Source organism: Andrographis paniculata, unplaced genomic scaffold (genome assembly GCF_009805555.1).
Source record: "Andrographis paniculata isolate CXL003 unplaced genomic scaffold, ASM980555v1 Contig54END, whole genome shotgun sequence".
NCBI lineage: Eukaryota > Viridiplantae > Streptophyta > Magnoliopsida > Lamiales > Acanthaceae > Andrographis > Andrographis paniculata.
In genome coordinates this window covers 3,796,171-3,868,030 of record NW_026137589.1, presented here as the reverse complement: position 1 = coordinate 3,868,030, position 71,860 = coordinate 3,796,171, and the positions used below count along the sequence as shown (strand labels likewise).

Genomic DNA, 71,860 nt, shown 5'->3' with positions numbered 1-71,860 from the left:
ACATTTTTTTCTTGAAAAATTGGTAGTACTGATCATAACTCTCTTGTGGTTTCGAAATTTAGCGTAAAATCTCATTATACTTTAAAAATTGCATAGCACTCCCTTATATTTTCAAAAATGCTGCATGAAACCCACCTTTAAGTTGAGTTTCGAAACCACAAGGGAGTTATAAGCAATTTTACCTAAAATTTTGACATCAAACTTCCGCATTTTTTTCAATGGATTTGGTTTGCTTGTCAAACTTGAACTTGTGCATTTTGAAATGGAATTTGATGAAGTGAAAAGATTACTTTCTAAATGTCCAATAATATAGTACTTTCATCTACAGGGTGTCGGATTTGACAGTTACAAGAAAGAGAGGGAACAAAGAGCCGAGTCATCGCCTCACTTTTCTAAATCTCGATGAGATTGATTTTTCAATAACAGACAACATCATTTGTGTTTTAAACTTGTTCGGAAGCTCTCCTAATTTGGAGTCTATTGAAACTTTTTGCAAAATCATATGATAGATAGTGATAAGAACCGCACCTTGAATTGCCTGAAGTTTGCATCGAATATTTCTCTTAAACACCTGAAAAATGTGGAGATCTTCATTATATATGGTCACATTGTGGAAAGGAAAATCCTGATGAAGCTTTGACAGTGTACAACTAAATTTAAAAATTTTAAAATTAGATCTTCTTTCGGGGGTATCGGAAGTGAGCGAGACAAATGATAGCTCTCTCAATTGACTACAACAAAAATTGTAATTGATGACTAATTTGAAGATCGTTGTGTTTGTTAATATCTCTCTAGTAATGTTTTAATTGTTTTGACAAAACAAAAAAATACCCGCTACAATAAAATTTGCAAATAATTTTAAATGAAAAATAAACATCACTTCGATTGATGATGTGGGCGTTTTAAATTTCATTATATTATACATAATTTTAAATTATCTAATGTACTTATGTGTCTCTCACTCATTTCATATTTTAAAAGTAAAATGTTTGTTATAATACAATTCTTATGAAAAAAATATATTAGATATAATATTATCTACAAAAAAATTGAGAAATGAAATAATAAAGAAAAAATAAAAATCAAAGTACAAAAACACCTAAGCTAAGTTATTCTTTTACAATTTTTAGTAGTCTTCGTTTTTTTCAACTCTATATCTTTAGATGATAATTAGTTTATTTTAGATGATTTCATCTTTATCCGACTTCTATTCTTATTTGGTTCTCTTCAAACCTATTTCATTTCATAAGATATTTAATTGGATTTGTAAATTTTATTCATTTTTAAGATTTTGTTGTTTATTTTCAAATGTTATATGCTTATCTATTTTATTTGCAATTTATATATCAAGTTGTTCAAATTTTACATCAATTTGAGTTGCTAAATAATGGATTTGTTGTTTGAAATTTATATTTCAATTCGAATATTGTGACAAGTTTATTATTACTATTATTATTATTTATTTTTTTATAAAGTGGAAATCCACATCTGCTACTCTTCGAGTGGTAAACTTTCAACCATATCTAGTAGCCCGTAGTAGTCTAACAAGACAAGTCACACTAGGCAAACCATGTATGACACGCAAGACTCGGAGGCGTCAGGGGATTAAACTCATTACCTCACAGTCATGAGATTATTTTTTATTTTTTTATGACGTGAGAACCCGAAGCCGCTACCCGAAAGTGCAGGTAAACCCCCGGCGTCACGAGACTATTATTTGTTACACGTAAGTGTATTTACTTTAAGTAATTAGAATAAATAATATTATTTTATTTCATTTAAATCATATATTTATAATAATTAATTAAAATTTAATATTGATTAAAGTCATCTACACCAATGCGTTAATTATATAAGGATAATTAATCCTATCTAGATGGGTAAAATTATTTTAGCCAAGTCATATTTATATTAAAGTTTATATTGTTTTATATTTAATCAAATAAAGTAAAATATCATATTAATTAATTTTATAATTATATAATTTATTAAAATAATTATACTTGTTGTAATATAATTCTTCCAAATAAATCATAGAGCACACTATATACACGTAGCCGTTTACATAATATAAATGTAATTATTTGTTACATGCATGTATCCCTTCATAGTTATTTAACTATAAATATAGGTATTTATATACAACATAAATGATATCAATTAAATCAAATTCATTTCATATTCCATCTTTTATTATTCTATGTTCATACAAATCTATACTATATATCATTACATTTATATATATATATCATATATAGCGTGTTATATATTTATTATATGTATCTATGATATATGTACTATTATATATACACCTCCGGTTAATACATATCATATCATAATATCTATATATGCCAAGATGAAAAAATTGTTACGTAAAATGATCATTTCGCCCTTCATAGAAAAATTTGTTTTCTTCATTTTCATTTTTGTGATGTTCATCTCATAGTTGTCTAAACATGTCATTTAGATGAGCAAATGTACTTTTTGCTATATGAAAGTTTTTGTCCGATTTGAGTGGCTCTTCCATAATTTTTCTTTTTCTTTCTAGGAAAATGACTTTGACCGATTGTCCTTATTTTTCTCCAAATTTATATTTATATTATACATTATTACAATTTAAATTTTAAAATTAAATTAAAATTTTAAAAGTATATAAATATATATCATTTTATAGAAAATAAATTTTTTATAATACAAATAAGTGAAAAACTAAAAAATATAATACAAAAAGATATTTTTAAAAAATAGAAGATTTTTAAAAAAAAAAATTAGGAGCAACCCATCAATTATAATATCCATCTTCTTCTTCAGGATTGTATGATCTGCACACGATTGTGTGATCTCTCCGGTGTCTCCAATACTTATTGACCGATTTCTACAGTATATTCAATTCCCTACTGTTAGTTTTCTCCCCTTTTTGGTTTTGTTTCAACTGTTCATTCTCCCTCGTTTTTTAATCGTTTTCAATTGACGAATTCTTTCAATTTTGGAATTGCTGCTTTATACAATTATATGAATATTAGTGTTTTTTTTTTATTATTATTGAAGAAGGATTTGGGGAAAATACAAACCCTTAATTTATATTTCATTCATATATCTCAAATTGGAATGTGTTAATGAATCTGTATTGGCTACTATAATCAGGTTCATTCAAATTTGAAATGTTAAGATTTTTTTAGAGATGATATATATCATTTTTTGTTTTTTCTGATTTCTCATATTTGTTTTCATCTTAATTCTATTCAATTTCACTGTCTCTACATTTGTGGGTTTGCTTCTGAGCAAAAATTTATATTTTCCCACATATGATCTGTTGTTGATATTTATATGAACAAGATTATGTCCCAATAGTGTTCGATAATTTTAGTAAAAATTTTGTAGTGGATGAAAGTAATTTTAATCTATAATTATGTGATAGTGCAGGTAAACTGTTAAGAATTTACTTGTGTACATTGTCTTTAAACAAATTATGGGATTAGGCGGTGAACTTACTTTATTTTTCAGGTCAAGAGGATTACAATCGATTGATACCATTGAGCTACCGTGGGACTGATGTTTTTATACTTGCATTCTCTCTTATAAGCAATGCCAGTTATGAGAACATATCTAAGAAGGTAGTTTTACGTTTCCATAGTAGATTTCCATCTCTATCTCTTGATAAACATTATTTTCTTATCTTTGATAAAAAAATATATATATTTGATTTAATATATTCTACTAATATTGAATGTATTATTTGTATTATGTAAGTTATTCATAAGTGATTACTATATTCTTATATTATTTACTGAAAACCAGCTAATGTATGAATCGTTATAATTGCTAATTGTTAATTTTTTTTCTACTTTCTAATGTTGTACTTAATCCACAATCCTCTTATTCATTTCTTTAATGGAAATACATCAAAAGCTTTGTCATTGTTGAGCCTGATAGATTTTTTTTAATATTCTTTTTGAATCCTGGATTGAGGCATTATGTTCTTGGAGTTCCGATCATTCCTGTGGGAACAAAATTTGGTAAGATTTTTGATCATCTATTTTTCTTTTCTGATGCAACATATTACTATTATTAATAGTTTTTTTTTTTTTTTTTCATTTGTTTGTTTAAATTCCTAATATGTTAAATGAATGCAAGGATAACTTAGGCATTAAAGTATTATATTCTTTAGATCAATTGATTGCTTCTTGTCATTACATTGTTTGGACAACATGCTAATTTGAGAAAATCCAAATCAACGTTCTTAAATCTTTGCCATTTTTAGTATTCATTTTTGTTATTAGCACAACAATTTTGTATGTCTTAAATTAAAATCTAGCTCACATGACCAAACAACAAAAGGAATAAGAGATATGTATATGTATTTGTATTTGATATAATGTTTTTGATATGTTGTTACAAAGCTGGTGCATTTATTTATATTTTAGAACTCTTATGATGTTTTTTATTGTTCTCTAAGTTGTAAATTTTGAATAAATAGATGTTGGATGTAACGAGCTTTAAGAGATGTTCGCCTTTTCTTTTCTCTTTTTTGTGTGTCAAAATAAAGTTAAAAACATAAAGAAATAAAATCATTTTTCTTCTGGCACTCTCCTTCTTTATCATGGTAAGTTGGTAACATATAATAATATGTTGTTGGTGATCTTAAAAAATACACATAAATAAAAGTGACCCACTTTTTGTATAGTAAAATTGCTAACAATATGATTATTAGGAAATGTACGATATGTTGCATCATTTCCAAACTTTCTCTTAAGAGAACAAAATGAAATTTGATTTTGCAATTTAAAGATATAAGACTTTAGAAAATCTATCAGAGTAATAGCTTATAATGAATGCAGCGTTAAGACACAACATGTGACAAATTTTTTTCATAAAAAACACACGATTTGTAAAGATCAAGTGCAATCAAGGTAGTTTTAGAGCCACCAAAGCAAAAGAAGAAAAGGAAGAAAAAATTAAAATATATAAGCAAACACACTTTAATATATATAAACTCATATGCAAAAAACTTTGTTTATAGAACATGTTTTTCCGATGATGTCTTGTTATGCATAACCAGTGCTTTGCTATGATTATTTATTAACTTAGGATAATTAAGATTCATTTTCAAAGTTGTCTAATGATGAATCTTGTACATACACACATTTTATATTTTGGTCATTGTATTTAAAGTCATATCTTTTTAACAGAGCATTTATTCTACACATATAGATCTACTTCAATTTGTATCTTGATTTTAATAGATTGAGTATTCTTGTATTCCATTTTGGCCCTCTTCTCGATCGTCATCTTATTTCCGTTTTTTTTACAGTACACTAAAGGGTTAATTATTCTTGGTTAAACTTGCTTTAATTATCGTCTCTAGTATGGTGTTTAGTTTGTGATTAAATTTTTGTTTCATTTTTATTTTTTATTTGAACAGTAAGTTGATGGTGATATTTTGGGAGACAAAATATTATGTTTTTATAAAATTAATATATGTTTTATTTTTTATTTAATTTTTAGTAACATTTTTAATTTGAATATTCAAATATTGTCTAAATTATTGAATTTGAATTTTCAAATTCAATTCGAAGTTGATTGTCTGGTTGGTACCTTAGTCGACACTTGACTCTTCGTTGTTTTTCTTAACTAAATCGTAATTGATTGAAACCAACATCAACAAACGAAGTTCTGTGAAATATATCATCTAATTTTATTTTTTTATCTGATCTATCACTCTTTTATAATCGAGGTTTTTTTTTTTCACTCACATACATAGTTTTTATTTTATTTTATATGAATCAATTTTCATGTTCTTTTTTATACTTATATTTTTATATTATTATTCCTAACAACCTTATTTTTTTTACATATAAAATACATAATTTTTTAAATTTGCTTTCCAAACAAGTATGTCTAAAAAAATATTATAAAAAATATTTGTTTGGTTGTAATTTAAAATTGAATGTTCATTTAGATTTTTGTTTAAGTAATATTTTGATGTGAATTTTTTTATAATTTTTTTATTAAAAACTGTATCAAGTGAATAGTGTGAATCTTCTAATATTTTTTTATTAATTTTTTTGAATCGAGAATTCAGTTTAATTTTATTTTTATGTGAAAAAAAAATATGTAAATATTTTATGGTTTATTTTCACCAATTTAATGTTGCGATTTTTTATTTTTCTTTGAAGTAATAATAGTGTGATGAAAAAGAAATAATAAAGTAAAGGGCACAATAAGGTATTGAACTTGAATTAGAGGGACAAATCTACAAAACTATATATATATATATATATATATATAATTTTCATATTATTTAAAACAATAATTTAAAACTATGTAGTTAAGTCTTTGTACAAAATAATGGTTGATGATATAAACAATTAATTAATATTTCTATCTATATAATTATTTTATAATTTATTATTATTAGTTGAAATTTTTTTTCTTCTTCCAGCTCTGTGTTTGTAATCAATGTTATTTAGATGTGTTTTCTTTATTGGACTTTGAACAAAAGAGATTATTAATTTCTAAGAAATTATTTTTAATAAAAAAAATTCAATAATTATATTTAAAAAATAATTGAAATCAAATTTGAAAAGAATAAAGTCTTATTCACTTTTACTATAGAAGTGTTTTGTATATTAGTATTTTTTTTTTAGACACTGTTTATTATTATTTACATTTATTATAAATAATAATTAAATATAATAGTTTCAATAATATTTTAACATTATTAAGAAGTTCGTTTATTAAGAAGTTCGTGGACTGGTCATTTTTATTTAGGCCCGCATAGGTGGATTGGATTGTACATATTTATTTCAATTAATTTCTCATCTAAATTCATTTTAATAATCTTATCAAATTATAATAGTTGTAAAAATATCAATATCAATATATATCTCATTTTTTTCAAAAATAAATTTATATGTTTCAAGTGCATAGAAATATATATATATATATTTATATAAAATTACAATGACTGTATAACTTTTAAAAAAAATTAAAGTATAATCTTAATATATTGTTTTATAGTTTATATAAATATTACTATATTTTTTGTATTTATATAAGAGTTTTAATATAATTTAAAAATATATATTTAATGTGATATGTAATATAGAAAAAATAATTTCAAGTTAATAAAAATAAATCTTTTTTATTTTATTTAAAAAAATTATTAATATGTAATAAATTGAATATATATATATATATATTTTCCGTTGACTTACCCATATGAAGTCAATTATTCGCCGCAATTGTGGCCACCATTTGTGATGGCGCCATCAATGCTGTCTCAACCTTATATTCAACTTGATTAGACGCATCTATACAAGAGTCTTCTTTAGTTGTATATATATTATATAATATTATATCTAAGCTATTTTTTTTTAAAAAAACTTAAAAACAAAAAAAATACACCATTTTTGTATTTAAGTTCGGCTGAATATTCAGATTCTCACGTTATAAAAAAAAAATAATATATATATATATATAAATAGATAGGTCAACAATATGAATTTGAGATTTTTTTTTAATATTTATTTAATTTGAAGAGACGTAAACAAAACAAAATAAATTGGTTTTAATTTGAATTTAGTTTTTTAAATACTTATTTAAATAATATTAACATGGTATTTTGTAAAAAATAATAATAATATTTCCTCCGTCCGGCTAAATAAAATTTTATTTATTTTTTGCGTGTTGATATTTGAATATTAATTATTATATTAAAACGTAATATAAATTAAAAAAAAAATTATTAATGTCTTATAATACAAATTTATAATGATATTTGTAAAAAAAAATAAATTTAAATATAAAAATATTTGTATAAAAGCCAAATATAACTTTTTTAGCCGCACAAAAACATCAAATCAAACACCTATTTTTTATTTTTATATTATACTAAAAATCAATTTGACATTCAAAAACATCACATCAACATCTATTTATATCACATATACAATTATTCAAATTTAAAATTTTTACCATTCAAATCTCAACTCAAAATCCAAACCCAAAACAAACACACCTAAAAGTGGATCGAACTGAGAACCCTTAAATATACCGACCAAACAATTAAAAGAACAGTAAATTATACTATCTATCCCATAATGATTGAGTCATAATTTTGGAACACTATATTTAAATAATATTGATATTTTATTGATATTGGTCATAAAATATTGGGTGAAAGTCATTTTTACCAACTTAAATTTAAAATAGTAACATAAATTTGTATAATAATAATAATAAATAAATAAATGATACTCTTATGGTAATATTGGTTACTTATTAAAATTGATAAAAATAATAAAATATAGAACAATAGATATGAACGGAATAAATACATTTGTATGCCAATTAGATTTATGTGTAAGCGTGTGTATAAGTCCGCTGCTAACCCGACAATGTTTGTCTATATGTCAAAATTTATATATGTATGCTTAAACATTTAGGGTTATATTTTAACATGAGTGAATAATAATTTTATTACATTTTTATCTTTATAGTGAAAAAAAAAAAAAAAACTATTTAAAAATATGACATTTTTGTAAAATAATAATAATATTAATAATAAACAATAATATTTTTTATAATATTTAAAAAAGTATAAATTTATATCATAGAGGCAGTATTAGCTTTTTCCGAAGTTTTTTCTATTTTTCAATTTCCAATATATACAATTTAGTATTTTTTTTTATATAAATATATATATATTTGTTCAAAATTCATTCACATTTTTCATTTTTTTATTATTTATTTTTCATTATTTTTTCTTGAAATATTACATTTAACATTTTTTTTATTATTTATAACATTGCGTCAAGTTTGTATTTTGTGTTTTGGTTTCAATGGATAATTTTTTATTTTTTATTTTTTTGTAAAATATAAAAAATTGTACTAAATAATATAAAAATAATGAGTATGTATAATATATTAATATTTTTTTAAAAAAATATGTTTGTATTTTTTTCACTAAACAAACAAAACGTTATTTCACCTAAAAAAAATTTATATGGTCAATTTATATCACATTTGCTTGTATTTCTAGTATTTCTTCAATATAATATGTAATTTTTAAATAAAATATTTTATATTTAAAAATCAATACATCAATTCATTTGTTTTAATTTAAAATAGTATTCTTAATTGAACACAACATTGAAAGTGGAAAAACAAGGCACACCTTAATGAATCAATCATTATTGTAATCATAAGCCGTTATTTGACTTTTTAACTTCGGGTGTGTTTGTTTGGGGGATTTTGTGGGATTTCTACTATTTCCACAAAATTTTCCCTCCAAAAATATCAAATCAAATATTTATTTTTCATTTTTTATATTATACTAAAAATCAATTTTACATTCAAAACATCACATCAATTCTTATTTATATCACATCATACAACTATTTCAAATTCAAAATTTTTACTATTCAAATCCCAACCCAAAATTCAAACCCTCAAACAAACACACCTAAAATAAAAATAAATTACTTCAATAAAAAATTACTGTTGAAACGTGACTTGGATTTAGCGGTCTACCCAACCCTAAACCAAAGCGAAAGAGCTGTTTCAATTGGCAGGGTTCCTTTTGGGCTTATCCTAATTAATAACAAATAGGCTTAAGGTTTAGGGTGTTTTGGGGTGCTTATAAATAGACAACTATGGTTCTTAGTCGGATGACACATTGTAAATCTCTGAATCAGTATAATAAAATCTCTCCGGTTCCTGCCCGTGGACGTAGGTTGACACACCGTCACCGAACCACGTAAAACCTCTGTGTTCTTTATTTGCTTTCTTTCTCGTTTTCTCATAACAAGTGGTATCAGAGCCATATCCCATTGATTGAAAATGTCCTCGTATAAATTTGATCTGGAGAAGTTTAATGGGTCGAATGACTTCACGCTCTGGAAGGTCAAGATGAGGGCACTTCTGGTTCAACAAGGATGTGCGGCTGCGTTGGAGGGAGAAGACAAGTTTCCTAAAGACACGAAGGAGGAGGTAAATAAGGAGATTTTGGCAAGGGCTCATTCCGCGATCTTGCTGTCAGTTACTGATGAGGTGTTACGGGAGGTTGTAGATCAGACAACGGCTTTTGGGTTATGGAATAAACTGTGTGAGAAGTACCAAAACAACTCCCTCACGAACAGGCTATATCAGAAGCAACGTCTTTACACCCTCCGGATGTCCGAAAGTACTCAGGTAAAGGATCATCTTGATACCTTTAACCGTATCATTCTTGATCTTCAAGGAGTTGAGGTTAAAGTAGATGATGAAGACCAAGCCCTAATTTTATTGTGTTCACTACCTGGTTCATATGAGAATTTTGTAGATACTATGCTATATGGTAGAACTACAATTTCTGTTAATGATGTGAAAGATGCCCTTATGTCCAAAGAATTGAAAAGAAAGGTTTCTCTGGAAGAGGGTTCTGGTTCAGGTCTGTTTGCAGGTAGGGGAAGACCACATGAGAGGGGTAACGGGAATGGGAGGTCGCGTTCAAAATCAAAATCCTCTAGCAAAGTTAAGTGTTATCTTTGCAAGGAGAAAGGGCACGTTAAAAGGGATTGTCCACAAAAGAAGGGAAATACAAAAGTTGATTCTAGTAACAGTGGCAGCAGTGCTGCTGTGGTACAAGACAGTTCTGATGATGGGGACTTTGGTGAAGTTCTGACAGCGTGTAGTGCTAGTACTGCTGATTCCTGGATTATGGATACCGGTGCTTCTCACCATATGACGTTCTCTCGTGATCTACTCACTTCTTTTAAGGAGTGGAATGGAACGGTGAAGTTAGGTGATGATGGGGTTCTAGCCATAAAAGGGAGCGGGGTAGTGCAGATAAAATTGCATGACGGTACTGTCAGGAAATTTGACTGTTGGTATGTTCCTGAACTCAGAAAGAATTTGATTTCTCTTGGGACCTTAGCCAAGAATGGTTTAAAATATCATGGTGAAGGTGAGTGGGTGAAAGTCCTGAAAGGTGCGCTGGTAATGATGAAGGGAAAACTGCAGCATGGAATTTATTTTCTACAGGGCAGTTCAGTGATGGGAACGGCGGCGGTATCTCAGTCCTTGGATAAACATGATGATAGGACAAATTTGTGGCACCGGCGATTAGGTCACATGAGTGAGTTAGGGTTGTCTGTGTTGAGCAAGCAGGGTTTATTTGGTGGAGATGTGATAGGTAAAATTCAATTCTGTGAGGCTTGTGTCAAAGGGAAGCAACGCAGGGTGAGGTTTAGTACCGGTCATCACACTTCAAAACAAATTCTGGAGTATGTTCATTCAGATCTATGGGGTCCCTCTCCGGTGAAATCGCAGGGCGGGTGTTCTTACTTTGTCACTTTCATAGATGATTATTCGAGAAAAGTCTGGTTGTACTTTCTGAAAACTAAAGATGAGGTGTTTGGGAAGTTCAAGGAGTGGAAGACCATGGTTGAAAAACGGACGGGTAAACAGGTCAAGACTCTAAGAACTGATAATGGGTTGGAGTTCTGCAACGCTCCATTTGATGATTTCTGCAAGAAAGAAGGTATAGTGAGGCACCGCACTGTACGACACACACCACAGCAAAATGGAGTTGCAGAGCGAATGAATCAAACCCTCATGGCGCGTGCTAGGTGTATGCGCATATTTGCTGGCTTGTCTAAGCAATTCTGGGCTGAAGCAGTAAACACTGCTAGCTATCTGGTTAATAGATCTCCATCAACTGCAATTGACTTAAAGACTCCTCAAGAGGTATGGTCCGGTAAACCCTCTGATTACTCTAATCTAAGAATATTTGGATGCCCTGCATACGCTCATGTGAATGATGGTAAGCTGGAGCCGAGGGCGGTAAAATGCATATTTCTAGGGTATGCAACAGGAGTAAAAGGTTATCGACTGTGGTGTACAGAAGGTAAAAATCCTGGTAAATTTCTTATTAGCAGAGATGTAACCTTTGATGAATCTGCTATGCTTGATCAGAGTAGAGGTTGTGAAAGTATTGCAGGTACAAAAGATTGTGGTGCTAACCAGAGGGTGGAGTTTGAGACTCCTGACAGAGTTGTGTTAGAGGAAAAGCAGCAGGATAATACTATTGATCAATCCGATCAACCAGATCAGTCAAAACCTCAAGGGAAACTGGTTGAGGGGGAAGCTGATGACGCTGGTACTGGGGTTGAAGATTCCATAGCAGCAAGAAAGGGAAAGAGAAATATTCAGAAACCAGCTAGGTTTGCAGGATGTGTCAATACGTGTGACATGGATTCTGTTGCTTATGCACTAGCGGTTGGTGATGATCTTGGCTCTGATGAGCCAAAGACATATAAAGAAGCTGTGGCGAGTAAAGATGCAGAAACCTGGATTATGGCAATGAATGAAGAGATGCAGTCTCTTGAAAAGAACAAGACTTGGGATCTTGTTGCACTACCAAAAGGGGTGAAGCCAGTGGGATGCAAGTGGGTCTTTAAAAGAAAGGAGGGAATTCCTGGTGTTGAACCTGCTAGGTTCAAGGCGAGACTGGTGGCAAAAGGGTTTTCACAGAAGGAAGGAATCGATTACCATGAAGTCTTTTCTCCTGTGGTGAAACACAAAACCATTCGGGTTCTTTTGGCAATGGTGGGTGCTTTTGATCTGGAGCTGGAGCAGCTTGATGTAAAAACAGCATTCCTTCATGGTAATCTAGAAGAACAGATTTACATGTCTCAACCGGAGGGGTTCTACAGTTCTAAAGGGGACCAGGTATGCTTGTTAAAGAAATCTCTGTATGGCTTGAAGCAGTCTCCGAGGCAATGGTACAAGAGATTTGACTCATTCATGGTGTCTAATGGTTATACTCGTAATCAGTTTGATAACTGTGTTTACTCGAAGAAAGTTTCTACTGATTCCTTTGTGTATCTGCTGTTGTATGTGGATGATATGTTAATTGCAGCTAAAAACATGGCTGTAATTAATGACTTGAAGGCTCTACTAAAGGGTGAGTTTGAGATGAAGGATTTGGGTGCGGCAAAGAAAATACTTGGTATGGAGATCTGGCGTGATAGAGAAGCAAGACGGTTATGGGTTTCTCAAGAAAAGTATATTGAGAAAGTTTTGCAGGCATTCTCTGTTGATCAGTCCAAACCGGTAAGTACCCCTTTGGCGGCACACTTTAAACTTGATCGAAGCACTATACCGGCTACAGATGAAGAGGTTAGTTACATGAAGACGGTTCCATATTCAAGTGCAGTTGGAAGTCTTATGTATGCGATGGTATGTACGAGACCGGATCTCGCTTATGCGGTTAGTGTGGTGAGCAGGTTTATGGCTAATCCGGGTAAAGCTCACTGGGGAGCTGTAAAGTGGATCTTGCGATATTTGAAAGGAGCGTCTGATATTTGTCTGGTATATGATGATAAAGGCCATGGTGATGGTCTTGTTGGCTATGCAGACTCTGATTACGGGGGTGACTTGGTGAAACGAAGATCACTAACTTGTTTTATCTTCACTTTGTTTGGATGTGCAGTCAGTTGGAAGTCTACTTTACAACCTACGGTTGCATTGTCGACGACTGAGGCGGAATACATGTCAATGACTGAAGGTATTAAGGAGGGTATCTGGTTACATGGTCTGGTGCAGAGTTTGGGTCTGAAGGTGGAGAAACCGGTGTTATTCTGTGATAGTCAAAGTGCTTTGAGTTTGGCTAAAAATCCAGTGTATCATGAGAGAACCAAACATATTGATGTAAGGTTGAATTTTATCCGTGATGTTCTGGAGGAAGACAAGTTTTCTATTCAGAAAATAGCTACAGAGCACAATCCAGCTGATATGTTGACAAAGGCGCTACCGACGGAGAAGTTTGAGCACTGCTTGAACTTGGTGAATATTCGTAGGAGGTAAAGCCCTCTCGGGGCATCTGGCAGGAAGGAGACGACTGAGAGATACTGACAAACCTTTGGCGGTTGGAGAAACTCCAAGTCAAGGTGGAGATTGTTGAAACGTGACTTGGATTTAGCGGTCTACCCAACCCTAAACCAAAGCGAAAGAGCTGTTTCAATTGGCAGGGTTCCTTTTGGGCTTATCCTAATTAATAACAAATAGGCTTAAGGTTTAGGGTGTTTTGGGGTGCTTATAAATAGACAACTATGGTTCTTAGTCGGATGACACATTGTAAATCTCTGAATCAGTATAATAAAATCTCTCCGGTTCCTGCCCGTGGACGTAGGTTGACACACCGTCACCGAACCACGTAAAACCTCTGTGTTCTTTATTTGCTTTCTTTCTCGTTTTCTCATAACAATTACTTTATACATTTCACACAAAAATACATTAAGGGTGTGTTTGTTTGGGGTTTGGATTTTGAATTGAGATTTGAATAGTATAAATTTTGAATTTGAATAGTTGTATGATGTGATATAAATAGGTGTTGATGTGATGTTTTGAATGTAAAATTGATTTTTAGTATAATATAAAAAAATAAAAAATAATTGTTTGATGTGATGTTTTAAGGGGAAAAAAAATTGGATGAATAGTGTAAATCCAATCCAATCCCCAACAAACACACTCTAAGGGTGTGTTCGTTTGAGGGATTTTGTGGAATTTGTATTATTTTCACAAAATTTTCTCTCAAAAAATATCAAATTAAATATTTATTTTTTAATTTTTTATATTATATTAAAAATCAATTTTACATTTAAAACATCACATCAATTCTTATTTATATCACATCATACAACTATTTAAATTCAATTTTTTTACTATTCAAATTTCAATCCAAAATTCAAACACTGAAACAAACACACTTTAATATAATATTAAACAAATATACTCTTATAGTTTGTTGTTTCAATTTCTCTCTATACTCTTCAAAAATTTTAAATACTCACTGATTAGGAAATATAATTAATTTACAATTTCAATTAAAAGTTTAAATTTTTATTACTTTTTCCGTCTCAACTAATTTGTTATACTTAGTTTAGACACAAAATTTTAAATATTATGTAATTAATAAGTAATTAAGACTATATTAATAAAAATAATATTACCTCCATCCGGCTCTAAGGTCTCATTTACTTTTTACATATTGATATTTGAATATTAATTCTTATATCAAAACGTAATTTAAATTAAGAAAAAAATACAAAAATATTTCAATTAGTGTATTATAATACTAATAGAATGACATTTGTACAAAAAATTATACAAATTTTAGGATATATTTAATGTTAAGTACAATGACGCAAAAGGTAAATGTGATTCTTAAAGACGGAGGGAGATAGTATGATTTAATAAAAATAATTATAAATTAAGATTAAGATGACTAAAAAATTTAATTAAAATAAAAAAATTATAAATTATGAATTTTAAAATGTGATTAAAACGTATAATTATACTTTAAAAAAAAATGACAAATTACCTGAAACATACAAAAATATAAATAATTGAAAAATTAAGCAGGACGAATATAATATTTATTTATAATAGAAATCAACCAACATGTTTTCCACGAAGACTCAAACTCGAGACTTAAGCTTTAACACTATGTTAAAATATTTATTAAATTATATACTGTGTATCAAACAAGATTTGAAGACATCATATTCATTACCCCATAATCACGAGTTCATATTATTTGATCATTTCTTACACAATTGTATTTCAAATATATTTTGAAAATATTTTGTATTGATTCAGAAATTGTAAAAATATAATTTTGATATAAATAAACTACATAAATTTTAACATAATATTTCTGTATATATATATATATATATTTGGCGAATAATATGCAATAAACTAATTTTGCAAACATACCTAAAGAGAATCTATACACTTGATGGAGAAAAAGTTATATTATACAGTTGACCTCTAAATATTTTTTATTTTTTATTTTTTATTTCTAAGAGTATGCTTTTAACATATAAATATGCATACGCTTTCTTAAAAAATATTAATATAACACATATTTATTATTTTTATATTCATTATATAATTTTTATACTTTATGTAAAAATAAAAAAAAATCATTCCAATTATCTCACAAACAAACCCACCATAAAAAGTTTTCCAATTTTATTTTATTTATTAAAAACGCATTAAACATAAGTAAAAGATTTAAATAAAAACTCTCCCAAATTAAAACAACACACTCTTAAATCTTAATTTAGAGTTTTTTCCGGTTTAGTTTGAAATTTTTTTATTTGAATTTTTGTTTAAATATTATTTTGATGTAGTATTTTGTTAAAAGAAAAAATATATTTTAATGAGAAATTTTCAAAAAATATTTCACATGTATACCTCGACTTTTGTCATATATTTATCCCGCTGGTAAAATATATTCACATGTTTGAAAAAATCGGTATTTATATCATTTAGTCGCGCATAGCCGCTCGTGATCCCGCGTCACCGCGGATGGTGTGAACGTCACACGCAGTCAAATGACAAAAATAGTTATTTTTGTAAATTTATAAATATATTTTGTGAGCGAGATAAATACAAAACAAAAGTTATAATGAGTATATTATGAGATATTTTTTTTTGCAATTTTCTCTATTTTTATTAAAACGGTAGAGAACAAATAATAATATTAATTTCTGTTTGAAATAACAAAATATTGTTTGTTTATAAAATATTAGTAGTAATTAAATATATTTTTTTTAAAAAAAATAGTATATTTATATATATTCTCCTTTCCACACTGTAACATGCGTGTATATATATATATATATATATATATAGTGATCAAAGTTGAGAGAATAATTCAAATAAATATTAGCCTTAGGATGTTGAAGCCGAAAATTCGATTCCTATGGCTCCTCCTCTTCTTCTTCTTCATCGGACGGCAAATTCGATTTTCCGGCGCCGACATTGGAACCGCCAGCCAATACGTTCCTCCGTACACTCGTAAGTTTCCGATAGACGACGACTCAAATCAATCAATTGTAAAAATCAAAATCTCTCCTTCAGATCGAACGGCAAATCAATTTCAGTTTTGCGTTTTCATTTCTGATCTGCAGCGACGGCGTGCTACGGCAGCGATTTCAGCCAGTTTCCGACGAGCAACCTGTTCGCGGCGGCGGGGGAGGGGATTTGGGAGAATGGCGCCGCCTGCGGGCGGCGGTACTCCCTCCGGTGCATCAGCGGAGGCGCGCCGACGGCCTGCGTCGCCGGAGAGTTGACGGTCGAGGTTAAGATTGTGGACCGGGCGGCCACCTCCGTATCCCAGCCGAGCCGGCCCGGTTCAAGCCTCGTCTTATCCAACACGGCTTTCCAGAAAATCGCCGATCCTGCGGTTCCTTACTTGAACATTGAATTTGAACAGTGAGTATTCATTCCCCCTTCACACGCTTTATTAATTTGGAAACACGTTTTTAAATTTTATTCTCAAAACACGTTTTTTAATTTTATTCCCCAAAAAATAAAGAAATCGCACGTAAATGTAAAATAAATTAAAATTAATCGCATCTACCCAATTTTGTAAAGTTAAAATTGATTTTATCAATATTTAATAATAGTATTAATAATTATGAATTTTAGTTGTAATACCTTTTTTTTATTTAAAAAAATATTGCATGAAAGTTAATTAAATATTAATTACTGTTACAATTTCAAAAAAAGACAGTGCTGAATGAAACGTGTGATACTTGCCCAACTACCTAATTTTTATAAAAAAAAAATAATTATGATAATTTTTATTTTTTTATTTTTACTTTCAGGATTTAATCTGTTTGGTGGTGAGTGATTAAGGTAAATTATTTTTGTTAATTATTTTGCACTGATTGTGTTTTTGTACCAAGAAATGTGTAATGCTTACTTGTTGCTTAAATTTCTTCTTCTGCTTTTATTATTGTTATTATATTTTATAAAAATTTGTAGCATTAGAGTTTTGATTAGTAAGAATTTAAATAATTATTTATTGCAATATTATTAGATGTTGAGTTATTTATTTATTTTAATAATAATAGAACCCCCCAAAAAAAATATATATATATATATAATTATTATTATTTAGGAATAGTCAAAATATTGACCTAGTGATATAGGTTAGAACTTATATGGTGGGTGGCCGTCACTACATTTACATTTTCATTTTTATTTTTATTTTCTAATTTAATTTTATTTTCACAAGTCACGAGTGTTTTTCTAGAACAGCTGACCTAAATTTGAGAAAGTATTTTTATTGCAATAAAAATATTTAATGGATTCTTTTAAAAGTCAATTAAAATTAAAACGAACTAATATACATGATATTATATAGACAAGCATATGTCATCCTTTGATCTATGTAATATTTCTATACATATATGATTTTTATTTTTATTTTTTTTAAAAAATACATATCTATGAAGATATAGATGGAAATTTGAGATGCAATAAAAAAAAAATTAACTTGAAATATAACATTAATTAATAATAAGATTTTTACTACTACTACTATTATTATTATTATTATTATTTATTTTATTTTGCCTCAATCATATGTATGAACACTCATCTTATTATCACCCAACCAATACAAATAGTGTGTGTGTGTTTTTTTTTAAAAATAGTTTACTTTATTTATTTTATTTGAATATTAATTTGAATATGATATTTTATTTGAGTAAATAGTAGGGTTTTTTTTTATTTTTATTTTTAATAAGAAATGGCAATTATTTTATAGTAAAAAAAAAAATTGAAATCAAACTCTACAAAAATTTGTTTTAATTTGTACTACAAGAAAATAGTATTAAATTTAATGCTACAAGCACGAATATATTGACACGATGTTGTACTCTTGTTATTAAAAATACTTATAATATTTAAATTAATGCATACGAAAATAAATAAATAAAATGATTGAAATTTTTAAAATATATATATATATATATGCTTTTGACCTAACATTAGATTTATTAATTTCCAACACAAAGTTGCTTGAAAACATGATTAATAATATATCACTTATGAAAATTTAACTACCTTAATTATTTTCTATATCGTTTAAAGCACATCATACGTACACACACAAATAAAATTATAATTGGGCCTTAAACCATAAGCCCAAATCCACGGGAAAAGCCCATGGTCTATTTAAATAAAATTATAAGTGGGCCTCAAATCATAGGCCCAAATCCATGGGAAAAAGCCTGCGGCCCAATAATATATTTGAAATTACACTATAATCAGGCCCAAATTCAAAAAGGCCCATGGGCCAATTGGATAAGATACTGTATTGACTTTCAGCCCATAAGCCCTAATAATGACCAAATTTCCAAACTCCCATAGAAATCTGCGGCACCGCATCGACGGGGGAGGCGAGAGTCGGTGGAGTATCTTCGATCTCCTGCCATTGTTTTCCCTCTGCGAAGCTTCGGATCTGCGTCTGGTTAATTTGTGAATTCTTCAATAGTTCTGTAGATCTGGTAAGAAATTGGAATGTCGGGGAAAGGCGCGAAAGGATTGTTGACGGGGAAGACTCCGGCGTCGAAGGACAAAGATAAGGACAAGAAGAAACCGACCTCTCGCTCTTCTCGTGCTGGTCTTCAGGTTTTTGTTTTCGTTCTCTCTTTTTAAATTCCCCGATCGTTTCAATTTCTACGGCTGCAATTTTCGCTTCTCTGTTAATTTTTGTTGAAACAAAGTTGGATTCGTATGGTGATTTTATTTATCGCTGACTGTGGAATGCGAGTTAAAATCCTAGGCTTGGAATCTGCTAGCTGATTCGTTTCGGTAATGTGTTTTTGTGATTTTGCCATTTTTTTGGGTTAATTTCTTGCAGAGTTAGGGTTTTGGGTAACGCTTTGATTTCCCTCATTGCATGTTGTGTTAGAATGCGATGATTGATTACTCTATTCAGTAGTTATCTTTCGTTATCTGAATTATGTTTATTAGTGTTTTGTAAAGAGATTGAATTTGTGGGTTCTTTTTTAGAAGATTGATGGCTTGATAGATAAGCACATGTTAGCTCTATCCTTCCAACAGGATAAAATTGAATTTTGAAGTTTAAGAACTTGAAGTTGTTCAAATTTAGATAGCTGCTTCTTAATGGGTGTCGAAATATGTGAGCATCTGTACTAGGCAATGGAACTTGGGTACATTGTATTCGATTTCTGAATGTGTAACAAAGATTTAGGTTTTTCGGTGCTTGCAAGCAACCTGTCTCGTTTTCGGAAGGCAGCAGTATAGGAAATTGCAAGTTTCTAGCTGGTATAGATTTTGATAACTAATGTTTGTAAAAAAAGTAGTTTGCGGAGGTACAAAGTAAAAATTATCACGGGGAATGAGGGGTAGAGAGTTTTGTTTGTTCAGTGGAATGAATTTGATTTTATGACATGTCGTGGATCATTCATGTTATCTTGTGCTGAAATTGGGTGTAGTCGTTTCTCTGGATTCAGAGGATTGTTGTTTTATGAATGCATAATGTTTAAGAGCTCCATTTTTCATGTCGATGGAAAAGGGTACGGCCATATTAGATATAAATATATATGTGTGTGTGTGTGTCTTAGCAATACTGTATGCCTATAATCCTAACTTGTAATAGAAATTTAATATTTGCTTGATTCAAGATTGTGATTGGGAAACCTATTAGTCTGTTACAATGGTCAAGCTAGACACTTGTATCGAGTGTACAAATAACTGAGTGCTAGTAACATGAACTCTGCATGTTTTTCCAATTCCACCTCCTCTGAGAACCTTCCAATCCTTTTCATTGACTCATAATGAGAGACCTTACTTTTTGCATTAATGTTTCCGGTGATTTTCATTATATAACATCTTTATCGTAGGTTTATTGATTGCTATTCATTCAATAAATTTTCTTTGTTTCATATTTGTTGATGGTTTGTTAACAATGCTCTATCGTGAAACTTGATGTTTTGGGCTACTTTTGCACATATGAAAATTTTTGCATGGCCAAGAGCTTGAATATGTTGCTGATCAAGTTTGGGTTTACTAAAATAACTGAGCAACTAAGTACAAGTTCCGGGAGGATAGCTACCTATAATTTTGATAAGTAATACTGAACAACATTTAGCGTATTTTGATTATTATTTGAGCTTATTTTGTATTATTATTTGCCATGAATGGTATAATGTTCTTCATGTTGAACCATCACAAGTAATACATTAACTAAAGTCCCATAAAGAAAAACATGTTTTAAATCTTAATTACGTATCCCGAATCAAATTTAACTTTGGATGAGATGTTCGAACTTTTTTCCCCATGTTTTTGTAAGTTTGGTTAAAAGGTATCATGATCGTTACGTTTTCCAAGTACAAACAATTAGAAAGCTGTACATTGCACATATTTCTTACGTTGAAAAGTAGATGTTCATAATCTGCAATGTAACATTTCCACAGTTCCCTGTGGGGCGTATCCACCGGCTCCTGAAGGAACGGGTGACTGCTCATGGAAGGGTGGGCGCAACTGCAGCCGTCTACTCTGCGGCCATTTTGGAATACCTAACTGCAGAAGTGCTGGAGCTGGCCGGAAACGCTAGCAAGGATTTGAAGGTGAAGCGTATCACACCACGGCACCTCCAGCTGGCCATCCGTGGAGACGAGGAGCTCGACACTCTCATCAAAGGAACCATAGCTGGCGGTGGGGTAATTCCGCACATACACAAGTCCCTCATCAACAAGTCGTCCAAGGAGTAAACCCTTAATATTGTTCTCTCTATTTGTCGAGTTTTAGATTATTATCATTGTAGTCGGTCTGTTTGGGGCAAGCTATGAAAGCTGGAAACCGATGGTAATTGGATTCTATTTATCGGTGTAATGTCCATAGTAGGATTCTAATTGGATTCGAATGAATGCGAGTTGTTACGGCAAAGCCCACAAGAATACCAGGATGTCGATGCAATAATTTAACCGAAAGATCGGTCTAGTAAAGATTCAAGTAGGTTTGAAATTAGCAATGGGGATTGGATTCTACCCTAAAACCTAAACAGGGGAGTGACACAGGGAGTACACAACTAAAGAAGGATCGAGCACAGTACAGACAGCACATATAACACATATACGATGACTGAAAAATACTGACGTAAAATCATAACAACACTAACCTGTGAGAGATTCCCAGTCCAGTTGAAGCTGCTGCTGCTACACATTGTGCTGTTGTATGTGGTAAACCTAAGAATTAATCGAAGAGATCTTAGGAACCTCTACAGGAAACTGATGAATTTCATTACTCCACGGGCTCTTCTCCTTCGACGGGTTTATAGTCCTCAGAGCTTTCCACACTGCACTGTTGCACTTGAACCCGGACCCAAACGCGATCTGCCATGTCCGGTCGCCTCTCTTGATCCTTCCCTTGGCTTCCGAATACGCCAATTCGTACCAGAGGGAGCTGCTCGAGGTGTTTCCGAACCGATACAATGTCATCCTCGAAGGCTCCATGTGCCAATCCGACAGCTGAAGGTTCTTCTCAACCTCATCCAGCACGGCCCTTCCGCCGGCATGGATGCAGAAATGTTCGAACGCCAATTTGAAGTCCGGGATGTAAGGCTTCAGCTTCATCTTAAATAGCTTTTTCCCAACCAAGGTTGCGAAGAAAAGGAGCTGTTCGGACATGGGAAGGACGAGAGGGCCGAGAGTTGTGATGTTTGTCTTCAAGGCATCGCCAGCTACAGCCATCAAGTCTTTCGATAGAGAAACACCGATCTTGCCAATGGGATCCTCCGTCTGTGTGACACAAGAGAAGCATTTATCGTTGGAGCCTTTGTGCGTCCGGACAGTGTGGACCAACCGGTACTTTGCTCTCCAGTACTCAGATCTTTTGTTCGACAGCAAGATTGCAGCGCCTCCCATACGGAAGAGACAGTTTGAAACGAGCATAGATCTCTCATTCCCAAAATACCAATTCAGTGTAATGTTCTCCATGCTGATCACCAAAGCGTAAGTGTTCGCGTGCACCTGTAGAAGATCCTTAGCAAGATCGATGGATATCAAGCCGGCACTACAGCCCATACCCCCGAGGTTGTAACTGATAATGTTTCCTCTGAGCTTGTAATGGTTAACAACCATGGCGGACAAAGAAGGCGTCGGATTAAAAAGACTGCAATTCACAATCAAAATGCCAATGTCCTTAGGCTTCAAAGATGTCTTGGCAAGCAGATCATCAATGGCGCCGAACATTACTGTCTCAGCTTCTTTCCTTGCTTCAGCCATACACGGATTTGGCGGTACCCTCAAAACTGCCTCAGGAAGATAAGTCGATTCACCAAGGCCGGACCTCTCAAGAATCTTCCGCTGGAATTCAAGATTCTCGGGAGTAAATGTACCCGTCAAGGATGATCTCTCCATGAAAATCTGCCTAGTGCATTTCCTAGCATCTTCGGGCTTATAACAAGCAAAATTCACAAGGTACACAGGGCGGGGGCGTGTGAGGAAATAGACTGTCGACAAGAACACCAGAAGTGCCGAGCAAACTATCACTGATATAAGATTGAATCTAAGATGGTTCCATAGAACAGAAAGGTCTTGCAGAGAGAACGTCGACAATTGAGCTGCAACCACCACCACCAGGGGAGATAAAAATAGATACATGCCATGGGTAATCAAGTAATGGTATCCAAGCTTCACATACTTCAGTTTAACTGACTGTTTGAAATCGGGGAGCTTTTGTGAAGAGGAAGATGGCTGCATTAGAGGCGTGTTTAAATTCTTCTCACTCATTTTTCAGTGCTCAAATCTTCGACTCAGCTGTAAATATCAAACTTCGTGGATCAGAAAATTTAGATGAACAAAGATCTCAAAATTAATGTAACCGTGTAGAATAGCATTTGTAGTTCAGATTCATATAAGATTTTAAACTACGATTCAAAAACAGTTGCTGGATCTACATTTGAAAATTCCCCAAAAGTTTACGGTTATTTAATTCAATCATTATTAACGCAAATTAAAATCGAATCGATACACAAAAAGGAGATAAAATGCACCTTCAAAGTCTCAATCGCAATGCAGGTCCAAATCGCAGAGCAAATCAAAGGACAATTTGCGAAACAAATAAACATACGCACAAATGACGTCGAATAATTCCTACTTCATCACCAGAAATCGGCTTCGCCGGACTCATTCATGCTCAAAAAACTCAAAATCGGTAACTGAAAAACAACTATTACATAAATACACATACACATTCGCCACACAAACAACAACGACGACGGCAGAAGATTCCAATCTCAACAACACAATCCACGTGCCCAACAAACTCAAAATCGAGAAAAAGGAATAAAATATTTCCAAAGATGATCCTACACACCAGGCCAGATCGGTCAGACGCTAACCTTTCCTTGTTTGCGGTGAAGATTCCGCCCAAGAAAACCTCCAACGAGCGTATCTTAGAGAGAGGAAGAGAGGAATGTAGAGCGAGAAAGAGGGGTCAATAATACTCGCCAAACGACGAATTTGAATGCATGCTGGAAGTGTTCTTTCCATATACATTATATATATATATAATTATATATAAACCTTTTTAAAAATATATATATTATTTATAAAATCTAATGTATAAAATGAATTTTATCTCCATAAAATTAAAATATAATAATATCATATATATATATGTCTCTTTTATAATTAAAATAAAAATAAAATTAAATATTTTTATTTGTAATTAATATTATATTATTGAATTGTAGCACGGGAATTTGTCAATTTGTCAAATAATGCATTACCGAATATGATTAGGATTAGTTTATAAAAATTTAAGCAGGCCAAAAAAAATAGGAAGAGATTGGTTTAAACGACATTGAAAAAGGCAAAAGTGACATTTTCTCCTTTTAGATATTCTCCACTTGATAATGGAATATGAGTGATGTATGCATTCTGGGATTTATTTGCCAATAGAAATGACTTTATTATAAATAAATAAAACCATAGACCAAGAGATAACCGATTCCTATACATACTAAATAATAAATACCAAGCATTTATTGAAATATTGAAAAGGGATTCCCTTGTTGGTAAGGAGGTGGCAGGATTTTATTTTTAATAAGATAACTATTAAACATATAAATATTTTTAATAACAAATAATAAACCGAATTATATGACATTATCTCAGATAATATATACTGTTATTGATTTTATTATAATAAATATATTCATAAAGTATAATATAGAAACTTTCATATGACAATATAAATATATTTTTTATGGACAAATTAAAACGATAAAACAAATATAATTTATTTTATTTTTATTTTTTTGTGAATAATGGAGTATTTTTCATCAATATTTATAGTAGTATATTTAAAACCTATTTATGTCAATTCCTAATAGTGTTTCTTAATCAATCAAAAAACATACAAGCAATCATTGTAGCACACGTTTTTTTTATAAAAAAAAATAATAAATATTAAATATAATATTTTCAAATAATAAATATAACAAAACTAATTAAAGACTTTTTTATTTTATTTAAATTTTTTAAAAAAAAAAAAAAAAAAAACACGAGTTTGGAAGCAATGTGTGTATGAAAGAGAAGGAATAGGCGACAAAAGGGGAGAGTGATGAATCAGTCAAACTGTCAAATTCAAATATGGTGACAAGAAGCGTGACCATTTTTGGGCCTTCTTCCTGTTCGCTAATCCACAATTATCAGCGGACACCATTTCACGTGAAACTTCTCCAACCATAAATTTTATATCTTTTGTTTTTATATATAATTATTTTTACTAATATATTTTTAATTATTTATTAATTATATTCCTCCTAAATTCATCTATCTATTTTATTTTTATTTTAATATATAATCATCAATATCATTTTCGAAATCAAAAATAAAATAAAAAATATAACGCTTATTAAATCGGATTTTATGTACCTGGCAGATGCGCTCACCCACGTGCCACAGCTGTACGCAAATGCAGGAGGACGACGAGGAGAAAAGTGGATTTGAGTTGGCCACTCCTTGCGGAAAACGACACCGTTTCATCACCAGTCACCACGTGCTGCTGCTGCTGCTGCTGCACTGCACATGTATGCAAGCAAGTAAATAAACAAACGTCAATATATCGTAAATAAATTCGACAAGAATCGCATTTCATTCCACCTCCACCTCATTAAAATCGTGTTTTGGCTTCTCACCCAATTGAGGAGCTCCAAATAACGATCAAAATGGCCCCTGCATTCCTGCCTAACAAAACAATATATATATATATGTGCAGTGTATAACGAACGACTAATAGTACTCAGCAGAAACTGGTTTTCAGACATTAGATGATCTTTTAGCAGAAACCCCAATGAATAATTGATTAATGACACGCCAATAATGTTGAGATCCCAAAACTGGATTATATATATAGTCTATCAGAGAGTACTAGTGTAGCTCCATTGAGAGGCTGAAACCTTTTACTTCTTGGGCTGGGGTTGGTTCAGGAACTTGGTGACGACGTAGCAGTCCGGTGGAGTGATGTTTGTGTAGTAATTTTGGATTGTGTCCGTGATTTCGAACTCAAATTTCTTGTAGAACTTGATTGCATCCTCATTGTTTGTCTGTACGTGCAGGTAGATCTCGCCAATGCTCTGCTTCAAGCAAAGATCAAGCACATGATTCAACAGCTTAGAACCTACAGATCATACGACGAATTTAGTCAACACACTGTCAAAGAAGAAAAAAATGATCTCAGGAATGTAGACATGCTGCTATATCCATTTTCAATGATCTATGCTGAAACGTATCGAATTCAAGAGTTACAATGAAAACAAATAAGTTCTTTTTATCTGGGATATGCTGAAAAATGATGTAGAGGGAACTTTTCTATTGAAAGGAAAAGCTTGTTTATGTGTAAGTTCAATTTACAAAGAGGCACAGAACCGCCGGTTAATGATTTCTAACTACTAATTGGTCGAACCAAAAGCCCAAGCATTTTCATTGTGGTCTCTTCCAAGCATCATGAGAGCCACAATGTTAATTATTAAAGAATTTGATTTAGTGAGATGAAATGTTTCAGCATTTAACCAGAAGGAACACCACAGACAAAAAAGGAAGACAAGTAGATCACATACCAATGCCTAACCCACGATACGGCGCCAAAACACCCAACGTCATTATGTATACACGAACACCTCCACCTTCCTTCTTCTCAAGACGGCATGCAATGGATCCAACACAGATGTCACTGTAATAGGCTGCACACAAGAATCTTATCAAAATTATGGATGGCTGCTAAATCTTCCAGAGGTTTGGCAAACAAGAACGGGCAGAACAGCAAGTTTCCTAATGTCCCCAACAATTAGTTTCCTTTTACCTTTTCTCAATTTACTCTTCTGCATTTTCTCATGGTTTTTATGATCATCTTCTTCCATTATGCTCTTTAGAACATACTATCTAATGCTAAAACTAGAACTTCAATATTTTGAAAGCACAGAATTCTAATTTGTGTTTCCATCATTATATGAAACCATACAATACTCCAGCACTAGTTAATTAGTTTTCCCATTATATGAACACAGTATTCAAGCTTGAATGGAAGTAATGAATCTGAAGATAAACAAAGAATGAAACATTCAACTGTCACCATTTCACCTGTTCCTTAGTTTGCCCATTATAATATCAAAGTGTTTCAGCTTTAATGGAAGTATTGAATCTGAAGATATACAGAGCAGAAAACATTCAAGTGTCACCATTAAAGAGAAAACAAGATCCAAAAGGATTCAATCAGAATGTAAAGGCCTTGCTCAAACCAGGATTCCCACAATCAATAATCACCAGTTACTATGAGCTCATAAGCCTAAAATTCTTATGAATTCTATGAAGCAACAAAAATTATAATTCATTGGTTACTTTCTATCTAATTCAACACAAATCACGCCTGAAACCCTAAAAAAAGAACAGAACAAACCAACCCAAACCAAAATAAATTAAGAAACCAAATCATAATTTTGAACTCAAATCAGTATATGAAAAACAACAGAAAATCTCCCGTTTGCATCCGACACCGAAAAAACTGCAAAATCCTCGGAGATTAAACACACCTAATTTCGTAAACTCGCCAGAGGCGAGAGCATCGGCGTAATACTTATCGTTGTACCGAACGGGAAACAGGGCAGTGTTGAGCTTTTTCAGCTGCATCAAATTCTTGTCCCGCACACCATCCAATGAAATCGACATCTCCCTCCCTCCTGCCCCCATTACAGCCACGAAATCGCCTTCAATCACTGTTTTTCTGCATGTTTGAAAATAAAAATCGAACGATTCAGAACGGCGACAAAAGCCGCGCTCTCAATTACGCATTACCCATTGAAATGTAGAGGCATAGAAACACTTACAGGAAGATGATTTAGGGAGACGCGGAGGAGATTGACCAGAGCGGCGGCAGAGATGAACAATAGGGCGGCGGCGGAGGATTGGGGTGAAGAGTTTTACGTAAAAAAGGAATAAGACAATTGCATTGGTCAGAAAAAATTAAAATATTAATAAAATATATGTAAATTTATTTTCTTCTTGAGATTGTATTTTCAAACATTAGGGGTTTGTTTAAATATGTTTAAAGAGTTTTTTTTTTTTTTAAAGATAACTAATCTTATATAAATAATAATTTGTATGTAATATTTTATTGTGTTATTAACAAATAATATCAAAATAAGTTTCAAAATTCAAAAGAGAAATTTATTTTTATTTCAAACTTATATTTATATTCCTCCTGTAAACTACTGGTGTGTTTGTTTGGGGTTTGGATTTTGAGTTGGAATTTGAATATAAAAATTTTGAATTTGAATAGTTATATGATGTGATATAAATAGGCGATATTTTGAATGTAAAATTGATTTTTAGTATAATATAAAAAATAAAAAATAGGTATTTGATTTGATATTTTTGAAAAAAAAAATAAGATGAATTGTGGAAATCTAATCCAATCCTCCAAACAAACACGCCTACGTAGCTATGGCTTGGTAAAAAAAATGATGTTTTAATACTTTCTTTGTTTTTTTAATTGTGTTCAAATAATTGTACATGAATTTTAAAAAATAAATAATTATTATTATTTTCTTTTTTGTCTTTATAATGAAGAAAGTATAAAAATATTATGATTAGAAAAAGAAACTAGAACATTTTCTATGATAATAAAAAAAAAAGGAAAAAGTTAAGCATACTCATGAAGCATTAAGGTAAGATACTTAAAACTAAAATGGAATATTATAGAAATGAATTATTAAATCATTAATAAAAAGTAATATAGTAAATAAAAAAATAAAAAATTATTTATAAATTTAAGAATGACAAAAAAAAAAAAAAAGAAAAAAAAATTAACATAATTGTAACAGCAAAATATAATATAAAAATTTTATTTTAATCACATTTGAAATTTAAATTAAAACCAAATACACAAACATTAATAAATTTGAATTTCAAGGTGAGATGTCGGTCAATTTCCATCAACTTTACATATATTTATATATTTTTTTCACTTAATCCACATGTGGTTTTTTTTTTTTTTTTTGTATTTTAATTTTTAAGAAATAAAAATAAAAAATTGACATGAGATATATTGGAAAACTTTTGAAAGAAAAAAAAAATACAAATCTTATACTTTTACCAAATAATTTTTTTTAAAAAACAAAAACACCACGTCAATATTAAATTATCATATCACATCAATTTTATTTATTCATTATTTTTTTTTTTGAATTATTACATTTTTAGTTTCAAACTTTAAACCATAACAAAAAAAAATAAAAATTATACAATTAAATTATATCAAATTCAATACAAATTCATGATTTGTTAATTAACTTTATATTCGTAGATAGTACGATTAGAATATATAAAAAATGTATACATATACGATCAAAATATATTGTATATATATTATTTACTCATAAAAATTAATAATTTAACACAAAATATTAAATTTTTTTTACTGAAATTATCTTTAAACTTTACATAAATATATATATATATGTATTTATAAAAAAAAAAATACAAAATAAACACACCCATGTACGACCAAGCAATGACCGGATTACATAATTGACAATAATTTATTATTGTAGATAAAAAATTATTGTAACGCAAATCAATTTAGGGTTAATATGGTACCTTATTAGTAATTTTTTTTTTCAATATTAAAAAAAATAATATATACATATTAACACAATATATATAATATACTTCATCAATCCTTTAACTATTTATCCATTTTTTCATTTTGGTCGCCTAGTAACAAAGTATTCATTTTTTATTTTTTTTTTAGTAATTGTACTATCTACCTAATGTTACAAATACCTTTTCAATTTACAATATATTACACAAATGTAGTTACTTTATATTATATTGTACTAATAAGGTTAATTTATTTTTTTTATATTTATTTCTACTTTATCCCAATATAATATTAATATTTTTAAAACTTCGTGAAAAAAAACAAATAAATATATAGATATGGGACGGAGTGAGTATATAATTTATCCAATCACAAAATTAAACAATTTTTATATCAAATATAAAAAATACTCCATCCGTTCCATTTACCATGTCCATATTTCCGTTTACGTCCCACATCTCATCTCATTTTTTTTAAAAAAAAAAATAATTACGCATCTTAATCTTATTTTAAATTTTCTAATTTAATTTTTTTTAATTTTAATTAAATTAATTAGTTATCTTAATTTTAATCTATAATGATTTATATTATAGGTTAATTATTTTCACTAATTTATTATTAATTACCTACTAATTACACTTATTCTAAATTCTCGTATCCACTGTGACCGAGACACCCATTGTGGGACGGACAGAGTATATCAATTTAAAAATACAAAGCGAACAGACTCATTAAATACATTACCAAAAATTGAAGGCCCAATGTTGAAAATATAAAATTTATTTTAACCCAAAGAAAAGAAAAGCCCACAAGTGATGAAGCAATACTCTCTATTCTCTATATAATTTAAGGCAAAAATAAAAAATAGTCACATTAAAATCTTAATTTTTCATTTTTAGTCTCATTCAAAAAAAATTTATCAAAACTAGTCCCATTAAAACACTTATTTATCAATTTTGATCCTGGGCAGTTAATTCGGATCCAACATGGGCGTATTCTGTAGAACACACCGTGTTTTTATTCCTTCATACCAGACCTACTGTCCATGTTGGATCCGAATTAACTGTCCATGATCAAAATTGATGAATAAGTATTTTAATAGGACTAGTTTTGATCATTTTTTTTTTTTTTTTTAATGAGACTAAAAGTGAAAATTTAGAATTTCAATTGGACTATTTTTTATTTTTGCTCTAATTTTATCCTAATGTAAAATTTAAAATGCTACTAATTTATGCATGATCAATAATATATAAATATATTAATTATAATAATTTTCAAGATACAATTGATAGATAATAATATGATTATAGTTTGAGATGAAATATAATAATATTTTATTAGTCTACATTTATTAAATTTTTGTTTTGAAAATTTAAAATAGTATTATCTCTATTTACGATAATTCTATCATTTTGATTGAATACTGAAATTAAATAATAATAATAATAATAAATTAATATAAAAATATAATAGATAAAAGTTTAAATAAAAATGTTGTATGAAATCAAGAATATATATACGGTGGAATATATTAAAAAATAATAACAAATTATTTACTAATTTTTAAAATATAAATAACAAAATTTTAGATAAATAAAATTATTTATTACAAATATATTATATATTAATAGCATAAATATAATAATATCATATTTAATTTGCAATAATATAAGATTAGATGGCACATTTATTTGTAGGCACCGACATTAGTTAATTTCATGTTGACTAGTGGTTATTTTTATAATGATTATTGAAATATGTGTTCGGCTGGTATTATTTTTATTAATGTTGTAAATTTTCCTATTTTTATTGTTATTTATTAAAAATTGTAGAAGTATTATTAAAATATTTATTTTTAATATATTTTTTAAATATTTTATAAAAAATAATATATTTTTATTAAAAATAATTTAATATTTGATGAAGGTAAACAACTTATTATCCAACCATATTATTTTTTTACTTAAAATTTTCCAAATTTTACTATTGAACTCTGTGTTTTTCGAAAAAAATACATTTTTTTTCTCACAAAATATTGTATCAAACATTATTTTAATGTCAAACTCAAACCAAAATTTTACCAAACTTATCAAAAGAAATATATATAAAAGATTTATTACATTATACTATAAATATATTAAATATTATATATATATATATATTAAAATAGTTTAAAGAGTTTATTGAGCAATGTAAGAAATAATAGAAAATTAATTTGATTTTAATATGCTATATATATATAAATATTTTTAAAAACAATTGTAAGAATAATAGAATAAAATACTATTAAAATTAAACCTCAATATAACATAATATATTTCTTTTTCGTCTCACAAAAATATACTCAAAATTTGTAGACACTGATTTTGATATACTAGGTTTAATTGATAGTACTTTATGTTATTTTTTATAGTAAAAAAAATAATATTTTTTCCGTCCTAATTCAATAGGGTATTGTGGGATTTTATAATAGTAAAAAATAATACTCCGTATTTTATTAGTTAATAATAATGTGTAAAAATTTTGATATTTTTGTCATTTGCCTTTATATATAAAATAATTGTATGTGTAATAATATATTTGTAATATAAATACAAATTAAAAATATTTTAATATTAGTATATAATAATTATTTATAAAATAAAAAATAGATACTTTAAAAGTGGAACAGATGAATGTGGTAAAAATGTTATTTTTAAATTATTTAGGAGGAAGTATAATTTTTTACTAAATAAAAAAATAAAAATATTTATAAAAAATAAAAAGATACTAATAAGCACATTTTTAAAAGATAATGGAGTATAAAAGTACAAATCAGAAATAAATAAATAATTAATTAATTACTTAAAATACAATTTTAAAACAAAATTTTCATAATAAATATTTTTTCATTAGTCTCATTTATTTTTTTACACGAGTTTTAATATAATGCGTATTTTTTAACTTTTATATTAAAAAAAGTGAAAAGTGACAACAGAGTCGTATGATTTTTTTGTTAAAAAAAAAAATTAATTTTTTTTTATAACATATAAAAGATAAAAGATGAAAATAATTTTTTTTTTTTTTGTGGTAGAGAGAATAAATAGATACTCATTTTGGGTATAAAAATAGATATAATTACTATTTATATATTTACTAAAAAATAAAATAAAGTTTATTATTTTACTATTTTTGATATTATTCATTTTATATTATTTTTAATAAAAATATAATATTACTTTTAGAGTTCTCATTTATATTTTACGTGTTGATATTTGAATATTAATTATTATATGAAACGTAATACAAATCAAATAAAATTGACAAAAATACTTATATTAGTGTCTTATAATACTATTACAATGACATTTGTGCAAAAAAATTATAAAAATCTAAAGATATTTTTAATATTAAATGCAATGACGAGAGTATTTTATTTCACAAAACATTACATCAAATTATTATTTAAATAAAAACTAATCAATATCTAATTTTAAATAATTTAGGATTAAGTATTGTTTATAGAATAAAATCGTTGAATTGTAAAGATTCATATTTAATAATAATAATAAAAAAAGGTGTGTTTAAATGAATAGATTGGTATTTTTATGTGAAATAATTAGATATTTTATTAGTAGAATGGGTTCAAAATTATATTACCTAATAATATAATGTGTTTATTGTGTGTGAACACTCTAAATTAATAACAAAAAGTGTATATTTTTAAATAAAATTTAAAATTTAATATAATTCTTTATAAATAAAAATAAAAATAATTTACTTCATGACTTTGATAGAAGATAAAATAATAATAACAATTTGTTTTGGGATTCGAATTTGAAGTTGAGATTAAAATAGTAAAAATTTTAAATTAAAAGTGATATGATGTGATATACATAGGTATTGATGTGATGTTTTGAATGTAAAATTATATTTTAGTATAATATAAAAAATAAGTATTTGATTTGATGTTTTTTTTGGAGGAAATTGGTCAATAGTATAAATCCGGAGAAATCCACCAAACAAACAAACCCTTAATTATATATATATATATATATATATTTGAAACTGAAATAAACATTATTTATTTTTTTCAATAAAAATACAATATTTCATCTCACAAAATATCACATCAAAATACTACTACCTCCGTACCACGTTGGATGTCTGGGTCAACGTAGACACTAGAATTTAGAGTAAGTATAATTAGTAGATAATTAAAAATGTATTAGTAAAAATAATTATCCTATAACATAAATAATTATATATTAAAATTAAGATAACTAATTAATTTAATTAAAATTTAAAAATATTAAATTAAAAAATTTAAAATGAGATTAAAATGTATAATTATTTTCCAAAAAAGAAAAGTGACATAGAATATGGGACGGACAGAAACGAAAATGTGGACATGGTAAGTGGAACGGAGGAAATATTATATAAACAAAAATTCAAATTAATATTTCATTTCAAATCAATTTCAGACCCCAACCAAACTTGTTTGCTCTATTTCCCATTTTTATTATTTTTACACTTTTTAAAAAATTAATATTTAACAACTGTATTAAACTTAAATACTCCCTCCGTCCCTGAGAGGTACTATTTTCTATTTCCGTTCGTCCCAAAACAAGGTTATAATTTCCTAATTTAGTAATTATACTACTTACCTAACATAATAAATATCCTTTCAACTTACAATATATTACACAAATGTCATTACTTTTATATTACACCATACTAATAGGGGTATTTTTGTCATTTTTACTATAATCCAATATAATACTAATATTAAAAAATTTATGTGTAAAAAACAAATGTCACCATTCCAATAGGACGGAGGAAGTAACATATTAATTTGTTTGGATGTGTTTTTGGATGTTTTATACTCCCTCCGTCCCAGATACCATGTCCACGTTGTCGTTTCTGTCCGTCCCACATACTATGTCACTTTCTTTTTTTTGGAAAATAATTACACACTTTAATCTCATTTTAAATTTTTAATTTTTTTTAATTTTAATTAAACTAATTAGTTATCTTAATCTTAATTTATAATTATTTATATTATTAGATAATTATTTTTACTAATACATCTTTAATTATCTACTAATTACACCCCTCCTAAAATATCGTATCTACAGTGTAGCAGACACGATATCTGGGACGGAGAGAGTATTTGCTTTAATGTAATTTCTTTTTAATTGTAAAAGTCTTATACACGATGTATTCAATTTTAAATAAAATTTAGTCTAGCGTTTTCTAAGTGTGTAAAAAATATATATAAAATATTTTATTATGAATTATGAAAGTAAATTTGAAAATACAAACAAACGCTCCAATTTTTTATTTAGTGTGTTGGAATATAATTCCCCAGTCCCATAACAAAGTATCAATTTTTCTATTTTAGTCTATTCTATAACAAAGTATCTATTTTTTTTTAGTAATTGTATTATCTGCCTAACATTACAAATACCCTTACAACTTACAATATATTACACAAATATCATTACCTTTATATCACATCATACTAATAAAATTATTTTAGTCAATTCGACTTTATTCCTACTACGTCTTAATATAATACTAATATTTCTAAAATTATGTGAAGGATACCTAATTATAGGACGAGAGCAGTATTAAAAAGTGAGGTATGACAAATAAGAATTTTTCCTAATTTATTTTTTTACATAAAACTTATAAAAAGTCTCCTCCTAATTTATATTTAATAGTTATTTTAAATAAAATCAAATATTAAAATATAATTACAAGTACAATTGAAAAAAAAAAAAAAAAATCAAGAAAGAATTGTTCATGCACACCTTGACTTCCTAAGAGGAATCTGAGACATGGAGTGCATGATACTTTTAATTGAATTATAAAATATTTTTATTTTTTATTACTTTATTTTATATGAATAAAAATACATATGTATTTATGTATAATGGTGATAAAAAGATATATTTTTTGGATTTTTTGGATTTTTATTTTTATTTTGGTTTAGGAAGTAGTTTGAATATGTTGTTTTATATGAAGATATAATATTCTTATATATATATATATATATATATAAATGTGTAAATTTAAAAATATAAAAGTCAAATTTCAGAAGAATACATTTAAAATTAACCATTATTATCAATTAAATGATTAGATTGAAAATTACGACAAATTTATTTACTCGAGTTTTTTTTTTTTTTTAAGGCATTTCGACAATTGAATAAAAATATTATTTATATATTATTTTTTAATAAAATGTGTATTTAATATAATGTTTGATAGGAATATAAGTATGTTATGGAGAATAAACAATAACAAAAATTAATTATGAAAAAACTAAATAATTCTTACTACCTTCTCATGCTTAATTATAGGAAAAATAAATTATATAAATGACAAATATATAAATATATATAATAAGAGAAAGGAGATTATTTTTAATGATAATAATAAAAATTAGTGTAAATTTAAATGATAAAAAGTACTTATTATATATCACTATCTTGAAATAATTCTTGATAAACACAATAATGCAAGTAATTTCCTATCTAATTATTTCTAGTTATTTAGAGTATTTTTATCTTAAAAATAAACTACTTTTTTGTCCCGGTTAATTATACATCATTTTGTTTGAATACAAAAATTAAAAAATAGTACTTATTTTGTTTCACATATTATGTACTTCGTATGTCATTCAAATTTATGCTCATTTTTCTTTTTAGCTCATTGAAATACATTCTCGTTTAATTATTTAAGTAAAAAATCATTACATTTTTGTACTTTTTTTTACTATAAAAAGAAAAATTAACAATTACTACTCATTTTTATTAAAACTCATGTCCGATCAAATGAACATACATTTGCATGACGGAGGGAGTAATATTTTTTATTTTGGTATATTTCCTATATTCTGCAGCATCTTCAAAGTAAAAGATAATTAAAACACTTTATTCTATCATACCACACAAAAATATATATTAATATATATATTAATTTTTCTCGCTAATTACATTACTTGATTTCCACTTTATTCCACTAGGATGTGTTTGTTTGGGGGTTTGGATTTTGAATTGGGATTTAAATAGTAAAAATTTGAATTTGAATAGTTGTATGATGTGATATGAATAAGTGTTGATGTGATGTTTTGAATGTAAAATTGATTTTTAGTATAATATAAAAAAAATAAAAAATAGGTGTTTGATTTGATGTTTTTTTGGGAAAAACATAGGATGAATAGTGGATTTAAAATCCAATCTCCCAAACAAACACACCCTTAAATTCTTGTGTCAAAACTAAAATGCTGCTTATTATATGAGAGGAAGAAAGTAATATACTCCATCCGTTCTGTATCTATATATTCATTTATTTTTTGCACCGAATTTTATGAATATTAGTATTATATTGGAATATAGTAGAAGTAAAGATAAAAAGACTAAATTGCTCTTATTAGTATTGTATGATATAAAGAAAATGACATTTGTGTAATATATTGTAAATTGGAATGGTATTTGTAATGTTAGGTAGATAATACAGTTACTAAAAGAAAATTGATACTTTGTTATAGGACAGACGAAAATGAAAAAATAAATAGATTGTCAAGGGACGGAGGGAGTAATAATGTACAAGTGGAGTAGATAAAAAGATGATATGATAAGTTATTAATGAATTATTAAAAAGATGATATGATAGAAAAAATAATGAAAAAATTATTATTATTTATTAAAATTAGGATAATAAAATAATGAATAAATAAAATTATTTACTATAAATAGATTGTATATAAGTATAGATTGTACTCCCTCCGTCCAGTTAGAAAGTATACATATTTCTATTTTGGGACGTCCAATTACAAAGTAAATATTTCATTAAATACCTTACTTTTTTCCACAAATACTCTTACTTTACATCACATCATTACTTTTACACCAAAAAAATATAAGAGCAAAAATGTCATTACACTACTTTTAACTACCCACTATAATTAAAATATTATTATTTTTTAAACACCGTGCCAAAAATAATTGTATACTTTATGAGTGGACGGAGGGAGTATATACATTTAACAAACATCCAAAAAAAATCTGATATAATTATAACGGATGAAAAGAATAATATTTATTGAGCAAAAGATGAATTTGCAAACACATTTTACATTTATATGCCAAACATGCATAATCAAAGAAAAAACATCATATCGAATGATTTTATAAATAAAATTAAAATAGTTACGTAACGAAACTACGCGATGTCAAGCTCAACAAAGTTGTTGTATTACACATAGATTCAAGCGTTTGTTTGGTTTGTTCCTCGGATCAAAATTTTGTACTATTTAATTCGTACGATTTTTAATAGAAATATTATTATTATTTTGTTATAAAATATCATAATAAATATTATTTAAACTAATATTCAAATTCGAACCAAATAGACCTTATTGTTACATAATTGTGGGATCTTAAATCATTGATATGTTTCATAACAACTAGAAAAGTCTCTTGATTGAATCCATATGAACTTAATCACTAAGCTACTTTGATTAGAATTTTGATTTGATATATTTATATAATAAATTGTAAAGATGATGTGAAATTTAAAAAAAAAAAAAAGAAATCAATGTAAAAAAATTTGAACCTAGAATGAATTGACATGTTTTTTTTTTTTTTTTTTTTTTTTTTTAACTTGTCCCAATATTTTTATAAATTTTCCTTCATTCATATATTTTATTTTTATTTTTACTAATCTAAATAAAATTTAAAAAAATTATTTCAAATAAACACATAAGAACAAGACAGATGCCAAAATAAAAATAATTAAAATTATATACAACTTTTTTTTTAAAAAAAAAAAAAAAGCCAAAAATAAATACAAAAATATTGATATGAAAAAAAGTATAAGACACTAATAATTTTAACTTTTACTAGATTTTAAAAGATCACTATCTAATGTTTTATTCTTTTTAATTTTAATAATTTTAGATAAAATGAACTTCCATCTCAACTAACCTTTTGTTTTCTTATAATAAATTAAAAAAATAATATTTTATTATTAGTAAAAATATGTAAGTTGATTTCTATAATTTTGCTTTTGAGAGTACAAATAAAATAAATATTTTTATAAAAATTAAAGATATTTTGATATTTAAATATAATTATTTTTATTATAATTTAAAATAGATAATTTTGAATTGGACATATAAAAATAGTAAAATAATACAGTAAATTGAAACGGAAGAAGTATTATTTAATAATCTAGTTATTTTATACTATATAATATTTTGTTAAGCATCTAATTAGTTTTTTCTTGACAAGATTCTCTTCAACTAAGGAACAAAATTAGGAAAGAGGACTCAAATTCTCAATCATTTGTCACTCTATAATATATATATATATATATAAGTCATACTTACAACTTAATTAAAAGCAGCAGCACCACTGAAAAAGGGTTCTAATTCCCAACTTGCATAATTAATGCAAACTTTGATCATTAAATAATAATAATAATAATAATAATAATAATAATAAACAATCAATTCCACCGCCAATAATCTATATTTAGGAAAGAGAAAGAGTAACCTTTAATTAAAAAATCGTGTTTGGCCCTAAAAAAAATATATATTCAAAATCTTTCGGGCTTTGCTTAATCCGACACACTAATGAACCAGGCCGTGTCCGAGTTCATAAAGGTCGGACCATCGATCCGATCAAATTTTAAAATTAATATTCCATCCATCCCGTAACAAAATATCTATTATTCTATTTTAGTCTGTACCATAACAAAATATCTATTTTATTTTTTTTTAGTAATTGTACTATCTACCTAACGTTACGAATACTCTTAAAACTTACAATATATTACACAAATATCATTACATTTATATCACACATACTAATAAGGTTATTTTAGTCATTTCTACTTTATTCCTACTATATTTCAATATAATACTAATATTTCTAAAATTACGTACAAAAAATTAATTTTTAAAATAAAAACAATAATCAAAACGTAGTTTGGTAGTTAAGTTTTTGGCTTGCCATCCCCAACTCCAATCCCTTGAATACTTCACCAATCAAATTACAATATATACTACATTCGTCCTAAAAGAGTCGTTGTGGCAGAGTAAAAAGTAGAATTTAAATGTCTAAAATATCTTTGTTTTTTTGAAGAGTTTTAAAAAATAAGTTAGAATAATAATTATCAGTAGTATTTGAAAAGTAGAAATAATTTTATTGTAAAATAAAAAATCATAACAATTATTTTGGGACGAACAAAAATAGAAAAACAAGATAATTTTTTTGAAACGGAGAAAGTATCATTTATTTTTCATTTTAAATCATTACATTTCCGTCTGCACCTATTATTTCCAGGCACCTCAAAATTCAAAATAATGGCTCGAGCTCGTAGGCTCAAATTCAACATTGAGATCAACTCATAAGGCTCAAAGTCAAATTCGAGTTTGGTTCGAATTATATATATATTTGATATATTTTTTTTAACATATAAATTAAATATATTTTATTTTATTTATAATTTATTATATTCTGTCTCCGTCCTGCACAAAAGCTCACGATGTTATTGTATTAAAAATATTTTTATAATTTTATAATTTTTTATACAAACACCGTATTAGTATTAAAAGACACTAATTGAAGTATGTGCCCAATTTTTTTTTTTAATTTGTACTATATTTCGATATACTAATTAATTTTCAAATATTAACACGCAAAAATAAATAAGACCCTTAATACCGGACGGAGATGGTAAAATATTCAAATTTTACTAATAGATACAATTTTTAATATAAAAAATTATATATATATATTCATATATAAAATAATATAATTTGAGCTACTTGCAAATTGAACTCGAGCTCAACTCGTTCATAGAAAATAATAACTTTCGAACTTGAACTCAGACTTATTTATCTCTAAAAACAAACAACTGAAATCGAATTGTTAACTATCCGAATCGAGTTTGACTCGAAAGCTACTCAGTTTGTTCAACAGCTCTAGCTACAATTGAATTCGAACATATATTCGTTCTAACATAAACTTTGAGCACATAATTTCAATTGAATTAGTTAATACAAAATGTCTTGTGTTAACATAAATCGTATGATGTCGGATTATTTTTTATGTGCTATCATTTGAACTAACAAGCATACACTAACCAGACTCAGGAAAAAAATATCAAAATCCAAAAACACACACATATATATATATATATAATATAAGTTAAACCAAACAAGCCCTTAATTGTAATCAAGACAGAGAAACCCAAGGAGAAGCAAACCATGTGAGGTTGTGACGCAGAGACAATATAAAATATAAATATAAAATCTGGAAATAGAGATTACCTTACTGAACATATCCCTACAAATTCGTAACAAATTATTGCCAACAATAACTCCAACGAAGAATCATCCCAGAAATTCATGTGCTGCTTGCTACTTCCCCCAACAAATACTCCACCCTACAAAATCAACAAATCTTTACAACTGCTTATCAATATAAAGCAAATTTAAATCCCATTTATCAACAATTTCTTTAATAAAAAATCACATCAAAATACATAATTTATTTAAATTATTACACTCTAAATCAATTTATATCATGTCAAACACCTAACTCGTTTGCAGAAAGTTTTAACACTATTACATCAAATAAATATTCTCTTACAAAATATAACGTCACATTCTCACAAACTTCTAAAAATGTTATATAAACACCCCTAATTTCTTGCCACTTTTTAAACAAATTCAAAATTTCAAAATACTTCAAAAAAAATAAAATAAAATAAAATGTAATAATGCACCCAAAGTACTTCTACCTTAATTCAAACGTAAATAAATTTGCACCCTCCAAATATGATACAGCTATGTAACCACTTGCAATTTATTCATAGTTGATTCATTGTCACACTTCCCAATAGGTAAAAAGCAGGTAAAAATAACAGAAAAGGGCACTTCAATCCTTGTCAAGAGGTCAAAACATTGCTTCATATGAACAAAAGGGAAGATAATATTGCAGCTACATAACCAAAGTGTGTGTCATTTTCAAATGCAAACAATAATTGGATAAAAATTAAATAAAACAAAAACAATAAATGAAAAGAATTAGGTGAAATGTCTATACTTTAAAGTCCCCATAGAAGCAAATCAAAACAGAACCATTAAAGAAATTTGAGATTATTGAGGCAGAAGAGCATATTCTCAGTGGCTTTGAATTTGTATGACATCAAACCTGACCTCAAAGGCTCAAACCCAAATAAAAAACTAACTCCAATAAAATAAAATAAAACAATAATAGCATATAAAAATTTGACCTTGTGTGTGATTTCATATTATCATGCGTATAGTGTTATAATATTGCAGCAAAGGGAATCAAAATCCTTCTGGGAATCATCTCTCACATAACGACAGATAAGATTTCATGTTCATTTCCAGACTTGCTGTATAAATATAAATTGTCCCAAAACAGAGGCAGGCAGGCAGCACAAAATTAAAGATACATACCTGTCGTCCAATGCAGTACCCTCCATTGATTCCATAATCCAAAGCTCTGTGTTTCATGAAGTAGCTAGGCTGCAGAAAAAGAAATGGAGGGTGGAGATATTTTTGGAGGAGGTATGAGCACACGGTTCAGCAGTTCAAATGTGTGGAGGAACACAGGGATGGAAGTGTTTTCAAGGTCATCTATGGAGGACAATGACGAAGAGGCGCTGAAGTGGGCAGCACTGGAGAAACTCCCGACCAATCTTCGCATTACAAGAGGTATACTCACCGGCGAAGAGGGGAAGCCGCGGGAGGTGGATATAAGGAGCCTTGGATTGGTGGAAAGGAGGAATCTTGTGGAGAGGCTGATGAAGATTGCTGAGGAAGGCAATGAGAGGTTCCTCCTAAAGCTCAAGGAACGAATTCAGAGGTGTTTATCTAATATATACGTACATAGATAGATACATATAAACATGCTGCATTTGATAGAGAGTGGTTTAATTGATGTTGAGACTAACCTTTGGTAAACATCAGAGTCGGACTTGATCTTCCTAAGATCGAGGTGAGGTTCGAGCACTTGAACATCGATGCAGAAGCTTACGTTGGCGGAAGAGCTCTGCCAACTGTGTTCAATTTCATAGTGAACATCCTTGAGGTGATTCACCACACACAAAAACATTAATGGAAGATAATTGAACATAAATGTTATGGATTGGAATGTCTCTCTTACCTTATTGATTAATCGAGCAGGGATTTCTGAGTTACCTTCGAATTCTTCCAAGTCGGAAGAAGCCGTTTCCAATCCTTCATGATCTCAGTGGAATCATCAAGCCTGGCAGGTTAGCAGCACACAGAAATTAGTTGTCCTAACTTGAAAAAAAAAAAACTTTTGATCCATGATACACATGATGTTTATGGATAATAGCAAAGAATCAATCTTTCCCTATCTTTTTCAGAATGACGCTGCTTTTGGGGCCACCGAGCTCTGGAAAGACAACGTTGCTGTTAGCCTTGGCCGGAAAACTCGATCCAGAGTTAAAGGTAAAAAAAATCTATAAGAGATCCTTCTCAGGCAATCAGAATGTCACAGTAAAGATAAGCAACCATTTCTATATCTGAAATTGCTGGCAGGTTTCAGGGAGAGTAACTTACAACGGCCACGAGATGCACGAGTTTGTACCCCAGAGGACGTCAGCTTACATAAGTCAGCATGACCTGCACATAGGTGAGATGACTGTAAGAGAAACACTGGCCTTTTCAGCAAGATGTCAAGGAGTCGGGGCACGATATGGTTAGTAAAAATTTCATTCTTTCAATCTGTTGAAGTAAAGCCATAGCTAATCAGATTACCATAAAATCATTGGTTCATTTAAACGTACAGAAATGCTGGCTGAACTTTCGAGGAGAGAAAAGGAAGCAAACATTAAGCCTGACCCCGATATTGATATGTTCATGAAGGTTCGTCTGACCACCTGACTGCCAATCTTACAATTCATCTTATATTCCATCAGTTCCTAGCCAAGTCAATGCATTGTCTTCATTCTGTGTGCAGGCATCATCAATCGAAGGTCAGGAAGAAAGCGTTGTAACAGATTATATACTCAAGGTAATGACTTACTCAATAGACATTGTCATATGTGGACATTCAAATCACTCTGTATCTTTCATGACAGATCTTGGGGCTTGAGGTATGTGCGGATACTTTGGTTGGTGATGAAATGGTTCGCGGGATTTCTGGTGGTCAGAAGAAGAGACTTACAACAGGTATAATGTTTAAGCCTTAGTGATCGGTCATGCATGGAACTAGAGAACTTGTGAGAATATATGATATAATTTCAATGTGATTCAGGGGAAATGATGGTTGGACCTGCTAGAGCATTGTTTATGGATGAAATATCAACTGGTTTGGACAGCTCGACAACTTTTCAGATAGTAAATTCGATAAGGCAATCCATCCACATTCTACAAGGAACAGCAATTATCTCCCTCCTGCAGCCTGCACCAGAAACATATGACTTATTTGATGATATAGTCCTTTTGTCTGATGGTCAGATAGTCTACCAAGGGCCCCGTGAAAATGTGCTGGAGTTCTTCGAGCACATGGGATTCAGATGTCCTGAGAGGAAAGGTGTAGCAGACTTTCTGCAAGAGGTAAGCTCAACATGCTTTCCCACCAATTGCCTCTTATGTGTTAACATTAAAAGAGCAAATATGAAATGAACCGCAACCATTCAGGTAACATCAAAGAAGGATCAAGAACAATATTGGATGCACAGAGATGAACCTTACAGCTATGTTTCCGTCAATGAATTCTCAGAAGCATTTTTATCTTTCCATGTTGGACGCAAGCTTGGAGATGAGCTTGCTGCTCCTTTCGACAAGAAAAAGAGTCACCCTGATGCCCTGACAACAGACAAATATGGTGTTAGCAAAAAAGAACTCCTTAAAGCCTGCGTAGCTAGAGAATTCCTGCTGATGAAGAGGAACTCGTTCGTTTACGTATTCAAGATGATGCAAGTAAGATGCTCACACAAGAATTTGAGACCCTCAATTAACAATGTCATGCAAGATTCATGTTTCAGCTAGCTGCTATTCTTTTCTTTCTTTTTTCAGCTAATCCTAATGGCTAGCCTATCCATGACGGTATTTCTAAGGACAGAAATGCATAAGAGAACTGAAGCAGACGGTGGGATTTACATGGGTGCTCTATTTTTTGCCCTTCTAATAGTTATGTTCAACGGCTTCTCGGAGCTTGCTCTCAGTATTTTGAAGCTTCCAGTCTTTTACAAGCAACGGGACCTTCTTTTCTTCCCTCCATGGGCGTATTCATTGCCTTCATGGGTCCTTAAGATTCCTGTTACACTAGCGGAAGTCATTGTTTGGTTGGTGTTAACTTATTATACCACGGGATATGATTCAGATCCCGAAAGGTATTGCATGTTCTAATTCTCAAAAAGTCCAAGAATCACCACTCCTTTTGTCTCCTAAGATAATCTCTCATTTGTGGCTTTCAGGTTTTTCAGGCAACTCCTCCTGTTCATATGTATCCACCAAATGTCATCCGGGCTGTTTCGTCTAGTGGCAGCTCTAGGAAGAAACGTCATAGTTGCAAACACATTTGGATCATGTGCAATGCTCACTATATTTGTCTTGGGTGGATTCATTTTATCACGAGGTATAGCAATAACTATATAAAGACCTTAAACACATGCAGTGCTATGCTATTTGTCATGAAATAAATCAATAAGCAACGGCTACTTGTCTATCAGATGATGTCAAAGCATGGTGGATTTGGGGATATTGGTTCTCACCTTTGATGTATGCACAGAACGCCATTGCAGTAAATGAGTTTCTTGGAAAGAGTTGGAACTTTGTAAGAATCTATTTGACATATACTCTTGACACAACTAAGTTAAGCTAAACTAACCTCAATGCATTGCAGGTTCCACCTGGCTCAACAGAAACATTAGGTAAGTCAGTTTTAAAAGCTCGAGGGATCTTCCCAGAAGCACGATGGTATTGGATAGGAGTAGGGGCACTCATCGGATATACGTTCCTATTCAATTACCTAGTGACCCTGGCTTTAACTTATCTCAACCGTGAGTATGCCTTATACTGTACTAGCATGATTCAGTATAATGATCACTTCAAGAACAAAATAAGAAAAAGCTGGTTTAATGATATGCAGCGTTTGGGAAGCCTCAAACTATTCTATCAAAAGAAGCTATAGCAGAGCGACTTTCCAGCAAAAGAGAAGCTATTGAAATGTCATCAAGAGGAGGGATTTCTAGTAAGTTATCATCCTGTAATGAAGCCCCTGGTTATGACTAATCATTAATCGAAGTAGTGGGAACTAACTAAAATCGATGCATGTACAGGAAGAGAAAGCAATTCTCACAGGAGCTTATCGTCAAGAACTATGTCATCTACTGCTAATCCAAATAAGAAAAGAGGAATGATACTACCCTTTGAGCCTCTTTCGATCACATTTGATGAAATCCATTATTCAGTTGACATGCCACAGGTAAAATACTAAAATCATTTTGTTTTTGTAATGGTTAGTTGAAACTATTTAAAGCATGTTCTTGCCTGCAGGAAATGAAAGCTCAAGGGGTTCAAGAGGATCGTCTAGAGCTTTTGAAAGGTGTAACGGGTGCTTTCAGGCCAGGAGTTCTGACAGCACTGATGGGAATAAGCGGGGCTGGAAAGACTACTCTAATGGACGTATTGGCAGGTAGAAAAACAGGTGGATATATTGATGGGACAATAACAATATCAGGATACCCAAAGAAGCAAGAAACATTTGCACGCATAGCAGGATACTGTGAGCAAACAGATATCCACTCACCTCATGTCACGGTTTTTGAATCCGTAAAGTTTTCTGCATGGCTTCGCTTGCCTCCTGAAGTTGACACTGCTACTCGGAAGGTGCTTCCTGCTCATCATCAAATCGATTACAAAAGTGACTGATACATAAGTCAACTAATGTCAACAAATAAACTAAATTGCAGATGTTCATTGAAGAGGTCATGGATCTTGTCGAGCTAACACCATTGAGAGACGCACTTGTGGGCTTGCCTGGTGTGAATGGTCTTTCAACTGAGCAGCGAAAGCGATTGACCATTGCAGTTGAGCTTGTGGCCAATCCTTCTATTATATTCATGGATGAGCCAACATCTGGGCTGGATGCTAGAGCTGCTGCAATTGTAATGAGAACAGTGAGGAACACAGTTGATACAGGTCGAACTGTGGTCTGCACCATACATCAACCCAGCATCGATATCTTTGATGCCTTTGATGAGGTACGTATCCTACATCTTCAAAGTTTCATCAAACTTGTCACCTGCAAAAAACCTAAATAAGGCATGACAACTAACTGCAGCTGCTGCTGCTAAAACGAGGAGGGGAAGAAATATATGTTGGTCCTTTAGGTCGACATTCTTTTCAGCTCATTAAATACTTTGAGGTTAGTAAACATTTCAAAGCTCTTTCGAAAAGTCCCAAATCCATGCAAAATATTGAACATTCTTTTGACAGGGAATAGATGGAGTCGAGAAAATTAAAGATGGATATAATCCAGCCACATGGATGCTGGAAATAACTTCAACAGCACAAGAAGCAGCTCTAGGTATTGATTTTGCTCAGCTGTACAGAAACTCGGAACTTTACAGGTATGCTGATAGTCCTAATAATATAATTTACTAAACAAGCAAGCGTTGGAATAACAACATAGGATAAATCTTGGGAAATAATTCAGGAGAAACAAGGCCCTGATCAAGGAGCTGAGCGTACCTGCTCCAGGTACAAAAGATCTATACTTCTCAACTCCCTATTCCCAATCCTTCTGGACACAGTGCATGGCATGCCTATGGAAACAGACTTGGTCATACTGGAGAAACCCTCCATACACAGCTGTCAGGCTGCTATTTACAGTGTTCATAGCTGTGATGTTTGGAACTATATTTTGGGATCTTGGCTCCAAAAGGTTAGAATTGCATATTCATTTCCTGTGGAGCAGTCAGAAATGTTTTAAGAGTGATAGAGAACATGACAATAACTGTATGCGAAAATGCAGGAAAAGGAAGCAAGATATTTTCAATGCAATGGGCTCCATGTATGCTGCGGTTCTATTTCTTGGTGTACAAAATGCAACATCTGTCCAACCAGTTGTCGCCATTGAGAGAACAGTGTTTTACAGAGAAAGAGCGGCAGGGATGTATTCAGCATTGCCTTACGCCTTCGGACAGGTAATTCCATAATCTATGCGAACCATAAAACTATAAAAGAGAACACCTAATGCCTGATATCAATAAATCATCACCTTCTGCCAGGCCCTGGTAGAAATACCAAACCTTCTAGTTCAGACACTAACATACGGCATCATAGTGTACGCAATGGTTGGTTTCGAATGGACTGCCGCAAAGTTCTTTTGGTACCTGTTTTTCATGTACTTCACCTTGCTCTACTTCACTCTGTACGGAATGATGACTGTGGCTGTAACACCCAACCACAACATAGCCGCCATCATCTCATCTGCATTCTATTCGATATGGAACCTCTTCTCCGGATTCATCATCCCTAAACCGGTGAGCCCCCTGCAGAATTTCAACAAATGTATATATATATATATATTTTTTTATGACAACAAATGTGTATTAGTGGCATGAATTGTGGCTTACCTGTTCATTCTCTTGCAGAGAATCCCAGTGTGGTGGAGATGGTACTATTACGTCTGTCCCATTGCTTGGACATTGTATGGATTGGTTGCCTCACAGTTTGGAGACATACAAACTCAATTTGAAGAAGACGATGAAACAGTGGGAGAATTTGTAAGACAGTACTTTGGGTTCAGGCATGACTTTGTGGGATATGTGGCAGTAATCCATGTCGGGATATCTGTGCTGTTTGCCTTCACTTTTGGATTCTCTATCAGGACGTTTAACTTCCAGAAAAGATAAGAGCCCTGCACACACTTAACAAACAGAGTATTGTATACTGTATAATATATTGTTAGTAAGACCTTCAAGTACTATTGTCCTCTGTAAGCCTGTTCCAGATAGAAAAACAGAATTTGAGGCCATTCTTGGCACTCATCAAGCAATCCTCAAGACTTTACATAAAGCAATACAATAAAAGCAACCATCCTAGCAAAATGCTGTATCATAACATGTAGGTTATACAAGCACAAAATATACCCCAAATTAAAGCTGGTCAATAGTAGTAACATCTAAGTTCGAAAGACAGGGAATCCTAACCAGAGACATAATTAGCAGAATACAAGAACAAGAAGAAAGTAAAAAATGTGGTGGCGCCGCATATGTTACAACTAGAAACTACATCTCCTCTCAATGACAAGCAAGAATGGATAGATAAAGGTTGGGAAAATTAGTAACAAATTGATAGCTATGACAAACAGAGGATAAAAGAGTTTACAAGCCTTCATCGCATCACCATCTCAGTTGTTTAAGTCATTCAAGAAGCTCTGTAATTCCTTCAGCCCTTCAGCAGAAATGCTCCGGTGTACTCTTCCTCGTGGGGCGACCAAGTTGGGAGGTGGATGTGGCTGGAAGCACACAACCACAACTGATAAGTTGTCCCCACTCTTTCGTTTCAAAGCCTCATTGACGAGATCCTTGCTGCACATCACTGGATCATTGTGCTCCTGCAGCCTCCTACGAGCAAAGTCCACAGCATTTTGGCTCATGAAGACATCCCATAGCCCATCACAGCCAAGGATTAGGAACTCGTCATCTTTGGTAAGTCTTGTGCTCATGACTTCCGGGTCTGCAGTTAGGGGGCCGCCATCAGGACCTTTCAATCCTTCCATATGCCAGTCTCCTAAAGCACGGGCTACATTAAGCTGTCCATTGAGATAACCATCGTACACGTAACCACCAGAGGCTTCAATTCGTCTCTTTTCCTTCAACGAAACAGGTTTATGATCTCTTGACATCTCAATTGCTTTGCCCCGACGGGAAAGGACGGCTCTGCAATCTCCAGCATTGGCCACCACCAGTGAGCTGTGTAGAGAGATTAGATTATTAGAAACTATATTAACCAACTCTCATGGGAGAAATACTTTTTCTTGGAAGAGTCTAATTTCCTGATATTAGTAGCAAGAGAGCTTTGGATTGCAAAATTGTACAAACCAAAAACCTAAGGCTTTGTTTATTTGTGTTTTCAACACTTCTTCGCACTATGAAATCCACAGAAAAAACTTGGACAAATACAGTGCACTGACCTTCCCATTACAATAGCAGCCAAAGCAGTAGTACCAGAAGCAAGATCTGCATCCAAGGTGCAGGCTTCTGCAAAAGCAGTATCTGTCTGTAAAAATGCTGATGCAATAACTCGCTCAATATCCTGGGAGAAACCTTCACCCTCAAAAATGAACCTTGGTAAATGGTAGCCTGCAAAGTCTGCAGCATGCTTTCCTCCATGTCCATCAAACACCTGAGCCGGATTAAAGATTTGAGTTAAGGGGGGAAACACAATATATTGAGTAGCTAATTGTCTAGCAAAATAATTGACAGATTCATCAAGGGAACATCCAAAATTTTCTCAGTTCTGTTGACATTAATTTACACACTAACTTGACCATTTAACTAGCAGCATTGAGCTTCTCAAACGCATGAAACTCGAATCTACTGACATACATATACACACAGACACATAATGGCTACTCATGACAAATTTTATCTGAAGTGTTATAAGATTTATCTGACAAATAAATGAATGAATCTGAAACATTAAAAAACACAGCTAAAAAACACAGCTACGAAAAACCATGCACAATCAAAATCCAATTTAGAATGCAACAAGAAACTATAAAACATTATGTATGCATATAAAATATTTCCCAGTTGAAGAACAGTTGATTTCTTTATTCAATACTCATTTTTAAATTATTTAGTAGAGGCCTCTGCAATCAAGGAATACAGCACAAAATGTTTTCAAGACAATGTAGAAACCCATAGATTCCCTATCAAATCCAAACACTGTGGTTCTGACATCAGGTTTATTTAGATGTATTCATACTAGTTATAAGCAAACTACAGAAGAAAAAGAGACATTAAATACCAGACTATGGCCAGATCTATAGTTCAAATAATTATGCAGTCAGGAGTCGGGATTATAAACAACAGTCACAACATGTACATGGAAGCAGGAAAATAAAACATCATGGCGGTGTTAAATGGATTGAAGAGAAGATTTACCCCATAGAATGCACTAGGGCTTTCAGTTGGAATATTAAATCCATAATCATCCATCAAGTTGTCTGTATAAACATGGACATCCTCCATGCTCGAGCGAGAACCAATGTCTGCCCAAGCTCCTGACCGTAGCAGGGGCATGTATTCAGCATCATCATCACGAATAGTCGATGTTGGTTCCGTTGAGATATCTGCGGATCTCACTTTCACCTGCAAAACTCGAGTTAAATTGGAATCCAACTGGCCCATAAAAAATTTACAAATCAAGAACACATATACACCAATAGAAACCAGAAATCAAATATTGTGGTTTCATTGTTAACAATAAAATAAGCAAAGGTATCCCATGCACAGAATTATCAATTAATTATAAGAAAAGTTCACAAATAAAGGCTCCACAAATCTCTTTCCCTGCCAACTGCCAACCATTTTCAGGCAACGATGCTAAAAAAAAGTGACTACTTAAAAATGGCAGAGCAGAAAATCCGTCATAAATGAATGAAATATTTAGTTTAGAAATATAAAGTGATTGAGCACTTGCAGAGTCAAACATTCCATGACTCGTTGCTTTAACTAAGAGTGCTTTATTTTAACAATATATTCTGACACTATAACCCCATCTTGTTGCCCAACTAGCATTTAAAGTTCTGCATACAATTTAAGTGATAACAAATCTGGCATTTAAAGTTTTGCACTCAATCTCACTTTCAAACTCCCTTGCATCGATACTAAGTTAATGCCCTTTAAAACCTAGCTAATGCTCAGATTTATAGTCCCAAACAACAATAACATCATACACATGCGATTCTCGCATCTTCTAAACAACGTAGACCAGAATCGAGGAAGGAGTAAAATCAGAATTAATTACCAAAGATGGGTGTCGAACAAGGGTTCTGGTAGACAAAGGCGGCGTGCCGTCAGAGGTCACGCAGTGTCGGCAGTCCCCTCTGCCGCCCAGCGAGTTCGGAATCGGCGGGCGTCCATTGCCAGAGCTGCAATCTTCTCGGTCACCTTCCACATTGTTCATTCTAACGCTGCCTCCCTCCATTACAAATCTGTATCATTACTCCAATCGATTCGGGACTTGTGAATTCAAACCTCGAAAACAGTGAACAACAAGAAAAAAGAAAACAATTGCAATGAAACCAATCCACCCCAGTAGGGCTTTAAAATTGAGGAATCTTGGTAAGTAGGGTTCCGATTTGGGGATTAGGGTTTTATAAGGAAGGAAAATTAAGATCGAGGAAATTAATTCTACGAGTCGGTTCTGAGGAACTCTGCCGTAGAAATCTTTTAGAAATTTATTTATTTTTATTTTTAAAATTCAAAACGGTGTGACGTGTAACGGTGTCGTTTTTGGAGATGGACATGTGTACTTATTAAGGTCATTTTTTGAATTTAGAGTTTTGAATATAATTTTGCGGAGACCCAGGAGCTCAAGGCCAGACATATTTATTGTGTAGGACCCACAACATTATGTGTGTGATCGCCTCAGATCGGGTTTTGTGCACCTTCGGGTCCTGGAGCTTTGAAGAATCGATATTACTAAAATGGCCACATCAATGGCTAATTTTAGTAAGAGGAGCTATTGTTACTAAAAGTTAGTAAAAAGTTTAAATTAAAATAATTCAATGATATGAGATAAATAGGTAGCCTAACATATTTTGAATGTAAAATTAATTTTTAATATAATATTTAAAAAAGGAATGTTAGATTTGATATATTTGTAAAAAAAATTGTTAAATAGTTATATTATAATGAAATCCGGAAAATTTGGATAGAAAATAATATATATGTTGGGTTTTTTTTATTACAAATAAAATTGATCAAAATCGGTAATATAATAAAAATTATAATACGAAATAATTGTATTATAATGAAATTCATCTAATTAAAATGAATGTTTATATAAGGGTGTGTTCATTTGTAGGATTTTGTCAAAATTCTATTATTCATCCAAAATTTTCTCTCAAAAAATATCAAATTAAACACCTATTTTTTATTTTTTATATTATACTAAAAATTAATTTTATATTCAAAACCTCACATCAACTCCTATTTATATCACATCATACAACTATTCAAATTTAAAATTTTTACTATTCAAATCTCAATCCAAAATACAAACCCCCCCAAACAAACACACTTAGAATACAGTATTTGAGGTAATATTGTGGAATTAGTGGAGATTGTAAAGTTACATATTGGAATGTATAAACATTTAATATTATATTTTGAATGTTTATTCTAAAATAGATTTTCTTTCTTTCTATGTTATATTCTTTAAAATTTTTTACTTTATTTATTAATGATAATTATTTAAAAAAATTACTCTATTCGTCTTAATTCAAAAAATATCATTTTTTTATCTGTTTTATTTCAAATTATTTTCTTCTATTTAAAAAAAAAAAGAAATCATACATTAAAATCAAAATACTCTTAATTTTTACTTAAATTACAAATATATCGTTACATATACAATTATTTTATATAGAAAATCAAAAGGCAAAAATATCAATAACACTTACATATTTTCGCTAACTAATAAAATATTATTATTTCTTAATTTACTACAAAATTCCAAAATACTTATTTTATTCGGGACAAATGGAATATTTGGTTATGATTTGAATTAAAATTTTAATATGATATTTTTGTAAAAAAATAGCTTATATTTATTAAAAATAGTATATATTTGGATATGAAATTAAAGGAAAAAAAATCTAACATTGAGAATTAATTTAAAATATTTTTTTTTTTACGTGAAATATAAAAAAATTTATTATTAATATAAATGAGAATTATAACATCTAAAATATTGTTGGGGAAAACAAACCCTAAGAAAATGTGTTCTTGTAGATAGAAATTTTCCGAACTTACTATGCCGCCATTGTTAATAGTAAATTGAGCGTCGAACTTTTCGCTAAGAAATAAAATTTAAAGGCTAAATGAGTAGATATTGACAACTTCAAAACATATAATTATAGCCCGATTTGCACAACCGTAAAGTATTTGAGCAAATTGATTATTTTACTGGCAGTATTTTACCTACGATTGTTCGTCACTTTAAGCGGTTCTACTGTTGAGACGTAAGCACACATTGATGGTCACCTCTAACCGATTGAGTCATGAGTCGACGCATTGTGCGTTCATTTTGGGGTGTTGGATCCAGATCCGTCTTCATCATATTGATTACGTCTTTCGGTTGTATGTATTCATGCATGACAGTGGATAACGCAATATACTAGTACAAACATTAATTGGTACTAGATTTAATACTTGGATCGGTGTTATTTTTTGTATATTAAACTTATCGTATGACGTTTCTATTACAATATATTCATTCATCGAATTGTTTCCTACTTTCTTTAATAGCTTTGAATCGGTTTGTTGCGCCGATTCTATTTTTGGTTATCCATCGACATGCAATCGTGCTAAATTCCAAAATTGTTACGTTGCTATGATGTGAAGGGAAAAAAAAAAAAAATCACTACACAATGCATCCGACGTTTTACTTCATATGTTTTTATTTTAATTAAGAAAAACTATATAATTTACGCTACTTTTTATTTTGTACTTCTAATTTAAATTTTATTTTATTTACTATATTAAATATTCATATCCTAACTTTTATTACCTATCAAATAAATACAGCAACGGCTACAATGTTGAATTTTAAATTCAGCACGATGTTCAAAAAAACATAGTGTGCTTTCTGATAGCACACAATATTATTACAGACAATACATTGTATATGTTAATACTTCATCCGTCCCAAAAAATTGTCTTGTTTTTTCATTTTTGTCCGTCCCAAAATAATTGTTCTGTTTACTTATTTATTAACTGTGGTCTCCATTTTATAACAAACTTATTTCTACTTTTCCAAACTATTCCTAATTATTACTCTAACTTACTTTTTAAAATCTCTAAAAAAAACAGGGGCATTTTAGTCTTTTACATTCTATTTTATATCCACTTTCAATTAATATTACTCCCTCAGTCCCATATTTATCTATCTGTTTAACTTTTTTACGGAGTTTTATAAATATTAGTATTATATTTAGATGTAGTAGAAATAAAGGTAAAGACTAAACTAATCTTATTAGTATTGTATGATATAAAGGTAATAACATTTGTGTAATATATTGTAAATTAAAATAATATTTGTAATGTTAGTAGATAGTGCCGTTAATAAAAAAAATAGATACTTTGTTAAAGGACGGACCAAAATAGAAAAATATATAAATTGTTCAGGGACGAAGGAAGTATTATTTCTTAATTCTCGTGCCAACTCCCAACAAGATGTCTCTTTTGGGACGGAAGGAGTATAGTACATACAACATATGCTATAATCTTATACAATACAAATAACAGTTGATTTTAACGAATGATATATTCTTCTACAGTATACATATAGTAATTATAAACAAATAACACATGTCTTTATTACAATGTGTTATTTGTATATATTATGGATGCTCACATTGCTTAATTTTTTAAATCAACACCATAATCATTCCCAATAAATACACATCAAAACTTCTAAAATTTAAACAAACCTACTGACTTAAAAGTATACAACTTTGCAAAACTTTTTTAAAATTCAAATCTAAACCAAATATTCTCAAACTTTTCCTAAGGAAACACACCTATAATTTTATTTTTTTTAAATCCAAAGTTTATATCTAGAAGAAGCCAAGGTTGTTTTTGTTCTGTGAGATTTGGAAATGAAAAGATTTTTATGTGAAGCAGAAGAAATTGTGTAAAAAATATAAAAATAATGATTATATGTAATGTAATTCCTCCGTATCGCGAGAGATGAGCCTTTTTGCTAGGGATACGATATTTTAGATAGTATATATTAGTAAGTTATTAATAATAAGTTATAATATTATTATATTATTTTTTATATGAATAGTATTGTTGGTAGTTTAAATATTTAGAATTATATCTCAATAAAATATATGCAATATGAATATCATTTTGTGTATAAATAAATTTTATATAATACAAATAAATAAAAAATATATATTTAGTTATTTATAATTAACATAAAATTAATTTTATAAACAATGACAAGTTATAAATATATATATAAATGTTTATTTATTGAAGGAAAGATAGAAATAAAAAAGTTTTGAATGGCTCCTATATCTAATAAATTAAAAATTAAATTAATTAATATTTATTAAATATATTTTAGATGAATAAATTTATTAAAAATAGAACTAAGTCAATCTTTACGGACAAAAAAAAAAATGTATCATTTGTTACTATTACCGGATGTAAGGAATATTAATGTGTAGGAGATAATAATAATAGAAAGAACAAAGTCCAAATCTTTCCACCTAATAATAATAATAATAATAATAATAATAATAATAATACCCAAGATATGCTCTAATAAATTGTAATATCAGCATAATTTCAAAATACTCATTTTAGCCAGATAAATAGATATTTTTATTAATATATTTTAGGGTAAACTGTTTTTTTAGTCCCGTAACTGAACCTTTTATCATTTTAGTCCCGTAAGTGAAGCATGTCGCAAACTAGTCCCATAAGTGAAAAATTTTCGCTATTTTAATCCTGCGGCGCCGGAGACGCCCACGTGGCTCGCCGGAGGTGACGTGTCCGCCAGGTGTCCTGCCAAGTCAGCGACACCTGGCGGACATGTGGATTTTTTTTTTCATTTTTTTATTTATTTTTATTTCTTTTTAATTGGACTAAATAAAAAAATTAAAAATACAAATAAAATTAAAAATAAATTTAAAAAAAATTTAAAAAAAAAATCCACGTGTCCGCCAGGTCAGCGACACGTGGCGGACACGTCACCTCCGGCGAGCCACGCGAGCGTCTCCGGCGCCGGAGGACTAAAACAGCGAAAAATTTTCACTTATAGGACTAGTTTGCGACATGCTCCACTTACGAGACTAAAAAAACAGTTTACCCTATATTTTATTTTAAATTAAATAACTAATGTTCAGTATTTATCGTGGGTCTTTTCTCTTTATATTACATTTTCATTTTTAAAATATGCAACTCTTAAATCAAAACTTAAATCCAATACTTTGACTCAATTACTATTTGTATTGTAAAAAATAAAGGAATATTGAACATTCAAACCTTTAGACATTGTTCAGTCTCCAAGGGCTTTTTTTTTTTAAAGTGTATGTATTTATTATACTCTTTATAAATTTTAAAATAAAATATACCAATCAAAATATCTGATTCATCCAAAAATTTACCTATGACACGTTCAAAGAATAAAGGCGGCGAATTACATATTATAAATAAATAAATAAAAATTTAAAAAAAAAAAAAGAGTTTTAGTTGCAAAGAGTTTGGAAAATTAACAAAAAAGATTAGGTGGGAGAAGGGATAAAAAGTTCCCACTTAATTATAACCATAATCTCTATTTATAAGTGTTGAGCCATGAGAATAAAAAAAATATATTATTATATTAACATTGCACTCTTTTGAATAATTTTAATAATTTAAAAATACTTTCAAACTCTATTAAATCTATACAATATTTTTTATAATAGCTACTTTTGTACATATTCATCCACACACACAAAATCATCTGCTTCTATTTTTTTTTTGCTTCTTCTATTTTTGGCATATGCTTATTTTAGCGTGTGTTTGTTTAGGGATTGGATTTTAAATCCACTATTCATTCTATTTTTTCCTCCAAAAACATCAAATCAAACATCTATTTTTTATTTTTTATATTATACTAAAAAATCAATTTTACATTCAAAACATCACATCAACATCTATTTATATCACATCATACAACTATTCAAATTCAAAATTTTTACTATTCAAATCGCAACTCAAAATCCAAATCCCCAAACAAACAAGTGAATCCAAATGGGCCATAATTTATTTACAACCATGAAAATTAAAAATTAAGATTTGGGCCCATAGAGTGGAGGTGGGCACCGAAATGCGAAGCGGGCCGATTGCACGGTGGGTTGTCAGTCTAGTGGGGTTTTGGGCTAGAGGTGAGCAGGTCGGGTGCCACAACTTTAATTATAATTTACTGAAAATATCAATTATAAAATATAAATAAAAATAAAAATTATGAATAATTTTATAAACAATAATTAATTTACAGAAATAAAATAAAAAAATAAAAACAAATTAAAATTAAAACGAAAAAGACACGAGAGCAGTACCTCGTCAGTCTTTCATGCGTGTTCCTGTTACTACTAATCCAAGATCCAATAGGCTATATTCTCTCGAAATCAAATTAACATCGAAGAAAACTTAAAGAAAACTTTGATTTATTACGGAAGCAACAGTTCAAACTCAGTTTACCCTAATATCAAACCAACCGACATCAATCACACATCCAAGACCCAACTACAAACGACACGCCACGGAAACGCAACAAACACACAAACCCGAACCCTTATCTACGGAAACACAATCGATTTCAAGCCTATCACACCGCGAACAGCATATACATCGCGAGACACACATAAAGGCACAAATCGATTAAACCAAACCGTAGAAACACCGAGGGAAGAGGCGCGCATCAACGGGGAAGAGGAACTCCCAACTCGCCGGACAGATTCACCGGAGAAGGCAGACGCGATGACGAAGGAATCGCCTAGGGCATGAGAGAAGAATCGCGAGAAGGTTCTGTTATGTATCGTATGTTCTGGAATGAAGTGTGAACCGGTTCAATGGATCAGCCTATATATATAGGACAGAACAGACCAGCGGTCCAGACCGGTTCAAACCGGTCCAGCCCGGATCAAAGCCAGGCAGCTTGCGAACCGACGAGTCTCTCAAAAGATTGGGTCGGGTAGTGGGTTGCCGGGTCCGGGCTTCAATTTGGGCGGGTTGGTTGTGTGCATTCTAGGCCTCAATTATCACGGGCCAAAATATATAACAAATCTCCTTTTAAACTGCGCACTCAATACACAAATTAGTATAGTTTGGATGGCACAATACAGGACTATACTAACCAACAGCCTAATCAACCAAGAATGTAACAGGTTGACATCGGAAAAGATTCTAATAGACAGTCAAACAACTGTTGCGGAGCTAGGAGTGGGTAACGAATAGCTTATCCCTCTATTTTTGAAGTAGTAACTGTTTTGTGTTCTACTTGTGTTGTTTGCTATCTCTTTTTGGGTTGTGCAGTAACTGATTTGTGTGTTACTTGCCTAATTGTCAAATCTATTTTGGTGAAGCCTTGGTTGTGAAAATAGATTGTTGAACAATTGATGCTTTGCCTTATTTCTGATTGTATTGCCTTTGGTCGGTTTTAGATTTAAAAGATTTTTCAATTATTTTGAAAGTTTGTTAAAATCTTTTAAGAATTGTAAAACAACCATTGTTCTTGGTTTTGAAATTGTTTGGAACCGCCACTGTTTTGGTTAAATTTGAGAAAATCATAGCTGGTTTGATTGAGAATTGTTAAAATCAAAACTGTTTTTTATTAAAATCAGTTAAGTTGAGTTGCTGTATTTTCTCTTTGTACTTGTACCATTCTTTCTTGTGCTTTATATCCCGTGAGTATATTAAGTGGTCTGTTTTTCCCATTGGCTAATCCCTTATCTCGAAAGAGAAATAGGTTTTCTGTATTTTCCCTTGTTGTTTTTTGTAGGAAAAATTGTTGCTGTGCTTCGAGGGTAAATTCTAAATCCCTTGCCTATTGTGTGCAATTTTCTGTGGTTGTTTGCTTTTGGTTTGATTGTGTTTGTTTTTTAAACAAACTGTTTTTCCAAAAATCTTTCAAAACAAACTGTTTTCCGAAGCTGATTTAGCAAGTAAGTGTGTTAGCCAATATGACAGTTCTTGAGGGAAAGTTAGGGGATATATTTGCTGTTAGGTCTAATTGTTTACCTATGTTAGAAAATGAATGGTTGATTGATTCGGCTTGTTCTTATCACATGACTCCATTAAGATCAATTTTCTGTGAATACAAAATGTTAGAAAATTGCACTGTTGTTATGGCTAATAATCATGTGTGCAATGTGCTTGGAATTGGTAGCATAAATTTGAAATTTAATTCTGGTTTTGTATTGAAATTAAATAATGTGAGGCATGTTCCAGAATTGTCAAGTAATATGTTGTCTTGTGCATTCTTAGCCGAATTAGGTCTTGAGGGTAAATGGGGGCCTGATTTTATGAAAGTTATAAAAGGATCTTTAGTTGTTTTTAAAGCTGAAAGGAAAAATAATTTCTATGTGACCCAAGCTGATCCTATGATTATGCCTGCTTGTTCCATTAATTCTATTTCTGAAAATAAAATGTTTTTGTGGCATAAAAGGTTAGGTCATTTAAGCAATAGAGGTTTAGAAATATTGCAAAAATCTGGATATTTTGGCAATGATATGTTTTCAGCTGTGCAATATTGTGAAAATTGTGTTGATAATAAACAAACTAAAGTCCATTTTTCCTTACCCCATGTTGAAAAACGTGAATGCTCTAAATATATCTTGGAATATATATATTGTGATTTGTGGGGTCCCTCTTGTGAGTCCACTTTTGGTGGTTCTAGATATTTTTTAACCATTGTTGATGATTTTTCAAGAAAAACTTGGGTTTTCTTAATGAAAAATAAATCTGAAGTTTTTGGGTTTTTTAAGAATTGGAAAATTCAAGTTGAAACTGAAACGGGCAGAAAAATGAAATGTCTTCAAACTGAAAATAGTTTAAACTTTTGTAACACCTGGTTTGATAACTTTTGTGTGCAAAATAGTATTAAAATGATTAAAACAGTCCCCATGGCACCCCAATTCAATGGGGTGGCCGAGAGGATGAGCTGGACCCTTTTGGAAAGGGTTAGAAATCTTTTGACTTCATCCGGCTTACCCGAAATGTTTTGGGGTGAAGCTGTAGTTACAGCAACATATTTGATAAATAGATCACCCTCTATCCCCCTTAAAGGTGTATGTCCCGAAAGTAAATGGTTGGGTAGAAGAGTCGACATTTCTAATGTTCGTGTATTTGGGTGTTCTGCTTTAATACATGTTTGCAATGATGGTTTTGATTTGAAAACTGAAAATTGTGTTTTCTTAGGTTATGGTGTTATGGGGTATAGATTGTGGCTTTGTTCTAGACCCGGATTTAAAACTATTTTTAGAAATAATGTGACATTCAATGAATGTGAAATGCCATGTTTGAATGTAGAAAAATCTGAATTTGAATATGTTGTTTCTGATTTTAGTGAAATAAACACTGATTGTTATAATACTCGAAATAAGGTGGAGCATGATAAAGTTGAGATAGAAGAGGGAGAAAATGAACACTTTAATTCTAATTTTTGTTCTGTCAAACAGCAGATTAGGAGTGAATCTGAAAGTATACAATTTGATAATTCTAAAATTGTTGATATGGATTCTGAAATTGATTCTTGTGTTTGTTCTGCTGCTGAAACACAAACTGTTTTTAAAAACAGAAAAGTTGATGTTGAGGACAAAAATGTTTCTGTATTTTGTGCTAAGCCTGCTGTAATTCATGAATTTAATTTTGAAGAAATGCAGTCTTGTGATGTAAATACAGTTGATACTGATTGTGAATCAGAAAATGTGCATTTTGATGATTTAAATAATGCTGATACTGATTCTGAATGTGCACTGAATGTGCAATTTGTTGCTGAAATGCATGTTGTAAGTGAAGAAGTATGTTCTTGTGATGATAAACCTCTTAATATTGATCTTGAATCTGAAATTCGTGCTAAATCTGTTGATACTGTGCAAATTGATGTTGAATTTGATTATGAGGTTGAAAAGAATAACACTGATTTTCTTTGCAAGTCTTTTGAAAGTCAAAAAGTTGTTGTTGATTACAAATATGTGCAGTTTTGTGAAATACATGTAGATAATACTTGTTGTGAATCAGATTGTGTGCATTATGACATTTTAGTTAATGCTGATATGATTTCTGATTCTGTTTTGTGTGTGAAAACTGCTGCTGAGCAACACTTTGATTCTTTAAACGAAAATGTTGTTATTGCTGATTTTGACAATTGTGGTCAAAATATGGTGGAGTTAGATAGAAACAGTGAAACTGAAATCTTTGTTGATGATTTTCAAATTGGTGTTGCTGCTGGGCAGCATATTAAGGAAAATTTTGAAAATTCAGTTTCTGAAATTGAAAGCAATGTTGGAACTGATTTAAATGAGAAAGATGAGATTGAAAATTACCTATTTGTTAGAGATGGAGTTAGGAAGAGTCCTATATTGTTCTCTATGTTTGGTAATTTGAAGTTATCTTCTTTAGCTTGTTGTATGTTTGATGACTTACATGTGAATGAACCTATGATTGTTAGGGAGACAAGTAATTCTTGGTATAAGTGTCAATGTTTTGAAGCTTTAAAAGAAGATATGAACTCATTACTTAAGAATGAAAATTTGAATGTAGTTCCTAAACATTATGATTGCTTTGGTGGTGATTTGTTATCATTGATTGTAAATGATATGTGCTCTAGAAAGCTTGCTGTTTTTCGTGTTTGTATATTGTGTGATGCATGTTCTTGTTGTAAGACACAATTACAATGTTTAGTAGCTTTGTTAATTGTTGAATTTGAGTATAATCCTATTGGTGAAGATACAATGCTTTGGAAAGTTGATATGTTTGTATCTTGTGTGAAAATTGTATGCTTTGATACATTTGATTAGCCGGTGCTACTTGTGTGTAGCTGTAGGTTTTATTATGTATCATATTAGGTTTTCATATTGTCTTAAACCTAACTTGATTTCAATTTTCTTTGTGCAGGAGAGTAATTCAACAATAGGCTAAAATGAACTGTTTTTTAACATGAACTAAAATATAAGGAAGCAATGAAAGTTCGGACCGTGATGACACCCGAGAAAACAATCTTCCACGCCCAAAATAAGGTGGAGATTTGTTATATATTTTGGCCCGTGATAATTGAGGCCTAGAATGCACACAACCAACCCGCCCAATTATCACGGGCCAAAATATATAACAGTTCCAATTGTCTTTCTCATTCTTCTTTCTTGTTCAGTTTCTTCTTCTTCTTCTCCTCTAGTGTGCATAATATTTAGTAGTAATAAACAAAAATAAAATAAATAAATATCAGGATCCGAATGAAAACAAAATAACCAAATTGGAACGTGTACTGCAACTTCTTCTTCCTCCATGTACAAAAAGAAAAAGGAAAGTACATCTTTCCACTCCAATCAAACCAGAGGAGAGGACGACTTACAAGACATCAAGCAAATTCAATTCTTGTCTGTTTAAACCTCAAAGCCCCTTTCTTTTTTACCTATTCCTGTATATATACGTCTCTAATTCTAATTCTAATTCTATCTAAATATTTTCAAGAAGAAGAAGAAGGGGATTCAGGATTCTAGTCTGTTTACAGGAATGGCGTTTTCAACAATCTATTGCTCCCTCAATCTTTCGTCTCCTCCTTCTCCTTCCAATCCCACACCACCAATTCCAACATCGTCACAACTACCAAGGTAATCATTAATGGTTCTACAGATCATGCAATTGATTTTAAAAAATTAAGTTTATAGAAGTGATTCTTATTGTGACAATTCGTCGAACACTTGGTGGGTGACAGTTCTCAAATTTGGGAAGGGAAATGGAAGAGCGGGTGTTTAGTAGGGCTGACCTGCTGCGCGATAATCGGTCTCGAAATTGGAAGTTTCGGAGCTCAGGAAAGCGCCGCGGCGGCGACTGATTTGCAGTCGGAGTCGGCGAGGATCGTGAGAGTGCAGAGGTGGAGCGACCGACGGGGTTGCCAGCCATGGCGGGCCAATTCGCTCGAGACCATCGTCCCTGAGAATCTCCCCCGGCCGTCGGCGCGGCGGCGATGGGAGGCCACCGGATTCCATCAGGCTGCGCCGCCGCTGCCTGCACCGGTGCCGGCGGGATTTGGGGCCAAAAGTTGCTTCAATTTGTAGTATGAAATTGGAACGACGTCGATTTGTTATGTACAGTAAAATTTAAATTTTTAATAAATATATTGTAACGTTTCCAATAAGTTTAAAAAATATATATATATAGGAATAAGTTGAAAATATGAATCTACATATTAATTACAGTAACAGTGATAGTAAAATATTTTAAATGATTTGATTTGGAAATATTTTCATTTTCTTTTTAGTTTGAAGTATTTTTAATTAAAATAATATTAGTGATTTATTGTTTGTATGATCTAACTCAAGATATTTTAAGTAATTGACTAAATTGAATAATGTATGTTACGTCCCGATGAAAATACTTATAATAAAAATATTAGTACACATGCGTACGTACAAGATGCAGTACATGCAGTACAAAAATAAAAACAAATAAATCAATGAAAGTGTTGAATTTTTTGGATTTTTTTAAATTTAATTAATTATGTTATGAAAAAATCGATAATTTTCCTATTTTTATATTTTCAATGTTCAATATATATTTATATTAATAAATAGTTGAGATTAAATTATGATTTGAATTTTTGTTTGTACTATTTTAATTTGATTTTTTTTTTTTTGAATTTGTTGAATTTTACAAGAGAATAGAATATATCAATATTATATATATTCAAATTTCTTATTAGATTATTTTTTATTATTTATTTATTTATTTATTTTCATTTTTTGAGTAAACGAAGTTTCATTTTTTAAAATATAATATGAATAGTTTATTTTTATTTGAATTTTGTATTTTAATATAAATAATATTAATACAATATTTGATTAAAATGTATAAATTTTTACTAAAAATAATAAAAATAATAACAACTGAGAATGTGTTTTTTTAGTCTGTTTGGAAAAAATTGGATTTGAATTTGATTTTTATTTAAAAATTTAGATATGTTTGAATTTTTGTATTTATTTTGTATATATGTTGGTTTAGATTGGAGGGTTTTGATAAGTAATAAATATAATAATATAAATGTGTATTAATTTGTATAATTTAATTATAAATTTATATTATATTTACATATATATTTTAAATTTTTATTTATTTATATTATAAAAAAATTTATTCTCTACGAAATCACGTATTCTCTCCATCTCGTAATAAGGGTGGCGTTTGCTTTTTGCAAGTAGATTATAAATATTAGTATTATAATAGATTGTAGTGAAAATGACGAAAATACCCCTATTAGTATTGTGTAAATAAAAGTAACGGCATTTGTGTAATATAATGTAAGTTGAAAGGGTATTTATTATGTTAGGTATGTAGTACAGTGACTAACTTAGGAAATAGTAACCTTGTTTTGGAACAAACGAAAATAGAAAATGACAACCTTTCAATGGGATGGATGGAGGAAGTATATATTTATATATTTTATTAAACTATAATTATTATAAAAATTTTAATTTCAATTTATAATTTTAACAAATAAAAAATATATATATATAAAATAAAAAAATAAAAAAAAATAAAAATAAAAAAAAAAAAAAAGCAGCCTGCAGTTAACTAAAAGACATCATTTGGCGACATGTCTGCCCTGAATTCCCATATTAAAAAAATCAAATCAAACATCAAAAGAACATGATCAATATATAATATTCTCTCCTTCCAAAAATTATGGTCTTGCTGTGTTGAACATGATATTTAAAAAATATTTGGTAAAAAGTAGTAATAATTGTATAATAATAATAAAAAAAATAGAGATAGTTTTATAATGATATAATTATTTATGAAAACGATACTATTATTTTGGTACGGACAAATATGGTAAACAAGACTATTATATTAGAACGGAGAGAGTAGTTTGTTTGGTTTATATTTTGTATGTAGGTGTATAAAATAATTTCACTTAATATTTTTACGTGAAAAAATAATACTTCCACATACCATGTTCATGTTGCCGTTCCTGCCCGTCTCACATTCCAAGTCACCTTTCTTTTTTAAAAAATGATTACACTTTAATCTCATTTTAAAATTTTTAATTTATTTATTTTTTAATTTTAATTAAACTAATTAATTATCTTAATCTTAATTTATAATTATTTATATCATAAGATAATTATTTTTACTAATACATTCTTAATTATCTACTAATTACACCCTCCTAAAATACACTGTATACAATGTAGCAGATACAATATACAGGCGGAGAGAGTATATTTTATTAAAAATTAAATTTAAAACACAAAATACAAGAAAATTGACTAAAAGAATAGAGCCTTATATGTCAAGAACTATTATAAGGTGTCGGAATTAAGAAAAGACCATTCTTCCTCGACACAACAATTCCGTTTCCCTCGGTCATGTCTATATCATCAGGTGTCTTTCCGTCGGGCATTTTCCAGTCGAAATGAAACAATAATTGAGCCAACGGAAATTCAATATTCGCCAATCCAAAATTAATCCCGGGACACATCCTTCTTCCACTCCCGAATGGAACAAACTCAAAATTATTTCCAAAGAAATCTATCGAACTATTTTCAAATCTTTCGGGTTGGAAAGCTTCAGGATGTTGCCAATACGCCGGATCTCTTCCAATTGACCATACGTTGATTAGTACCTTATATTTTTCGGGAATTATATATTCATCGACTACGCACTCATTTCTGGTTGCTCTGAATATTATTGGGACCGGAGGATGCAACCTTAAAGTTTCCTTAATTATTAGTTTCAAGTATTTTAGTCCGATAATATCGCTTTCTTGTATTGTCTTTTTTCCCTTGAAGGCTTCTCTAACTTCTACTTGGGCCTTTGCCATTGCCGACGGATTTCTCATCAACTCTGCCATGGCCCAATCGATAGTTGTCGAGGATGTGTCCGTACCACCGGAAAACATATCCTACACATTTGGAAACATTAATTATGTTGTTTTGCATTTGATATTTATTGCTTGCAATAAATAATAAATTTGTATAAAAATTAATAATATTTTATTATTAATGTAAAAACGCATTTAGAATATATATATATATATATATATAATTTTGAATGAAAAGTAGGCATCAACACTAGTCATTTTCAAGATATTTTGAAAAGATATAATTGCGTGTTAATTGGGAGTTTTTGAAGAATTTTTATTATAGTTCAAAAAAGAGAAATTCTTCAAAAATAACAAATTAAATTTTGTATATAATAAAAAATAAAATAAAATTAATTTAAAATATCACATTAAACAATTAGTTTGATTCAAAAGTTTTTTTATTAAAAAATCAATTTAAAACTCAAACCCCGAACACACACCCATTATATATTACTCCATTTATCATACTAAAAGTGTCTCTGTGAACATAGATACTGGAATTTAGATAAATTATAATTAGTAAGTAATTAATAAATTACTCCGCGTGAAATTATAAATAAAAATTAAGATAATTTTAATTAAAATTAAAAAAATTATAAATTATAAAATTTAAAATGTCATTATAATGTATAATTATATATTTTTTATAAAAAATAAATAAATTATTATTATTATTATCAAGAAAACGACTTACAAGAATAACGGCTTTGATATGATCATCGGTGATCGGAAACTGCAGGTCGCCGGAGTCCTTAACCCTAACCAAAACGTCGACGATGTCTTCCCCACCAAACTCCCCACTCCGCCGCCGTCTGTGTTCCTCCAATATCCCATCAAGAACGCCGTCGATCTTCCCCTGCAGCCGCCTCAGCCGCCGCTCGTTCCAGCTAAGGACCCTCGCCGCCGCGCTCAACGCCGGAAAAATATCCGGCAGCTCCAGCCCCACCGCCATCGTCAGCGCCGTATCGATCATCCCCAGCAGCTCGTCGCGGCCGCCGACGGCGCGCCCGAACGCCACCCTGCTCACGACGGAGCTCGTCAGCCGGAAAATCCTATCCGACACGTCGACCGCCGGCGATTCTCCGGCGGCGGACGAGGCAAAAATAGATTCAACGAAACGGGCAACCTCGTCCTCCCGAATCCGACAGAACGATCGGACGTTCTTGGAGCTGAGCATTTCGATGATGCAGATTTTTCGCATCTGCCGCCAGTAGCCGCCGTAGGGGCTGGAGACGATGTCGGAGTTGTTGTAGCAGAGGATTCGGATTCCGATGCTGTCCGGCCGGTCGGCGCAGGCCGGGTCCTGGACTTTGAGGAGCTCTCCGGCGAGCGGCGGGGAGGAGATTAGGACGGCGGGGACTTGTCCGAGGTGGAGGTGTAAGATGGGGCCGTACTTCCGGGCGAGGCCGGCGAGGGCGCGGTGGGGGAGTTTTCCGGCGAGGTGGGGGATGTGGCCGATCAGCGGCAGGCGCGGCGGGGTTGGGGGTAATTTGGTAATTTGACTGCGATGTGGAAATGTGAATGTGATGATGGTTAGTAGGAGGATTGTTAGAGGGGGAAGAAGAAATAGAATATCGATCGTCGTCGCCATTGTTGGATTGGATTGAAGGTTTGGTATCTCGGTATTTGTATTTATATTTATAGCACAAAATATATGTTTTTTCAAATTTAATGTGATATTTTTTTAAAAAAAAAATAACGTCGAAATTTTTAAAATTTGTTATTTAAACAAAGTTATAAGTTTTTGTTTAGACAACAACATATTTGGATGTTCGGAACTATTTTAATTTTCAAAAAAATATTATATCAAATATTTTTCGTATAAAATATTACATCAAATACTAAAGTTGCGATCTTTTTAAATTTTATCATGTTTTTACTATTGAGATTTTTTTATATCCAAAAACATCGTATCAAATAATTATTATTATTTTTTTATATTATACTACAAATTTATTTTACATTCACAATATCGCATCAATATCAATTTATATCGTACCAAATAATTATTCAAATTTAACTATTTATTAAAAATCTAAAGTCAAAATCTCAAACCCACGGACAAACACACCTTTAACTATTATCAAATTTTTCAAAATTTTAATGCTCGCAATATTCATTTTTATCTAATTTTTTATTACAATATTTTTACAGTATATATTTGTAATATCCAATTATAAGTATTTTTTTTAAAAAAAAAAAACAACCTAAGTCAGAAATTAAGTTTTGTGTGTTTTTGCTATTTAGGTTTTAATTTTGATTTTATTATATTCATATTTATAATATTAAATTAAATAATTATTTTTATTTATTATATTATATTAAATTTTAATTATATTAAAAATATCGCATCAATATATATTAACATCAAATCAAACAACTATTTTTATAATAATTTTACTATTAAAAATTCAAATTCAAATTCAAAATCAAAATCTTACAAATAAATTTATTTTTTTCTATAAAATAGAACTATTATTACATAAAATTTCTTAAATTTCATAAAATAAAATAAAAAGCAAATAATGTGTTTAGTCTTGAAAAGAAAAAGAATTATTCACTCCGTCCCATTGAAATGTTATTATTTTCTATTTTTGTCTGTCTCAAAACAAGGTTACCATTTCCTAATTTAATAATTGTACTACCTACATAGTATAATAAATATTCTTTCAACTTACATTATATTACATAAATATCGTTACTTTTATATTACACTGATCTAGTAGAGATATTTTTATTTTTTTTTATTATAATTTAATATTCCCTCCGTCCAGCTAGAAAGTATACACGTTTTTATTTTGGGACGTCCAATTACAAAGTAAACATTTCATTAAATACCTTACTTTTTTTCACAAATACCCCTACTTTACATCACATCATTACTTTTATACCAAAAAGCAAGGGCAAAAATGTCATTACACTACCTTTAACTACCCACTATAATTAAAATATAATTATTTCTTAAACACCGTGCCAAAAGTAATTGTATATTTTTTTTGTGAATAAAGAAAATATAATATTAATATTAAAAAATATGCGTAATGACACATTTTCAATAGGACCGAAGGAGTATAAAGGAGTGAGTCATAACTTGTAGCCTTAAAATTTTGACTTTGTAACTAACTGTCAGCATGGGTTTGAATTTGATGAATCAACCCATATCTAGTTATAACGTATATTGTCAACTCTCCACAATAATAGTAACTATGAAATATTTAAATACAAATAAAACTTGGCAATTTAAAATGTACGATAAATTGGTATTAATGCATATTTTGTTTGTATTATTTTAAAATAAATAAATCTTGAATATTATATTTTGCATAATATACAATTGTATATAATATTCAAAAATACAATAAAACAAATCGTGAAAAGTTTTTTTTTTTTTTTGTGTTTTTTAAATATAAAACTCTTGAAATTTAATAATTATTTGAATAAGTTGAATGAAAAATATTTAATACTTCCATGAATTTTACAAAGTAATATAAAATTATTATAAATAAACAAAAAATATATATATTGGAGAAATTGACACAAAACACAATCAAAAAAATTCCAAAAATATTTTGGCATGTTTTGACTTGAAAAAAAAAAAATACTATGAAATACATCTTTCTATTTAAAATATTATATAAAAAATTCTTTATATTATTTAAAATATTATATACAACTATTTATTTATACTTCTAATTCATAAAAAAGGAAAGAACCAGACTTATTTCTTACAGTTATAAGCCCAAATCAAACAATAATGTGGCCCAATCAAGACCGATCCGGCCCATGTAGCAGCTCATGGAGGAGGTCAGCTCGTGGATGTAGTAAAATAGTTAAACATAAAATTATTTGTAGATTGAGCGGAAAATTTGTTTGATAGAATCTAAAATATAAAATTTTATTCAAAAAGTGGATAACAATATCCAAGATGATATTAGCATCATTCCACATTATCAGATTCAGATCATATCTTAAACGAGGCCGAAAAATCCTACGAGTAAATTAATTCCGATAGGGTCTTCTCGAAAAAGTCGTCGGTGGCGATTTTTTACAACAATATCATATCACATGCATATTATTACTTTATTCGTCCCGTTTACGGTGTACATGTTGCCATTGACATATAATTAAGTATAGTTAGTAAATAATTAAAAATATATTATACAAATAATTATAAATTAAAATAATTAATTAATCTAACTAAAATTTAAAATAAAATTAAAGTGTGTAATTTTTATTTTTTATTTTTAAAAAGACATAAAATGTGAAAAGAAAAACGATAAAGTAAATGTGGATATGAAGCAGAGAATATTTCTATTTACTACTCTAAAGGGGCATTTGGTATGGATAATGGAATTGCAAAGAAATGAGAATAAAAAATAGAATGGAGAAAAATAAAATTGAGCAAGGAATGAAAATAAATTCTTCTATTCGGTAAAAAAAAATTATAGATATATGAATGGATGAAATAAGAATAATAATTAATCGGATAAAAAAAAAAAGTTTTAACGAATGAAAATTTATAAAAAATATTTGTTGTGATTACTTTTTTTAAAAAATTATAAAACATATACGATATTTTTTAAAATTATATTTTAGTACAAACACTTTCAAACACAAATAAAAAAAATATATAATATGATGCTAAAGTATAAATATTTATAAAAAAATAAAATATTTTTTAAATAATTATTTTACAATTAAACAACCATAAAAAAGAAATGTAGGAAGCAGATAAATAAATACTCCCTCTGTCCACAAACTAATGTCCTATTTTTCTATTTGGGACGTCCAACAACTATTGTCCTATTTCATTTTTTAAACACAAATTTTACATTTTTACATTTCGTTTATTTATTACTTTTTATCTCTACTATACAATCAAGGACAAATTTGTCAATTTATAACAAAAAGATCTTAAAAATTTTTTATAAATATACTTTATAACAATAAAAATTGGACAGAGTGAATATTATATAAAAAAAAATTAAATCAAGT

The 71,860-nt window shown here is 30.1% G+C and overlaps 8 protein-coding genes and 1 long non-coding RNA gene across 14 annotated transcripts; 4 read left to right on the top strand and 5 right to left on the bottom strand.

Annotated features, from left to right (window-relative positions):
- The first annotated feature begins 16,700 nt into the window (after positions 1-16,700).
- Positions 16,701-17,846, top strand: LOC127255805 (EG45-like domain containing protein). Of its 2 annotated transcripts, XM_051281544.1 has the most exons (3): positions 16,701-16,854; positions 16,968-17,271; positions 17,667-17,846. In XM_051281544.1, exons 1-3 carry the CDS (start codon positions 16,734-16,736, stop codon positions 17,671-17,673), a joined length of 432 nt encoding a protein of 143 aa, XP_051137501.1. In that variant the 5' UTR covers positions 16,701-16,733; the 3' UTR covers positions 17,674-17,846. The 2 variants fall into 2 exon arrangements, with proteins under 2 accessions (XP_051137501.1, XP_051137502.1); XM_051281545.1 differs by lacking the exon at positions 17,667-17,846 and having other exon boundaries at positions 16,968-17,651.
- Positions 17,847-19,205: 1,359 nt separating this feature from the next.
- LOC127255457 (probable histone H2A variant 3) lies at positions 19,206-21,773 on the top strand. The gene is made up of 2 exons (XM_051280986.1): positions 19,206-19,479; positions 21,291-21,773. The coding sequence occupies exons 1-2, from the start codon at positions 19,369-19,371 to the stop codon at positions 21,585-21,587; spliced, it is 408 nt and encodes a 135-aa protein (XP_051136943.1). The 5' UTR covers positions 19,206-19,368; the 3' UTR covers positions 21,588-21,773.
- A 44-nt stretch (positions 21,774-21,817) lies between these two features.
- Positions 21,818-26,125, bottom strand: LOC127255455 (3-ketoacyl-CoA synthase 11-like). 4 transcript variants are annotated; one of them, XM_051280984.1, is made up of 3 exons: positions 25,986-26,125; positions 25,758-25,904; positions 21,818-23,633 (listed from the first exon to the last, which is right to left on the bottom strand). In XM_051280984.1, the coding sequence occupies exon 3, from the start codon at positions 23,604-23,606 to the stop codon at positions 22,062-22,064; it is 1,545 nt and encodes a 514-aa protein (XP_051136941.1). In that variant the 5' UTR covers positions 23,607-23,633; positions 25,758-25,904; positions 25,986-26,125; the 3' UTR covers positions 21,818-22,061. The 4 variants fall into 4 exon arrangements, with proteins under 4 accessions (XP_051136941.1, XP_051136938.1, XP_051136940.1 ...); XM_051280981.1 differs by lacking the exons at positions 25,758-25,904; positions 25,986-26,125 and adding an exon at positions 24,218-24,380; XM_051280983.1 differs by lacking the exons at positions 25,758-25,904; positions 25,986-26,125 and adding an exon at positions 24,193-24,359.
- LOC127255456 (uncharacterized) lies at positions 26,105-28,365 on the bottom strand. Its single transcript, XM_051280985.1, has 4 exons — positions 28,205-28,365; positions 27,911-28,101; positions 26,942-27,064; positions 26,105-26,502 (listed from the first exon to the last, which is right to left on the bottom strand). The coding sequence occupies exons 2-4, from the start codon at positions 28,065-28,067 to the stop codon at positions 26,285-26,287; spliced, it is 498 nt and encodes a 165-aa protein (XP_051136942.1). The 5' UTR covers positions 28,068-28,101; positions 28,205-28,365; the 3' UTR covers positions 26,105-26,284.
- Positions 28,366-42,543: 14,178 nt separating this feature from the next.
- Positions 42,544-49,036, top strand: LOC127256011 (pleiotropic drug resistance protein 1-like). Its single transcript, XM_051281840.1, has 24 exons — positions 42,544-42,872; positions 42,977-43,097; positions 43,193-43,281; positions 43,399-43,483; positions 43,574-43,733; positions 43,824-43,900; positions 43,995-44,048; positions 44,116-44,206; positions 44,292-44,593; positions 44,678-44,959; positions 45,056-45,372; positions 45,457-45,617; positions 45,712-45,815; positions 45,885-46,041; positions 46,131-46,232; positions 46,321-46,466; positions 46,538-46,870; positions 46,954-47,244; positions 47,325-47,408; positions 47,480-47,613; positions 47,700-47,927; positions 48,018-48,189; positions 48,274-48,528; positions 48,640-49,036. Exons 1-24 carry the CDS (start codon positions 42,547-42,549, stop codon positions 48,898-48,900), a joined length of 4,332 nt encoding a protein of 1,443 aa, XP_051137797.1. The 5' UTR covers positions 42,544-42,546; the 3' UTR covers positions 48,901-49,036.
- On the bottom strand, positions 43,309-44,847 carry LOC127256016 (uncharacterized). 2 transcript variants are annotated; one of them, XR_007839755.1, is made up of 6 exons: positions 44,732-44,847; positions 44,310-44,438; positions 44,061-44,176; positions 43,822-43,984; positions 43,595-43,657; positions 43,309-43,427 (listed from the first exon to the last, which is right to left on the bottom strand). It is a non-coding gene; the product is annotated as an uncharacterized LOC127256016 (long non-coding RNA). The 2 variants fall into 2 exon arrangements; XR_007839754.1 differs by having other exon boundaries at positions 43,310-43,465.
- An 87-nt stretch (positions 49,037-49,123) lies between the features above and the next one.
- On the bottom strand, positions 49,124-52,432 carry LOC127256014 (probable protein phosphatase 2C 22). Its single transcript, XM_051281844.1, has 4 exons — positions 52,025-52,432; positions 51,160-51,366; positions 50,184-50,395; positions 49,124-49,962 (listed from the first exon to the last, which is right to left on the bottom strand). The coding sequence occupies exons 1-4, from the start codon at positions 52,202-52,204 to the stop codon at positions 49,398-49,400; spliced, it is 1,164 nt and encodes a 387-aa protein (XP_051137801.1). The 5' UTR covers positions 52,205-52,432; the 3' UTR covers positions 49,124-49,397.
- A 10,772-nt stretch (positions 52,433-63,204) lies between these two features.
- On the top strand, positions 63,205-64,138 carry LOC127256015 (protein CHLOROPLAST VESICULATION). Its single transcript, XM_051281845.1, has 2 exons — positions 63,205-63,611; positions 63,716-64,138. The coding sequence occupies exons 1-2, from the start codon at positions 63,514-63,516 to the stop codon at positions 64,056-64,058; spliced, it is 441 nt and encodes a 146-aa protein (XP_051137802.1). The 5' UTR covers positions 63,205-63,513; the 3' UTR covers positions 64,059-64,138.
- A 2,020-nt stretch (positions 64,139-66,158) lies between these two features.
- LOC127256012 (cytochrome P450 71D13-like) lies at positions 66,159-68,468 on the bottom strand. Its single transcript, XM_051281841.1, has 2 exons — positions 67,560-68,468; positions 66,159-66,904 (listed from the first exon to the last, which is right to left on the bottom strand). The coding sequence occupies exons 1-2, from the start codon at positions 68,454-68,456 to the stop codon at positions 66,293-66,295; spliced, it is 1,509 nt and encodes a 502-aa protein (XP_051137798.1). The 5' UTR covers positions 68,457-68,468; the 3' UTR covers positions 66,159-66,292.
- Positions 68,469-71,860: the final 3,392 nt, after the last annotated feature.

Coding starts and splice junctions, on each gene's coding strand:
- LOC127256014 (XM_051281844.1), bottom strand. CDS start 52,204: ATGGAGGGAGGCAGCGTTAGAATGAACAATGTGGAAGGTGACCGAGAA. Junction 51,367..52,024: donor TTGTTCGACACCCATCTTTG/GTAATTAATTCT, acceptor CGAGTTTTGCAG/GTGAAAGTGAGATCCGCAGA. Junction 49,963..50,183: donor GCTGCTATTGTAATGGGAAG/GTCAGTGCACTG, acceptor CTCTCTACACAG/CTCACTGGTGGTGGCCAATG.
- LOC127256012 (XM_051281841.1), bottom strand. CDS start 68,456: ATGGCGACGACGATCGATATTCTATTTCTTCTTCCCCCTCTAACAATC. Junction 66,905..67,559: donor ATATCAAAGCCGTTATTCTT/GTAAGTCGTTTT, acceptor CCAAATGTGTAG/GATATGTTTTCCGGTGGTAC.
- LOC127255455 (XM_051280984.1), bottom strand. CDS start 23,606: ATGAGTGAGAAGAATTTAAACACGCCTCTAATGCAGCCATCTTCCTCT.
- LOC127255457 (XM_051280986.1), top strand. CDS start 19,369: ATGTCGGGGAAAGGCGCGAAAGGATTGTTGACGGGGAAGACTCCGGCG. Junction 19,480..21,290: donor CTTCTCGTGCTGGTCTTCAG/GTTTTTGTTTTC, acceptor ACATTTCCACAG/TTCCCTGTGGGGCGTATCCA.
- LOC127255805 (XM_051281544.1), top strand. CDS start 16,734: ATGTTGAAGCCGAAAATTCGATTCCTATGGCTCCTCCTCTTCTTCTTC. Junction 16,855..16,967: donor ATACGTTCCTCCGTACACTC/GTAAGTTTCCGA, acceptor TCTGATCTGCAG/CGACGGCGTGCTACGGCAGC.
- LOC127256011 (XM_051281840.1), top strand. CDS start 42,547: ATGGAGGGTGGAGATATTTTTGGAGGAGGTATGAGCACACGGTTCAGC. Junction 43,901..43,994: donor ATATTGATATGTTCATGAAG/GTTCGTCTGACC, acceptor TTCTGTGTGCAG/GCATCATCAATCGAAGGTCA. Junction 48,190..48,273: donor TGCCTTACGCCTTCGGACAG/GTAATTCCATAA, acceptor ACCTTCTGCCAG/GCCCTGGTAGAAATACCAAA.
- LOC127256015 (XM_051281845.1), top strand. CDS start 63,514: ATGGCGTTTTCAACAATCTATTGCTCCCTCAATCTTTCGTCTCCTCCT. Junction 63,612..63,715: donor ACATCGTCACAACTACCAAG/GTAATCATTAAT, acceptor GGTGGGTGACAG/TTCTCAAATTTGGGAAGGGA.
- LOC127255456 (XM_051280985.1), bottom strand. CDS start 28,067: ATGGGGGCAGGAGGGAGGGAGATGTCGATTTCATTGGATGGTGTGCGG. Junction 27,065..27,910: donor TGGCGAGTTTACGAAATTAG/GTGTGTTTAATC, acceptor TCTTGTGTGCAG/CCTATTACAGTGACATCTGT. Junction 26,503..26,941: donor GTATCGTGGGTTAGGCATTG/GTATGTGATCTA, acceptor TATGATCTGTAG/GTTCTAAGCTGTTGAATCAT.